General features: G+C 40.3%; 6 protein-coding genes and 1 pseudogene across 7 annotated transcripts in view; 5 read left to right on the top strand and 2 right to left on the bottom strand.

The window, feature by feature from the left end:
- Positions 1 to 7,369: 7,369 nt before the first annotated feature.
- On the bottom strand, positions 7,370 to 8,191 carry LOC115680516 (homeobox-leucine zipper protein ATHB-9-like). Its single transcript, XM_056315771.1, has 4 exons — positions 8,143 to 8,191; positions 7,909 to 8,033; positions 7,728 to 7,808; positions 7,370 to 7,619 (listed from the first exon to the last, which is right to left on the bottom strand). Exons 1-4 carry the CDS (start codon positions 8,189 to 8,191, stop codon positions 7,548 to 7,550), a joined length of 327 nt encoding a protein of 108 aa, XP_056171746.1. The 3' UTR covers positions 7,370 to 7,547.
- Positions 8,192 to 18,622: 10,431 nt separating this feature from the next.
- On the top strand, positions 18,623 to 22,856 carry LOC115667005 (triose phosphate/phosphate translocator, chloroplastic). The gene is made up of 12 exons (XM_056316110.1): positions 18,623 to 19,089; positions 19,185 to 19,259; positions 19,509 to 19,574; positions 19,682 to 19,760; positions 20,763 to 20,883; positions 21,007 to 21,102; positions 21,429 to 21,541; positions 21,685 to 21,762; positions 21,863 to 21,979; positions 22,131 to 22,230; positions 22,343 to 22,443; positions 22,637 to 22,856. The coding sequence occupies exons 1-12, from the start codon at positions 18,800 to 18,802 to the stop codon at positions 22,652 to 22,654; spliced, it is 1,254 nt and encodes a 417-aa protein (XP_056172085.1). The 5' UTR covers positions 18,623 to 18,799; the 3' UTR covers positions 22,655 to 22,856.
- A 3,596-nt stretch (positions 22,857 to 26,452) lies between these two features.
- Positions 26,453 to 31,563, top strand: LOC115680572 (uncharacterized). Of its 2 annotated transcripts, none has more exons than XM_030604391.2 (9): positions 26,453 to 26,740; positions 27,744 to 27,871; positions 27,998 to 28,045; positions 28,196 to 28,309; positions 30,037 to 30,105; positions 30,206 to 30,262; positions 30,396 to 30,551; positions 30,932 to 31,012; positions 31,104 to 31,563. In XM_030604391.2, exons 1-9 carry the CDS (start codon positions 26,563 to 26,565, stop codon positions 31,167 to 31,169), a joined length of 897 nt encoding a protein of 298 aa, XP_030460251.2. In that variant the 5' UTR covers positions 26,453 to 26,562; the 3' UTR covers positions 31,170 to 31,563. The 2 variants fall into 2 exon arrangements, with proteins under 2 accessions (XP_030460251.2, XP_030460250.2); XM_030604390.2 differs by having other exon boundaries at positions 27,992 to 28,045.
- Positions 31,564 to 38,515: 6,952 nt separating this feature from the next.
- Positions 38,516 to 40,035, top strand: LOC115680500 (protein E6-like). The gene is made up of 2 exons (XM_030604307.2): positions 38,516 to 39,203; positions 39,484 to 40,035. Exons 1-2 carry the CDS (start codon positions 38,575 to 38,577, stop codon positions 39,764 to 39,766), a joined length of 912 nt encoding a protein of 303 aa, XP_030460167.1. The 5' UTR covers positions 38,516 to 38,574; the 3' UTR covers positions 39,767 to 40,035.
- Positions 40,036 to 48,701: 8,666 nt separating this feature from the next.
- On the top strand, positions 48,702 to 50,743 carry LOC115680501 (uncharacterized; annotated as a pseudogene).
- Positions 50,744 to 56,011: 5,268 nt separating this feature from the next.
- Positions 56,012 to 56,933, top strand: LOC115680515 (uncharacterized). The gene is made up of 2 exons (XM_030604329.2): positions 56,012 to 56,454; positions 56,664 to 56,933. Exons 1-2 carry the CDS (start codon positions 56,027 to 56,029, stop codon positions 56,686 to 56,688), a joined length of 453 nt encoding a protein of 150 aa, XP_030460189.1. The 5' UTR covers positions 56,012 to 56,026; the 3' UTR covers positions 56,689 to 56,933.
- A 12,845-nt stretch (positions 56,934 to 69,778) lies between these two features.
- Positions 69,779 to 70,806, bottom strand: part of LOC115667401 (GDSL esterase/lipase At1g29660-like) — a 2,832-nt gene continuing 1,804 nt past the window's right edge. The window contains exons 4-5 of the mRNA XM_030588983.2: positions 70,632 to 70,806; positions 69,779 to 70,335 (exon numbers count right to left, since the gene is read on the bottom strand). The exon at positions 70,632 to 70,806 is cut by the window's right edge and continues 66 nt beyond it. Of these exons, the coding sequence (XP_030444843.1) occupies positions 70,094 to 70,335; positions 70,632 to 70,806 (417 nt within the window). The 3' untranslated portion in view covers positions 69,779 to 70,093. The remainder of the gene's footprint in view (positions 70,336 to 70,631) is intronic.

Here is a 70,806-nt window from a genome sequence, read left to right as displayed (position 1 = left end):
TATGGGACGTGCCTAGGAAAGCAGTTGTTCTGAAATGGAGAGAGACATGAGTGCGAAGGAAGACTATTGTTGTTTTATATCTATCACATGTGTTTATCGGTCGACCAATTATTTCTCCTTTAATGGCTTCGAAAATAATTATAAATATATGGTGTTCTTGAGAATAGTCAAGTATAGCCTTTAAGGGATATGTATACTTGGGCTGATGTAACAAAATATGTCTGGGACACTGTGAGACATCAATTGTTTATTTCTTTTTGGGGTTATAGTCATTATGTTGTCCCTAACAGGTGCATAATTAGAGCTCCCAAGTGCAGGTGTATTCACCGATCGCACGGCTTTTTTGTCGGTATGAATTGTTTCTAAAGTAGATGAATGTTGAATGCCTTATGTTCTTGATAGAGCATCATCAAGCCCATCATGTGCGAGTGGTAGATGTTATATTTCGTCGGTCCGCCTATAATAAGTGTGTCTAAGGGGTACCATTGGCTCTAATTATGAGTGTGTCTGAGAGACACCTTTTGAAGAGGTGCAAGGGAAGTCTCTTAAGGGAAGTTAAGGTAACTTTCTCAAAAGGTAATCCAATAAGAGATAAGTAAGTTCTGCAGAATAGAACACACTCTCTCTCTCTCTCCTCTTTTCATCAAAGAACGACGCATAAGGATTCCGTATATACTTTGATACCAACATTGCTTGAGTTTTGTCATAACTTTCAAACTCACTCATAAGATCATCTTGCATACAACTCAGCAATGTGATGCGAGCAATGCTATTTTTCTTTTTCCAAGCTTGATAAACTTCTTGATCTCTTCTGTGTTGAGCAGAAATTCCATGCTTAGGTTCATCTATGGTGTGGTTGAGGGTTTCCAAAACCTCTTGCTCCTCAAGAATATACTGAATTTTTCGGAGCCAAATATCATAATTATCACCGTTCAGCTTATCACCCTTGTTGAGATCAGCCACAATGGTCTTGGATGCCGAAGTCATAATCAATTTCTACTACACATTGATATAAAAAACGCAGAATCAATACTAGCACATTTTTCCACATAAACACACATATTTTAATTTGTAGCAAAGTCAAGCTAAATTAATGACAATTCAACAAAAGACATCGAAACGAAAGTTCACTATGTTCCCAATCAGCTTCGGCATACAATTGTTCTACTATCATTAACTTGTTTAATTTACACAAATTTTAAGTTCTAGGTGATAACTCCTTTGAATTCTACAAACCTACGAACTCCCACTAGAAAAAAATGATTGCGTGACCTCACGTAATGATCACCAACTTACAAATAATTCATTATATCAAATATAATCATATGCAGAATTCAAGACATAATGAAAAACAATGATCTCCGGCCATTGTTCAAGTATGCTTGGAATCAGGAAATTGCAAGCACATTAAATCATATACATGCCATCATTGAACCAAGCTCTACACAACATATATGCGGCCATTTACATGTAGGATAACTTTTGTATTTCCCAAAACCACAATGAAATAAAGGTTAGAGGGAATAAATAATGCACTTATACTCAAAAAATACGTGTACTCAGGGTTTCATATGCATTTTTATACCTTTAAAAGCCTCAAACATGTAAAATAATTATACCACAATGTAGAGGACGTTGATACGAAGGCAACGACACCAATAACGCGCCAATCTGACCTTCCACGCGCCCAAACGCGCTGTCTTTGTGCACGGCGCGTGTGGCGCAAGCGCCAGCGAGCCATTCCGGCTCCTAGCCGGTCTGACCTGTCAACGGTCAGACCGGTCCGACTGATTGACTGTTCAACCGGGTTGGGTCGCCGGACGGGTCAGGTCTCCAGCCGGTCGATCATCGGAGGGTCGGTTCGCCGGCGAGATGATGCAATCAATGACATCAGCGTGTCAGTCACCGACAGTTTTGCTGACGTCATCGATGATGTCAGCACGCGTCGGTTGGCCAACGCACACGCGGCGCCCACGTGCCGCAGCTTCTAACCGCGCGTAGGCGCATCTAACGTCTTCTGGTAGCATGCCACCCGCCGTTTTGATCGTCTCGATGAGTACTTTCACTCTGTATGATCAAAAATGATTTTCTCCATAAAAATATTTCAAAAAAACGATCAGAACAGAACCGACGTTTATCCTCCAAACCCGTTCTTCGCGTCCGATTTCATTTTCGACAATTCATGTTGTAAGTTTCAAGCAATGAACATCTAGATGATATGAAGATCATCCTCTCGATTCCCATATCAAATAACAAGCGTAAAAATTCAACGGAAAATAAGGCAGAGGTCATAACCTGGGCTCTGATACCAATGTAGGAAGTAAGTGTCACGAGAATCGACTACCTTGTTTGATGCACTACGAACAAATTTTCTAGGAACGTACGTTGAATCACCAGCGAACGATGGATGAATCTACTTCATGTTGGTCCGAATACAATCACGAGGAAAGTATTCTCGTTCCACAGCCTTAATGCCGATTTTCTTCTCAAATTAGGTACGGAATCCTTATGCGTCGTTCATAGATGAAGAGAGGAGAGAGAGAGAGAGAGAGAGAGAGAGAGAGAGGGAGAGTGAGTGTTCTATTATGCAAAACTTACTTATCTCTTATTAGATTACCTTTTGAGGAAGTTACCTTAACTTCCCTTAAGAGACTTCCCTCACATCTCTTCAAAATAGTGTCTCTCAGACACACTCATACTTAAAGCAAATGGTGCCCCTTGGACACACTCATCATAGGCAGACTCTTCATCATAGAATGACGCATGAGGATTCCGTATCTACTTTGAGAAGACAATCGACATTAACCCTATGGAACGAAAATACTTTCCTCGTGATTATATTCGGACCAACGTGAAGTAGATTCATCCATCGTTCGCTGGTAATTCAACGTACGTTCCTGGAAAATTTGTTCGTAGTGCATCGAACAGATTAGTCGATTCTCCCGACACTTACTTCCTACATAGAGAGTAAAAGTGAGAAAGAAAATTTGAGACGCAAGGTTTTATCCTGATTGACCCTTAAACTAGAGTTACGTCCAGCTGAGAATTTCACTATAATTAGCACATCATACATCTATGTTACATCTCTCAATTACAAGAGAAAGAGAATATATATACGCAATAATTTGATTCAATATATACAAAGTGGGACTCCCATACTATCCTATTGATGGGGAGTATGAATCACACTCAAACATTCTCCCACTTGGTGAATACTCTACGTGCTTCTTTAAACCCAACACAATTATACACCATTCAAACTCTTCTGCACTCACTACCTTGGTAAAAAAATATGCATTATTCACCTGTGTGTCAATTTTCTCCAGTACTACAACCTTTTGTTCCACTTTCTCTCGAATGAAGTGATATTGTATGTTGATGTGCTTTGTTCTTGCATGAAATCCAGGATTCTTAGCCAAGGATATAGCACTCTGGTTATCACGCCCAATATTCACTACTCCTTGTGTAAAACCAAGTTCTTTACACAATATGTGCATCCAGATTACTTCCTTAGTAACATGAGGAAGGGTCATGTACTCTGCCTTAATAGTAGATAAAGCAAACGTATTGTGCCTCTTGCTCATCCAACTCATAGCTCCATCGAGTGGGACCCCTATGTTGTCTTATCACTGAAGAGTATGAACCACACCCCAACAATTTGTACCGTGGTTGATTCAACATATCATTTCAGAAACAGAAGAGGTCATACACTTTTTCATTTGATGTCATGTTTGAGAGATTGCTTGTGGAGTTGAAACTTTTTAAGACAATTTGAACCACATGCTAATATGTACTAAGCATGACAATCAAGAGGGGATAAATTGAATGTTTACGAAAGTCAAAACATTTTTTCGCGAAAAACATGATGGTAGGTGTTTATTTGTGCCGTTGAAATGAAAAGATAAATGATGAAGTGACAGTCCTTAATCCATCCTGAGAGTAACGGCCTGTTCAGGACCACAAATTCTTCAAGCAAACTCAGAAACATTAGCAATTTTTAGCGAAAATTGACCAAAATAATTACCTTATCGCGCAATGATTTAGGATTAAATTGTCAAAATTGAAAAATGTAGGACTGAATCTCCATCTGTACAATAAGTTTAAGATTGATTGGGCAATTATCATTTTCTTTATTTATCATATTACCACGCATAACGAGTTTATGGATAGGCTTTAAGGGAAAAAATGAATAAAAGAATTTTTTATAGAGATTACTAACAAAAGAAAAGGTTTATACCACAAAAAACCAGTAAATAAATTAAAGGTGTAGGTGGAGCTGGATATTATATTGTGTCAATTGAGCAAGACCCATAAAACTTAGAGTGAAAACCGAACAACAAAGTTTCTAGGTCTCTTGAAGAATGGGGCCCAGAATTGGCCATTACTGTTATAGTGGATTAAGGACTATTATGCTAGCCAGACTCAAACGTAAATCACCTATGTAGAAGTAGAATCTTCTATCAATCAGATATTAAAAGGAGTTTCTTTTTCTTTGTCTAATAAAAATTATATTCATTACTCAAAAAAGATACATGAAAAATACATAAATTTCATAGCAAATCCAAGCCGAGTAAAACCAATAATACTGCAAAACAAAGCCAAATCCAGAAAGTAAAGAGGATCAACAAAGTACAAGGAGGGTTAAGCACACGCTCGTTTCGCAAGAACGGATTTGTCAAGCAAAATAATCAACAGCCTATCATTGGATCTCGTATCTTCATTAGTAATGAGCATACGCTGAAAATTCTTTCTCTGGTAACTACAACATTGCCAGTTAGTGGTGCGTGTCTAGGTTCAGGTTTCTCTACACCATCGCCATACGGAGACAACAAAAACAGGTTGAACAATTACAAATGTAACATTTGGGAGAACAAATTTCTATGGTTCATCGAGACGTCAGAGCTTTTACAATCATCATTGAAACTGGAGGCAGAGCACTACATGAATAGAGCATCGGGGTATCCAAATCTCCAAAAGAATATTTATTAAAATCTTATACCCAAATTGGTAGAGGACAATTTATAAATCTAGAACTAAATCAAGAAAGTTCAAACTCTCAAATCTAGAGCTAGATCGAGAGAAGAGAGCTCTCATATTTAGATTAAGAGAGAAAGAAATAAGAAAAGAACAAAAAAAAGAAAACACAACCAAAATCAACAAAAAAGGGAGGGGAGGGTGAGACTAGCTTCAACCCTCCCCCATATGGCTGAAGGTTGAACGAGACAATAGAGAGAGAAGAGAGAAAGGAATCGAGAGAGAGAGGAACTCAAAGACACGCTAAAGCATATAGTAAAGAAATTAAGAAGATACAAAATATGCAAATAAAATTTATGGTGGTTCAGTTTTCTACATAGCCTACTTCACTCCCCTAGCTCTGACAGCCTTTTAGAAGGCAGGAATCTATTATGTCATTTTTTTAGATTTTACAACTTGTACAAAATGCTGCTCCTACACAAAACTTCTGGAGTTGCTTCTACACGTTCAAGTACCTCTTACAACACTATATCACTCTTGTGTTGGCATTGAAATATTAAAAGGAGTATTTGGTTAAAAATTATTAAGAATTAAGCATGATTTAAAATACTAATATCTTCAATTTCAATGGTTTCATTTTATCCGTGGTGAATAAAAAGTTTCTTATATTGCAAAATGGGAATAAAAAATCTATTGTTTTTGGTCGAAATAAAAATAAAGAAAAATTCTATTTGATTAGTTATATTTAAGCGTAATACAACATTGCATCATATGATAAATGCATACAACTTTCTTCAAGGAACAAGAGCACCTAACATGGCATCTAAATGTCTATAATTATCACATTATCAATCTTCCTAATCATCTGAATTAGGGCTTAATGTAAAAATAGTGTTTTTTATGAGAAAATTCTAAATTAAAGAATCTTAGATCTTCATGATTTATTCACGACAAGAAGGAAGAAGACATTCTTTTATCCATAGTAATAACTTTGAGAAAATGATTGTTGCAGAAATAAGATAAATAAAGAAATCTGATTCATCTCCCTTAACCCACTTTTATCTTAAAATATTTTATCTGATAGAGGATAGGATACAACTTTGCTATGTGTGGTGGAGAGAGGACTAGATTATTTATATATATGCTATAAATAGGTGCATTCCATCAAAGTACACATTTTTTAAGAGTTGCATCTTTTCATAATCAATACATTGTTTTTGTAAAATTCAAATAATTATTAAATTATTAATTAATAATATCATGTGTGAGTTTAACTGTGTGCATTATAGTAAACCGAAATGATTAACGATCTACCTCATATCATTATTGGTATTCCTCAAAAGCTTTGGCAAATGCACTTTGACTTACCTTAATTGACTTCTTCCTTTTTAAGCATGATTGACTTGCCATCTTTCCCATTATGGTTGCAAAAATTAATATAAGAAATAATGCGGCACAACTTCAACGCTTTCTAAGAATTGATTGGGAGATCAAGAAGGTACGAACAAATCATATTAGAAACTGTTTCGCCGAAAATGGATCATCGACGTAATACCTTTAACCAAAAGTTGGATCTCTAATTTTTTGAATGAATTAGGTTTTGTGGTGATTCGGACAGAAAATAATGTGTGCTATACCGATTACTGGCTCTACCTAAATTGAATGAATACTGAATTGTGAACAGGATTGATGAATCACAGCCCGCATCTTCTTCCTGCACGCATAGCCCGCATCTTCTTCCTGCTCTTGATCCTGCACGCATTGCACAGAGACTGCAGGACCAAAGCACAAATCAATCACAAGCTGCGTCAAAATCAAAATAGCTATCGAGTGGCAATGTAATCTTTGCTGGCTTATCACTTTCCATCACGCTGACAAACTCAACCTCATGGGGAGTAGGGGTGTCAACGGGTCGGGTCGGGTCGGGTTTTCATGATACCCGACCCGATCCGAAACAATGAATATATGTGCTTGGCCCGACCCGAAACAAGACCCGAACATGATATAGCCGCACAATCGGGTCGGGTTCGGGTCGGTTCGGGTTCGTGTTTAGAGGTTTACTAATCATTATTGAAATGATACAAAAGATAGAACAGAAGGGGCTAAGTACATTGATAAGGCTTCGTTGACAAAACAATAAGCTAGCTTTGCGGCTAATATGGACATTCTCTTTCCAACTATACATACCCCATCTACATTTTTGTTAGTAGATGGGGCTTGACAATCGTTGTTTCTTCCTGCGGAAAAATAAGTCAATTGCTACGCTTTCTACCACCCATCAACTGTAGAATTCCTACCCTAGCGAAGAGCTTGTGTCTGCAGCTTCATCGTTACTCAAGCTAGATGGCATCTGTGCGGCAGAACTGCATTCCGCATAATGCAACGAGAAAACAGTAGCTAGTGACGCTACTGGTATTCTTTCCGAAGAAGCTCAGCTTTAGACAACAAGGGAGGCAAAGCAAAGGGCACTTGCACTCAGAGACACTGTGTTGTGGGATTCATATTCAGATGCGTCTGTCTTTCTGGGTTCTTGCTTCCGTTGATGAGCACGTCACTGATGATGGGCATCACTTTCATAGCTCATCTCCAATCAAGACAAGCTGCGCACAGGCACCAACTGCATTTTCATCTACCCCACTACACAACTGCACCAATGATTTCAGAAAGCAACATCAGTGGCAAAGAGCTTCCTAACATGTAAGGTAGAAAATTGACAAGCACTTCCATGTAAAAAGCCAATAGAATATGCAAACCTGAAGTAAATACATGTCATGCGCCAAAGGTATATCTTCAGGTGAGAATGCATGACCCTCTAGCCGAACCACCTCCAAGAACTATATATGAGACATTGTGAGCAGTGACGTACAAGAAAATAACAGAGAATTCATTGAAAGCAATTAAAGAAAGATCAGAATGCATAGACAGAGCTATCACCTCCTCCTGCTCTACAATATGGGCAAGAGGCAAAATGACGTGGCTACTAGGGAAGCCATCAGGTCTCACACATGGAATGGCATAAGGACTAGTTTTCAGAGATGCAGCTGAGTATGCATCAATTCCTGTTGAAAATATGTCTCAAGTTTGAGCCCAAAGCGAAATCTAAATATTCCGAATTGGATATTTTGCGGATCTCCGAAACCGAGCAAAAAGGAAATATTTGAAATTCACTTTCCTGATGCACGTTGGAGTCCTTGTTCTCAAACTGGAAAGTCCACATGAATTTTATGTTGAACTTTGACTCGGTCAATGTGTTAGAAGAAAGAAAGAATATTATACTTTCCTAATTCTTGTGGAATTCACGGCCAGAAGTGGAAAGAAGAAATAAAATAAAAGGAAAAGAAAAGCATGGCTGGATTTGTTTCCTGATCCTAATCCGCGTGGACTTCGTTTGTTGACCAAAATGGGACTTCCTGATATATATGTTCATGGTCAGGGGATGCTTTGAAGTGCAGAGAAGTCTTGAAGCGCCGCGGTTGACGTCGAGTGCTTGGCGTGGGTTTATCTCACTGGGATTTTGTTCGTGAAATTACACCAAGAACTCAAGTGTTCGTAGCGATTAAATCTTGTGTTAAGATTTGTGTACAATTCTTTTGCGAGATTGAGAGATTATTTCGTGAGGAATTGTGGGGCTAAACACTGCGTGAGTTATTGGGTGTAATTGGGGCTTGGAAAATACTTAGAGTGTTTGAGTGACTCGAGTGTGGTTATAATCTCCGTTGTATTGCTTGATCTATAGTGAAATTCCGTGCTACTTTCCCCGTGGACGTAGGTCACTACGACCGAACCACGTAAATCTGGTGTCCGATTTATTTTCTTATTCTGTCAATTTTATTGTTCAATCGCTTGGCTTTCGCAACTATTGGTATCAGAGCTAGACTTGGCTGAGTTGAAGCGAATCGATGGCGATAGAAGAAGGAAAAGTGAGAATCGACAGATTTGATGGGAAAGATTTTGGTTTCTGGAAGATGCAAATTGAGGATCATCTATATCAGATGAAACTGCACTTGCCCTTGTCTGGGGAGAAGCCAGAGACGATGAAGCAAGCTGATTGGGAATTGCTGGATAGACGAGCTTTGGGTGTTATTCGGCTGACGTTGGCACGTAACGTCGCGTTTAACATCGTGAAAGAGACAACCACTGCGGGTTTGATGAAAGCCCTGTCGGACATGTACGAGAAGCCTTCTGCGATCAACAAGGTCTATTTGATGCGACGTCTGTTTAATTTGAAGATGAGCGAAGGTGCGTCAGTTGCTGATCATATTAATGAATTCAATGTGATCGTTAGTCAATTGAGTTCAGTTGAGATTGACTTTGAAGATGAGGTACGTGCTTTGATTCTATTATCCTCATTGCCTGATAGTTGGAATACTACTGTTACTGCTGTTAGTAATTCCTCTAGGTCGACAAGTTTGACGTTTGATGGTGTTCGAGATTTAATTCTGAGTGAGGACATCCGTAGAAGAGAATCTGGCGAACATGTATCTGCTGCTTTAGTAGGTGAAAATAGAGGAAGAACTGGTACACGTGTTAGCAGAAGTAGTATGAACTCGAATAGACGAAGTCAGTCTAGGACTGATGGTGTTGTCTGTTGGAGTTGTGGCAAGAGGGGGCATCTTAGAAGGGATTGCCTTAAGCTGAAAAACGAGAAGGGTAAGGGAATTAGAGTTGATTCTGCGGATGATGTTGCAGCTATAGCTGATGGTAATTCGGATGATGCTGATTATGTCTTGTCTGTCACTGATAATTCGTCGTTTGGCGGATGGATTATGGATTCTGGTTGTTCTTTTCACGCTACACCAAACAGGAACTGGTTTACTACTTATCAGTGCACGGATAGTAGTAAAGTGCAGTTGGGGAACAATTCTGAATGCGATGTTATTGGTGTTGGTGATGTTAGAATTAGAATGCATGATGATATCATGTGGACATTGACTGGAGTGAGGCATGTTCCAGAGTTGAAGAAAAATCTGATTTCCTTGAGTGCCCTGGATTCAGCTGGGTGTCGATATTATTCAGAAGGTGGAGTTCTAAAAGTTCTTCGAGGTGCCATGGTGATAATGAAAGGAATCAAGCATAGTGGCCTGTATGAGCTTCAAGGTGAGACAGTGACGGAATTCGCTGCGGAGACGTCGAAAGCATCGGTTCGAGAGTCTAAATTGTGGCATATACGTTTGGGGCACATTAGTGAGAGAAGCCTGAAGGTTCTAAGTGAAAGAAATTTGCTATGTGGTTATGTGGCTAACGAACTGAATATATGCAGGTGCTGTGATTTAGATCAACGGCGGAAAGTGCAGTTTAGTACGGTTGTCAGAGAAACCACGGGAATTGCAGAATTGATTCACTTAGATGTTCGCAGGTTGTCGCGATTTCCTTCAAGGAAGAGTGCCAGATTTATGCTAACAGTTGTTGATGACTACTCGAGGAAGACTTGGGTGTTTGTGCTAAGGCACAAGTTTAATGCTGTTGTTAGGATCATGCAGTTGAGAGCTTTGATCGAAAAGAAGACTGGTAAAACGATCAAGCAGGTGCAGACTGACAATAGCATGGAGTTTTGCTCAAAGCTGTTAAACGAATTCTGCATGAAGGAAGGCATAATGAAACACCGCACTAGTGCCATTGAACCACAACAGGTTGCAGAGTTGATGAGCAAAACATTACTAGAGACGGCTCATAAAATGCTCTCTAGTGCTGGTATGGCTAGGAGATTCCTGGCGGATGCGCTTTGTACGGCGAGCTATCTGAAGAATAGATACCCATCGACTGCGTTTGAATGTCGGACTCCCGAAGAAGTGTGGTCAGGTAACGTTGCTGATTATTCTGTTCTTAGAATATTTGGTTATCCATGTTATGTTCGAGTTAGTGATGGTAAGCTCGATGGAAGGACAATGAAGTGCATGTTCCTAGGTTATGCACAAGGTGAGCGGGGCTATAAGTTGTGGTGCCCGGAATTAAATTCATCTATTATCAGCAGAGAAGTTACATTTGACGAGTCTTCAGTACTTCTGGCTAGGAGTGTTAATAGCAGTGTTCATACGGATCTGGACGGTGTTCAGCTTGAGGTGGAGTTGCAACCAGAAACTCCTGAGGTAGCGGGTACTAACGAAATAATCGACACGGATGGTGCTTATAGCGAGGTGGAGCCTATTGAGCCAACGGTTGCTGTAACTGCTGAAATTGATAAGGTGCGTATTCGATCTCCTGAACGATAGTTTTGCTTTATCTGCGGTTAAGGAGATTGTGTCGGAAAATCCTTGTAAAGCGGTTAAAGGTGCATGTGGAGTTGGTATTCTGATGAGGTCCACGGCTATGGCGAAGTTCAAGCGAGGCTTGGACTTGAAAGACGTCTGTGGCGGTTGAGCCCATTGGGGCTGTGGGAGAGTAGTAGCGGAATTCGGATTCTATTGAAGCGATTGTTACTTGGCTCAAACGTCGAGCCAAGGTGGAGATTGTTGAAAATATGTCTCGAGTTTGAGCCCAAAGCGAAATCTAAATATTCCGAATTGAATATTTTGCGGATCTTCGAAATCGAGCAAAAAGGAAATATTTGAAATTCACTTTCCTAATGCACGTTGGAGTCCTTGTTCTCAAACTGGAAAGTCCACATGAATTTTATGTTGAACTTTGACTCGGTCAATGTGTTAGAAGAAAGAAAGAATATTATACTTTCCTAATTCTTGTGGAATTCACGGCCAGAAGTGGAAAGAAGAAATAAAATAAAAGGAAAAGAAAAGCATGGCTGGTTTCCTGATCCTAATCCTCGTGGACTTCGTTTGTTGACCAACATGGGACTTCCTGATATATATGTTCATGGTCAGGGGATGCTTTGAAGTGCAGAGAAGTCTTGAAGCGCCGCGGTTGACGTCGAGTGCTTAGCGTGGGTTTATCTCACTGGAATTTTGTTCGTGGAATTACACCAAGAACTCAAGTGTTCGTAGCGATTAAATCTTGTGTTAAGATTTGTGTATAATTCTTTTGCGAGATTGAGAGATTATTTCGTGAGGAATTGTGGGGCTAAACACTGCGTGAGTTATTGGGTGTAATTGGGGCTTGGGAAACACTTAGAGTGTTTGAGTGACTCGAGTGTGGTTGTAATCTCCGTTGTATCGCTTGATTTATAGTGGAATTCCGTGCTGCTCTCCCCGTGGACGTAGGTCACTACGACCGAACCACGTAAATCTGGTGTCCGATTTATTTTCTTATTCTGTCAATTTTATTATTCGATCGCTTGGCTTTCGCAACAAATTCCATGGTCAGCCCACTCAGAGCGGTGCTCCCTCAGAAAGCGTACAAGCACAGCAGGCGGAACATTCTGTAAAGTGCATTAAGAGAGGCACAGACGAAGTTAATCAGGAAAGTAAGTTCAGAGCAACAACCAAGAAACTATAAAGCAATAGCTGGTGGAAGAAAAAGGGCCTTCAGCCACCGTTACTACAAACAGGCAACTCTTGTCATGCCATTGTGAACACACCTGAAGAAGCATGGATGCCTTGGCACAGAGCACCCCTCTTCCGAAATTTGGAAACATGGATGCATTGTATTGGGAACCAAGAAATTTATTTGGAGATGAGATGAGGCCGACCCAATCGCGACCAAAACCGCGATCATCACTCGAGATCGCAGCGAACGACGCAGAAACAGAGCCGGAGGCTATTCCTCTTCCGAGAGAAGTCGATCGGGCACGGAACTGCGGGGGTGATGGGATCGGGTGGGAAGGAGGACTCACCCGGAAGGCTAGGACGGCGACGGCGACCGCTGCGACGGAGCCGGCGGAGCCATGGCGGCGGTTCCTCGGAGTCGGCGATCACGAGCTCCGCCTAGGCCCCGGCGAGAGAGATCCGGCAATTGAAGCGGGGAGAGGGATCTCCGGCGGGCGAACTCGAAGCTCGCGAGAGCCTCGGATATGGAGGTCGAAGTAAGGAGCGAAGGCGACGATGAAGTTCCCGTCCCGAGGAGGTTTCCGTCCGTCACTGACTTCTCGGTCCGGAGCTTTGGAAGAAATGATAGGGTTTCTAGCGCGTGGAACAAGAAGGACAAATGGGTGGGCTTGTTTCGGGCGGGCTCGGTAGATCCAAAACAAGTTTAAGCCTTGTTTTTATTGTTACCCAAACAAGTTAAGGCCAACCCGACCCAATATGAAAATTCCTTATTTTGATCGGGTCGGTTCGGGTTGGGTCATGTTTGAGCGGGTACTTTTGACACCCTTAATGGGGAGCTTCACTAGTGCTTATACACATTTTCATTAACATCCATTTACAAAGCCACCGGCGCCAAAGAGAGCGAGAGGACATTTTCAAATGTCATTCCGTTTGCTTAATGCGAAAATGAAGCATCACCTATACATTCCATAATAGGCGGTGATGGAATCTTTGTCCAGGATGTGTGACGGTTGATGAAGTTAGGGGTGTAAACGGTTCGGTTCGGTTCGGTTTTCTTGAAAAACCGAACCGAACCGAACCATTAAGGGTGCCCTCTTGAACCGAACCAAAACCCCCTTGAACCGAATTGGAACCGAACCGAAAAATCAATTTGGTTCGGTTTAATTCGGTTTGGTTCGGATCGTTTCGGTTTCTTCTTTTTTTTTTTTTTGCTTTTTATTCATCGCCGCTTGGATCGCTCGCTCTCTCCCCTTCCTCTTTCTCCCTGACCAACTTCTCATTCTGCAACTTCAACTTCTCGTTCTGAACGGAAGTGGAGATCGCCGGTCGGTCACCATGTGCGCGGAGCCCGCGGAAAAGCCCTGTGGCGGTAAGCCCTCTTTCGAGTGAGCTGGTTCCGTGCATCTACAGCTCGTTCGAATCGTTCATGACCACCGGCGATTCCATCAAAGGTAAGGTCCAGAGGCTCTGCAGCTTGTTCGAATCCGCCAAGTCCCCGTCTCGGGGCCCTGATGAGACTCAGCGTATAGGAAGGAGCTGCAGGTTTTCGTTGCTCAAAGCCTCCCTCTCCATTTCGAGGCCATCCACGAGCTTGCCTAACCCACTCCCTCAGCCCCTCCACCTCCGCATCCCTTTGGTGAAGCGGAGGGAAGAAGAGACACAAAGGTAAATCAAGCGTCCCTCGGATCCGGTACGAGCTTTTCTCATCCTCTCGGACGAACTCGAGGAGAACCCATATTCGCCCGATCGAGACTCAGACGGTCGTAGGCTCCGTACCACTTGTACGGCGTCGCGGTTCGACGACGACGACGACTTCCGCGAGTCCGACCTCGGGTACGAGCCCGACGATCCCGCATCTCCGCCGTGGTTGGATCTGGCCGAGGAACCCGCAGATGATGGCGAAGAGGACGAGGATGAGGTTGATAGTGTCCCAGCTCTTCTTGACGGAACAGGCGGAAGATCCGGGAAGTAAGGCCGAGGAAGACGAAGAGCCGAGAGAGAGTAGCACCGGTCCGAAGAACCTTTTAGGGTAAAAAGCAAAGGGTGTGTTTTAGTTCGGTTCGATCCGAACCGAACGAAATAAACCGAACGAAAGAAAAAAAGAATGGTTTTTTTAGTATCCGAATAAAACCGAACCGAACCGAAATGCACAAAATTTTTGGTTCGGTTCGGTTCGTTTGTATCTCGATTCGGTTTTTCGGTTCGGTTCTGACACCCCTAGATGAAGTGTGTAAAGCCGCCGTGAGTCGGTGTTTGCATAGAATTGATGAATCAACTCGAAATGAGCTACTTGATGATCGGGCGCCCCTACTCCTTCTCTCAATTGACGCCATTGCAGTTCAGGTTCACCGATTTTTCCCCAAATCCGATTATGCTTGAGAACCCCAGCCCCAAAGAGGAAGGGGAGAGAGAGTCGCAATTGGTCGAATCGAAGATGTAGAGAGAGAGAGAGAGAGAGGAGAGGAGCCAAGATCGATGAGGCACCCAAGACCTGTTTTCTTAATGGGTTGAAAGTTGGTCAATAATGCACCCGCTAAAATCCTTTTCTTTTTTTGGTTCTCTCTTTTAAACACATTATGATCTATATTTTAAAGGGTTGATACTACGAAATTCCCCAAACTGATACGCTTATGATAAATTTACCAAAAACTAATTTTTTTTATCACGAAAAACCCTCAAACTGGTACACCTGTGATAAATTTACCCTCCGTTAATTTTCGTTAAATCTTTAATGTCAAATTGTTGAGTTGGATGATACGTAATAGTTTTTTTTTTTATTGTCTGTCCTATCTTTAACTCTCCTCGCTCTCTGACTTTTGCTATATTTCTTGCAGAACACGGGAGTCAAATCCTTCACCTATGATACTAACTTCCCCACCCCCCAAACCCTTTGCTAGCATGATCGCATACCTATTGGCTGACACATGACAGTTGACGAGTGTATTATTTGAGATTTTATCCCTTCGTTTGTCTCAGGTTTATCAATTTATGATTTTCATTGTATTAATTTAATTTAACAGAAGGTAAATTTGTGACAAGTATACTAATTTAGGGGTTTTTGGTGGTCAAAAAATTAGTTTAGGGTAAATTTATCGTAAGTGTACCAGTTTAGGATTTTTTATGATCAAAAAATTAGTTTAGAATAAATTTATCACAGATAAATTTGAGATTTTTCATAGTATTAAACCTATTTTAAATTTAAGGTGGCTTATATATAATACACTTTAATAAATTTGGGTGAAAACATAGATGGGTGACTCGTTTTGACAGTCCTACTTCAGTATAATCCCCATACGTCAATTATTGAGGAGGAATTATTATGTCAAAAGGAAGGGTTCAATTTGTTCTTGTATTCCACGTAGCACAGCTTTAATATCTTTCGCCCCCACATGCGCAACCATCCAAAGTGGCACGATTTAATCCAACTTGAAAATGAACTGTAATCGACATTTCCCTAAATCGAAAAGTTATCCACGAGGGCGATGGGACATGGACCGAAATTGTTGTTTTATAAAATGCCCATCAGGCGCAATCAAAGAAGTTATTGTATACTACATTTGCATTCATATTTGCTATCTAAAAAAATTTCGCAACGATGAATTTTATCCCTAAAATTTCATAATTTACCTTTAGGGGTCACTAATTCAAATTAAGCTGTAAAGATTTGTTAATAATTTTTTCACTTAGTGTTTACCTCACATGGTGGGCTTAAGTGAATTTTAGGCAAATGTATGGAATTCAAAGTGCGATGGATTTGCATTTATAACATGGAGAGACGAGTGATCGAGTTCATCTTTAGCCCAGATTTCTTCACAGTTATTTCCTTTGGGTCGCATCTTCGCCCAAGTATCTCTAACCGAACTCTCACGTAACTTAACAAACTTTCCCCGCGTGTGAGCTCCAATGTTAAACGTGCAATCCCTTAATCAAGGTCTCTTTCTATAGCAAGAAACCTCAACCGGAATCTCCATCTTATCTGCCAACCACAATGCCCACCTTTGTCCCCGATCTCTTCCGCTAGACCAAACCATAAAGCTTTTTCTCAGTTTCCGTTGCTATGGCATAACGCTCACCTCCACCTCCCTCTCCACCTCCACTGCCACCTCCGATATCTTCCGCTAAATCGAAGCATGAAGGCTACCCAAAAACTCGAATGCTCATGAGATTTCTCCATCGAGATTTTCACCAAACACCAACCCAAATACATATTCAGAGTGATCCAATGAACCATCGGTTCTAATTCCAATTGTTGAGAAGAGCAATAGAAGTCCAATATTTTTCATCTAGCGAAACTATTAAGAGAGAATCAAGTTCGAGCACATTAAACATATTCAATGAGAACAACCTCCATTAAAAAAACAAACTCATAACAACGAAATTACAGACACCCACTAGGATACGCCAATCGCACTGCACCACATCAAATCTGCTATTCAGGATATTATAACGCAACTCGCATGCCCATCTCATCGCAAAATGACAATAGTTCTAGAAATATCATTTTCCATTTACCCGAAAAAAGTTTTTTTCCCTCGGCAAGAATAGAAAACAATATGGACCAACCTTAAAATTGGGAAAATTTCAATTTGGGGTCCAAAGTGGTGCCATTTTCTCAAAATGGGGTCTCAAGTGGATCCAGTGCCAAATTGGTACCCAAAGTCCCCAAAAAGTGTCATATAAGTCCGGTCGCCGGCCAAAATACCCGCCAATGGCGATCCCGCAACCTGTTTGGCTAACGAACAGTGCTTTTATATATTTTTTCTTTTCCTTTTCCTCTTTTTTTTTTCTCCTTTCCCTCCGTCGGCCACGCGGGCGGTTTCCCCGGGGGGGGGCCCCGCGGGGGGGTTTTGCCCTTTCTGGGCGAGGCGACCCGACGCCGGCGAGGCGAGGAGTAAGGCGACTCGCCACCCGGGTAGGCCGGGGTGGCGGTGGTTGGTCCGGCGAGGAGGGGCTGGTCTGGCGATTGAGCAAGGAAGCCGAGTGGAAGTAGAGGCAGCGAAGCAAAAAAAATGAAGAAGGAGCAGCAGAAGACACGAAGCAGCAGAAAGGAAGAAGAAGGGGAAAAGAAAAAAAGGAAGGTCGCCCTCGCCAGCGTCGGGCGAGGGCCGCCCAGCCTTCCCCGCGTGGGCGAGGTAAGGCTCGCCCTTGCGATCCTCGGAGGGCAACCACACGCCATCACGCCGGATCCGGCGAGGTCGGCCCCTCGCCCGCTCCTCCCCACTGACCAGCGAGCGTTGCCCTCGCAGTGGGGAAGGCCGCCCGCCCGACGCCGACGAGGGCAACCTCGCTACGGCGTCCACCGGACACCTGGCGCGGGCCCTTGCCGACCCTTTTGCCCCCCCCCCAAAAAAAAAACCTCCCCAAGGGGGGGGGGAGAAAAAAAAAAAAAAAAAAAAAAAAAAAATTACTGTTCGCCGAACTATAAAATAACTATTTATCCTACTTGACTAAATTGAGACCCTGACAAAATTGAGATTAGATCACTTGAAATCTCATTTTGAGACTGATTACACTTGAGATCCCATTTTTAGAAAATGGCCTCACTTCGGACCTCAAATTGAAAAATTCCCCTTAAAAATTAAAAAAAAAAGATCGCAAAGAAATCTTAGGAGGTGATGTAAAGGAAAACAGCCGATAAGGGATTTCACGGACAAACAACGATTGGACAGGACAAGCCCTCTCCCCCAATCCATTCCCTTTGCAGATAACCCTTTCATCCTCCACCACACATCATCAACCGACCCATCCGCCGCTCCTGCCCACGGCGTTACCGTGAGCCCCACCAATCTCCACCGTCCATCTACATCTGTCCTCGGGTCACGATTTTGATATATTTGCAACTATAAAATTTACTTGTAATGAAAACAAAATAAAATTTTTAGGGGCAAATACTACGAAAAAAAAAAACCTCAAACTACGGGTCACCAAAAGCCTACTCTCTACTTCAGTTTCATATATAGTCACACTGTAATAAATTCGAGATTATTTATAACAGAAAAAAAAACGTTTGAGGTGTTTATGTCGCAATACACAAGTTTAGGATTTTTAGTGACACAAAAAAATTTGGAATATATGTGTTACAATGAACATGATTTGAGAGTTTTTTTATTAACCGTTTTTTTTTATTATGTGAATTAAAGAAGCCATGTTGTCTAATATTATAATTTCTTCTGTTGAGATTTATATTTTGTGAATATAGTGGCCAACCATTCTTGCCAGTTAATATGATTTGCGGACTGCCATGTGCTACCCCGGGGCGCGAAGCAGGGGATCGCGAGGATAACGGGCGGGCGCGCACTCCCAGCTCGCCCGTGTCCCGCGGCGCATGATAGTGCCGCCGGCGCAGGTTAAGTCTTATCCGCCCCGGCGATATCCTCATAAGCTTTAACGAGGCCTCGCGCAGAGCCACTGGTAGTGCACTTCCCTCATCTCTCTCTCTCTCTGGAACCATGGAGTCGCGAGTGCTGTCACGCGCCGCCGCCTTCTCCGCCGCCGTCCCCCAGCTCCGGAAGCTCCCGCGGGAGGGCTCCCGGGGCGGGGGCGGCGGCGGCCTCCTCTGCTTCGCCGCGCCGAGGCAGGTCGGAGCCGTCGGCGAGGGCGGGAACCTGATCTGGGGGAGGCAGCTCCGGCCGGCGCCGCTGCTGCTGCTGGAGAGCTCGCGTGGGGCGGGGAGGAAGGAGATCCTCCGGCCGGGCCCCGCCGCCGCTTCGTCGCCGGCCGAGGGGGGCGATTCCGCCGGGTGAGGTCCGTTCCCCTTCCGTTTTTCCGACTCGGCGAGCTCCGGCGAGCGTGTTGCCTAACTGACATTCTTCCCTTCCTGGCTCCTCATTGCAGCGAAGCGAAGATCGGGCCGGTCGGTTTCTTCGAGAAGTACCCGGCGCTCGTCACCGGATTCTTCTTCTTCATGTGGTGAGTGTTCAAATCTCCCTCCGAAACCACTGTTCGTCCACGCAAAGTCGAAAATTCCGGCGAGCCGCCGCTAAGCTGAGCCCGGTGCGCACGGCGCACGATAGCGCGCCGGGAGCGCCGGGACTCGCGCGTCCAACGGTCGAAACGGTCCGAATAGTAGTCGTTCAAACCCTCTCCCCCGGTCCAGCGGGAGGGGATGGGCCGCTGTATGAATTTACGGAAATGCCCCCTCTTCCCCCTTGGTTGCAGGTACTTCTTGAACGTCATATTCAACATCCTCAACAAGAAGATATACAACTACTTCCCCTATCCTTAGTAAGTTCGAACTCTTTCTTAATAATGATGAGATCTAATTGTGGTTTTGTGCGGAAGTTTGAGGACGGTGACGAGGGTTTGGTTTTGCGTGTTGTTGGACTCTGCAGCTTTGTGTCGGTTGTGCATTTGTTCGTTGGGGTGGTGTACTGTTTGGTGAGCTGGGCCGTGGGCCTCCCGAAGCGAGCTGTAAGTCCAGACCCAGTAATTTTGTCCATCCGTTCATTCATCTACCCTTCTTCTTTTGGCTCTATTCCGTTCTTTATTTGCTATTAACGATGAATTGAAGCATAAAGTCCGAAGCTTTCAGAGCTTGATTGCAACAAGAAGTACCAAAAACAGTTTTGTTTTTGTTTTCCTGCGTTGTACTGTGAGATTGGAGTGTAAAGATTCACAGATTCTGCGGTCTGGGTTCTGGCTTATCTTATATTATTCTATGTCGGATGTGGGATGACAGAGACAAACGACTGCCATCTTCTTTTTTCCTGTGTGGCTTAAGGACACAAAGTTGGCATTCTTAATTCATAGTCGTCCAATGATAGTTTGCTGAGTCCCAGTTCATTCTTTAAAGGAAAAATAGAATGGCAATCTTTCCTTCAGTGGCAAATAGTCCGGCTTTAATCTTGTGCTGAATGGGGTAATGGTACAAGTGTATGTGTGATAAGTGTTCATGGACTGTTAGTTGATGTGTGTGCACCAAAAACTTACTTGAACGGATGTACGAATAGGACCTCCTTTTGCCTTCTGAAAATCAAAGTAGATGGAGGCCTTGAGCTTCCATTCTTAGCAGTCTCCAGCTATTTTGGTCTTTTCCGTCTTTCTTGTCTGTCATCGGCATTATGTGGCGATTGGTGTTCGAAGGGCATCGATCTTAAATTGAAGAGGCTAAATCTCCATGCACTGTTATTATCTCCTTCGCTGTTTTGATTGAGCCAAAGTTGTATGATGGAGATGCTTCTTTCTAGTTTTGTCACCATATGTCGCTTTAGCATAGTGATTACATGATACTTGAATCTCGTAAGTGCAATTCCATTCGGTGCTCAATGTCATATTAACCCCTGCTGTTATCTGCTACAGTCAAATGGGTTTGAGGTTGTATTGAATCTATAACTTTGTTTCGTCCCTGCTGTCTTTAATTTCTGCAACATTATCTGTTGTCTAAACTATTGAAGCTGTCGGTTCTATGCGCAGCCAATTGATTCAAACCTCCTGAAGGTGCTTATTCCTGTTGCTGTTTGTCATGCACTTGGTCACGTTACCAGCAATGTTTCCTTTGCAGCTGTTGCTGTTTCCTTCACGCATACCATTAAAGGTAAAATAGCATTTATTTGTCTGATAGGGAGCAAAAGATAAAGATAATGCCCGCTTTTCTACATCTTCTTCCTGTTAGTTTTGTAATACTCTACTTCCTTAATTCCTGCTATATTGATTTCAGCTCTTGAGCCGTTCTTCAATGCTGCTGCTTCTCAATTTGTACTTGGACAATCAATCCCCATTACCTTGTGGCTGTCTCTGGCTCCTGTCGTCCTTGGTCAGTTCTACCTTCTTTTACTGTCTTTTTTAAATCAGTAGCATACAACCATGTTTGAGTCACATTATTCGACTTCAAATCTCTAGTCTGGGAGATCTCCACTTTCATGGATCTAGCTCCTTGATGACTGCTATTCATGCAGCTTAGTTTACACAGACAGGCATGCATGCACTCATGTAAGTAGTCAGGTTGGTTTATGTATTTAGATGTGTTGGCGTTAGCTGCATGGTGGATCATGCGAGTATTTGTAATTGTAATTTGTCAATGCTAGAGGAGTATTTTCTGATCTATTTCTAACATATTTTTTGGTTTGATTTATCATCCAGGTGTCTCCATGGCATCATTGACTGAACTCTCTTTCAATTGGACTGGATTTATTAGTGCTATGATTTCCAACGTTTCATTCACTTACAGAAGTATATACTCCAAGAAAGCCATGGTGATGTTCAGTTATACCATTATCATGCTTCTTTTATATTTCTAGTTGTCATGCCTTTTTTTTCTTTTTGCATGATGAATCGATGATTGATATGTCTAACTCAAAAGTATCTTTTGTGAATATTTGTTTGTCATCTTCTGCAGACTGATATGGATAGTACAAATGTCTATGCCTACATTTCCATCATCGCCCTCTTTGTCTGCATTCCACCGGCCCTTATTGTGAGGAATGCTTGTGCTATTTTTTCCTGATTGGTGTAATTATGAGTGATAACTTAAATATGGAGGCCCAAAATTCATCCTTGTGTTTTGTTATGTGAAGATCGAAGGACCTCAACTGATGAAGCATGGCTTCAATGATGCAATTGCAAAAGTGGGTATGACCAAGTTTGTTTCTGATCTCTTTTGGGTGGGAATGTTTTACCACCTCTATAATCAGGTACTATTCCACTAATGTCTATCCGACTCGTATGACCAGAGAATATCTTTTGTTAACCGACTATTATCGACGAAGTAATGAAATTGCAAGTTACTTTGGTATCAAGTCGAATGGTCCTAATAAATGACAAACATTTCCATATGTTTTTTAGTTGGCCACCAATACCTTGGAAAGAGTCGCACCTCTAACACATGCAGTTGGAAATGTCCTCAAACGTGTCTTTGTGATCGGCTTCTCAATCTTAGCTTTCGGTGAGTATGCATCTAATTCCGGTTTAATTAGTGTTTGCTTCCTTTTCCCCCTCTACTATTCGATTAGAAATCCTAGGAAAAATGGGATACTGATTAAGTGCTCTCCTTACAGGTAACAAGATCTCAACTCAAACTGGTATTGGCACTGTTATTGCAATTGCTGGAGTTGCAATTTACTCGTTCATTAAGGCAAAGATGGAAGAAGAGAAACGGGTGAGTCTCGACTGCTGGCTTGACATTCGAGACCTATTTCATCGGTCTCTAACTCTAGGTCTTGTTTGGTTAGCATGCCAGTGTTTTAGGGTCTAGAGAAAGCTTGGGTTGCGCATGATTAATCTTTTATGGTATGAATTGGGGCTCAAGCCAGTGTTATTAACTTCTGTATATACTTGGAATTTCATTGCAGCAACTGAAATCGACTTGAGAAGAAGCGAGACGAGGAAGCGGACCGCCAAACCTTGTAGGCCTGTGTACTTTCCCTCGAAGATGAAAACGAAAAATCCTAATATGATAATTAAGTTTTTTTTTCCTAATAATTTTCTTTAATTCGGAAGCATTGAAGGAGTGCCGTTGTACAATCATCCCTTGTTACCAAGAATAATGTATCATCTGCTCTCTCTTGTTGAGATTATATGAGTGAAAACTGCAGTCCATATGATGGAAAGACAACACATGAAACTGCCCGCAGCAAGATCATGTGAAAAATTTCACTTCAACGAAATAACGAAAACCGCCGACGTCTCGCCCTACAACCGGTTGACATGTTTGTCCGGTGGACAACCCCGCCAAGAGTTGATTTTAGTCAGTCAGGCGAATTGAGAAGAGACTGTGCAAGTACAAAGAAGAACTAGGGACTTCAAACTGAACGTGTTAGGTTTGATGCAATCACACGGATGGCAATCGGCGCGGCGGGGCGGGGCAGGGGGTGGATTAGCGCTCCCGGCAGTGCCACCCCACGCCACGGCCCCTAATTCTTCTCCCCGTCCTCGCCTCATTGCCTTGGACAGTGATGCATGACCCCGCAATTAGAGTAAGGTCCTTTGTTGCCCACAAAACTGGACAAGAAGTTAGTACAGATCAGGATAACAGAGACTTCTTAGATTGAAAGAGATGGTAAGATTTTAGCGAAAAAAAAAAAAAGGAAAGAGATGGTAAGATGATGCTCGTGAGAGAGGATAGTCAGTTGAAGGAAAGGTGGCTGTTTTAAGCATGAATACCAAAATAGGGCCATAAAACTAAAGTAATAGTTGGTAATATCCGCGGCTTTCCGATCATTTCAATCAAGTCCCTAAGCTATTTTAATAAAGAAAAAATGACATAAATAGTCCATGAAGTTTGGCCCAATATGCAACGTGGTCCATATACTTTTAATTTGTTCAATATAACCCCTAAACTTTAGCTTAATGCAGAATGTGGTTCCTGAACTTTTAATTTGTTCAATATCGTTCTTGAACTTTTGGAACATGTTCAATTTAGTTCATAAACTATTTCAGGGATTAAATTGAACATGTACCAAAAGTCGATAGATCACATTGAACAAGTTAAAAATTCAGGGATCACATTGAATATTAAACTAACATTGATGGATTACACTGAATAAATTAAAGTTCTACACTGTATATTAAGCCAAAGTTTATGGACTATTTGTGTCATTATCCCTTTAATATATTCACCCTCTCAAACCTCACATTAGTTAGCGTTATTGGAATTTGCTGAAATGGACATAATCTAGTAAAGTTAGGCTGCGCATGGCAACTTGCCAAATAGTGTTTGATTCGTTCTTTTGTCCCCGAATCGGTTTGGGAATAGAAATCCGTTTGTTTAATTTTTTGATTACGGGCACAAATTCTTGCAAATTTGTGCCTGAATCGATTTTGACGAGAATCAAGAATAAAAAAAAGTAGCTTCTTGATTAAGGAACAAAAATGAGAATCAGTTTTTCTTCTTCTTCTTCTTTTTCTTGGTTTTTAATATAGCTTCTAATGTCCGGCGCGAGGGCCACCCTCACCGTATCGGGCGAGATTAAAATATTTTAATAAAAAATTATTATTATTAAAAAAAATTTAATAAAAAAATTTTACTGGCCATGGCCAGCGACTAGGCCATGGCGAAAAAAATAAAAAAATTATTTTCAATAAAAATATTTTAATAAAAAAATTATTTATAAAAAAATATTTTACCGGCCATGGCAAAAAAAATAAAAAAATAATTTCAATAAAAATATTTTTTTATTAAAATATTATTAATAAAAAATTATTTATAAAAAAATATTTTACCGGCCATGGCCAGCGACCAGGCCATGGCGAAAAAAAAAGAAAAAAATATTTTCAATAAAAATATTTTTTAGTAAAATATTTTTTAAAAAATTATTAATAAAAAAATTATTTATAAGAAAAATTTTTACCGGCCATGGCCAAAAAAATAAAAAAATTATTTTTAATAAAAGTATTATTAATTAAAAAATATTTTACCGGCCATGGCCAAGAAGGAGGAGAAGAAAAAAAGAAAAGAAAGAAATATTAAAATATTTAAAATGTTATTAAAATATTATTAATAAAAAGAAATTTTTTCCGTTACCAAACGCATTTCTGTTCTTTTACTATTTCAGAATAGAAATTTTGGGTCGTTACCAAACGCTTTCAAATGCTCGGAATCGAGTTTTCGGCACGAGAATCAAAAAGAATCATTTCGATCGAATGCTCTTCGGCACGGAATGGTTGCCAGCAACTCTTAACATCTTGTAGAGAACGTTGTACACTTGGATTTGGTATGTGCATATCCACCAGAAACTACAAATCTCTTTGTAGAAATCGAAAAATGTCATCCCGAATTTTCATTGGACGGAATCTCCATTGAAAGTTTGAAAAATGAGATGTTATTAGTTGCCAACCCCACTTTGGGTTTCGTTAGGATGCAAATATAAGTAGTGCCAAAAAAAATTTCCACATAGGAGATTTGGTGTGGCGTGGTGTAGAGTAGTTGCTATAACCTAGTTAACCCATAACTCAAATATAGGTCCAATTGAATATATTGATTGGCTCAAACTTGGGTTCCCTCTTTGCGATTTCTCTGCGTTAAGGTATTGAACTTTTACTGCGCGCGCCCCAACAAATTGGTATGAGAGCCAATGGTTGATTAGTGGGGTTCCGATGTTGGTGGATGAAGTTGGACATAATTTCCAGGCAGTGGGAATTGTCATATAACAATGCAAACTCGGTGGCAGATTTCATATCTTGATGCAGAAGAATACCTGAATTAAGGGAGAGCAAACCTAACGCTAAACTCATGAGTGAAGGAGAGATTATTAGTGATAGAATATTAAAATATTAAATTACGCCTTCATCTAATACTTTAAATTTTTAGAACAGTTGGCAGTAGTCCCACTAAAATCTCACATGGTATCAGAGCTAAAGGCCCTAAATTTGAATCTTTTCATGCCCCAATTAAATATTTTCACGCTTAATACTGGGCAACAAGACCGAACTAAATGTGAGGGGGAGTGATAGAATATTAAAAAATTAAACTATACATTCATCTAATAGTTTAAATTTTTAAAATAGTTAGCAATGATCTCACCAAAATCTCATATGAACATAGGTCCAATTGAACATATATAACGCTCAGACTCTTAGACTTGAGCACCTCTTGGCGATCTCTCCGTGTTAAGGTATCCGACTTCTGCTGCGCACCCCCAACAAACTTCTTCCCTTGTGTACAGTGCGAGGGTTGGTGGAGGGATAAGGGGCTTTGTCGCCCTCTCCATCGGGAAGGCATGTGCTATCCACCCCTCGTGGGAGTCTCAACGATGGCAATCGACCCTTGCTTAATCACCAATTAGGACGGGCACTCTCGAGTGATGGGTGGCGCCAGCACTAAGAAGGACCGTGAGGGTCAACTGACCCTTGATCGTCGACACCGCCATCTAGTGCCACGCTATTGAGCGAGGGCCGACCGCTCTCGCCGAGACTTTGGCCATTGCAAGTAATGGTGCCATCGCCCTGCGAGGGCCTTACGCATCCATGGGCGAGGCCCGGTTGCCCTCGTTGAGATCATGGCAAGAGCCGCCGGCCCCTCGCTCTAGCCTTCTTCTTTTTTTAATTACTTTTGAATTAAATTTTTGCTGACTTGGCTACGTAAGTCCGAAAATATGGGTGCCACGTGTAAAAGAAATCAATTTGCCGATTAAGGTCTTGCTTAGGACCTTCAAGAATCATTTTTTTTTTATCGTTCCTTCTTTTTTTTTTCAAATTTTTCCCTTTTTTTCTCGTGAGTGTCGAGAGTCTCCCTCCGATCTCGTCGCCGTCGTCGAGTCCTCGAGGCGAGACACCGGAGATGGCGGCGAACCTCCTCCGGCTGCTCCCGGCCATCTTCCCGCTCCTCCTCCTCCTCCTCCTCCGTCTCTCGCGCTCCTCCGCCGAGCTCCCCCAGTCGACGGCGTGCCCAGCTCCACAGGCCCGCCACGGCTTGGCCTGCGAGTTGCGCGATTTGAAGCTCCACGTCGCCCGCCTCGGTAAGCTTTCCTTCCCTACCGTCTGAACGCGCCGTGGTTCAGTCGAGCCCATGTTTTGAGCGAACGGATGATTGGCTCCAAACTAGATCGTAAGGAGGTCCGGACTGTGAATGAGCTTGTAAAATTTGTGGGTTGGGGGCTGCTGGTTACGTCTGGAAGGTTGTGGAGTGAAGCTGAACGTTCGTGAATGGTATTAGTTCAGGTTTTCCATTCTGAAGATAGCTTGGTGGGCTTCAATTTACCGCCATCTTCGTAGGGTCCCAGAAATTATAAGATCAATGAGGGAAGAACGCAGTCAACTGGCGATATTGTAAATCTGCTGTCAGATTGGTTACGTTACCCGGTTTTGGTAGAAGGGTAGTTAGTGATTGGCGAAAAAGCTCCGTGTGCAGCTTGGGAGATGAGATCACGGAAGTAGGGTGGCAAGGTCTTGTTTATAATCTCATTGGGTTTAATATTCTTTGAGTGATTAGTATCTTTTCACGCAATGTGCAATGAAAACTCACTTGCTTATATATGTAGGTCTCTGGTGTTTCTCGTTCAAAGTAGTGATTTTTTCGCTGCTTATATTATCAGCAAATTTTTGTGTGAAATAGCCTTTTGAATTGCTACATTTGTCTGCCATTGCATCGTTGACGTCGAGAAACTAAGTTGGGAGCGTCATGTTATGCACCATCAGATACTTTTGCTGTTCTTTTGGGGACTTCATAGTATTGAACCTGTTTTGGTTTCCATTATAATTCTTCTTTTAGGCTTCTTCAAGATATTAAGGAAAAAAACTTTTTTCTGGCAGAAGGACCCACTGATGTGAATTCCATTGCTTCTATCATGATTATCGAAAATTAATTTGTTACTCTGTCTACATCCTGGCTGTTTGCTTGCATAGCAGTGGAAAAAAAAATCTGAAACTCATGGTTATTGTTCCTAGAATTTTCTCTGCCACTGCATCTGTTGTTGGAGAGGGTACTGACCTTAAATGAGAGTTGCTGATGGAACAATGCAGAATCCATCCTTGAAGAGAGGACCCAACACTTGGATGCTAAAGGCCTTCATCTCAAACAGCATGAGAAGCGAGTTGAAGAAGTGTCACATAAGATCATTTCCTTGCAGTTGACTCTAGACAATGCCAATGTAAGTTACAGAAATTAAGGTTCTACATGAGTCATAACTGCGCAATTCTTATCCATACAGTTAAGTTTTTTCATTCTTCTTGTTTCCTGATATAAATGCTTTTTTTTGTCTTTCTAAAAGTTGCAGGATGACATGTCAAATGTGGATAAAAGGCTTAAAGCTCTAGAGGAAGAGGTTCCATTTCTGTTTGGTTTTGCTTTGAGTTATCCCATTTGGTATCACTGTTTTGGGGGTTTCCTTATTTTTGAGTTTCTGAAATAATAAATTTTGTGGAGCGAATCTGAAAGTTCAATTGTTATTCAAAAATAGCCTTTGAATTCTTAGGTACGACATCTATGGGCTGTCTCAAGAAAGAACAATTTTGATCTTCATGTCTTGGAATCTAAAGCGAAGGAAGCTGAGGCTAGACTGGAAGTTACTGCTTCAAAAGTTGAAAAGGTGAAAATTCCTAAATGTAGTATGATATGTTATTGAAAAAGGTTAAGGATGCTGAAGAAGGGGAACTCTTGTAGCTATACATTTAAAACTTGTATGTCATGAGCTTTCTTTGATCACATCTAAATAGTTTGTGTTTAGTTGTGCATAAATGACTGACCTTATTATCATTAACATTGGCTTACCTGTTTTCCATTTTGCACCCTTTGTCCATTGATGAACTCCTCTGTTGTCTGGTATCATGGGTTACAATGCTCTGATCTTCATTATTACATGTCATATGTTATCTTCCAGTTTGGCATGATCAGAGGAACCCCAAAAGTGAGTTAACTAGACACCAGAATCAACTCCTGTAGAACATGTGAATATATACTTCTTATATGCAGAACACTGACTCAAGCCTAGAGCAGCTATATCATGCCTGAGAATTTATACTTCTTTTTTTTTGCACGTGATAAAGAAGTTTACCAGAGGAGCTACATCATGCCTGAGACTGGAAAGGCAATTTGAGTATAGAAAATAAACTATAATGGTAGTAAGTTAATTGAGAGCAGAGACTATGTTTTGGTGCAGTCAAGGTTCTTTTTAAGGTTTCACATTGGCTCTTGTTAACAAAGACTTTTGGAAAGGCTTTCTGTCAACTGTGGATTTTCAGCTTGGGAAATGGTTGTCTAATATTTTATATTAGATAAAGAGAATGGTTGGCCATGAAAGAAAGTAGTAGGATATGATGGAACAGATTACAGGTGGTGTTGAAACAACAAAGATCTTTGTATAAATGTACAACATGCTTTTTGAAGTCAGACTCTTTAATGACGAACTATACAACTTTTCATGCAACGCTGGTTTCACAATTTTCATGTCTTTGTTTGAACTTTGGCTGTTTTATGGGACGTCCTCATGTCTAAGGCAATTTCTGTCCAGATTGTTCAGTAAGGTCTTGTAACTATTTTAAAAGAAACTTTTTGTTATAAAAAACAAAAGAAATGGAAGAGGGACGAACTTCATGCCATATGCTGTACAAATAGCAAAGACTGCGGTGGTCTTTCACTTGCTTAGTGGAATTGTACAGTTTCACCAAATTCACTGGTTCAATCATTTTTTCCTATATATCTTACATTACAGAGGACTAAATGAGCCATTCCAGGCGTGGATTCTTTCTACGATGTTACCATTATGTTGGTTTGCCATGGCCAGTTCAAGCTGTCATTATTGTCAATAATTATCCAACGTGAATGTTACAACATATGCTATCAATTGTAAGCATTTCTACAAAAAGAAAAAAGTAAAAGAAAAGTATCGTGCAGGGCCTAACCAATGCTTTTAACTTCTCTACCGTAAATCTTTGAGTACATTGTTGTTCTATTTCCTTGGCCTACTTATATTTGCTCTTTATCTCACAATATTAGTTCCCAATTGTATGGAATTTACTTAGTGGTATATCTTTTATAACATAGACCTAAAATTCTATTAAACCGGAAGTCTTGTGCAAAATGTATGCTCTACAATTTTCAAGAGTCCAGGTTGTCTTGCTAATCTTCCAGATTTCCTTGCTAATCTTCCCTCAAAATTCACTCATAGAGTTGTAGATACAGAAAATTCAATGGTGGATATGATGTTCGAGCTTGTCTAGAGTCCTAGAAGTTCATTAAAAACCTATTTTTACGCTAGGATTGTTTATTTGTTGTTGCACACTGGTTTTAGTAATCTTTCATTCACTTTGCTTACAGCTGGCTGACATCGTTTCAGAGCAGTGGATTCAAATTCAGCACCTTGAGCAGGCTCTCCAGATTACAGAAGTATATCATGATATGCTGCCTCTTGTGTGATTACATTGAATTGCTTCAGCTACACCATTTCTTCCTCCTGGCTTAATATGCACTTTCCTTTGTTGATCAGGTGAGGACTCTAAATGTTCGAAGGAGAGTGTATCCAACAAGATGCACATTCTTAAAGGTAATTGCAGGTATATTAAGTACTAGTTCACATGCCGTTGAAGCTCTGAATATGATCTTGTCCCTCTTTTAAGCTCATAATTCACGAAGTATGTGTTTTCTGATGAGATATACTTCATTTGTGTGGCTTATAGTTTATTGACAGCATCACTAGCAATCATCTTCAGATGGTGCATGTGATGTTACATCAATATTCATTTGTCAAAGAACCTACATCAACTTCCCATCTCTCCAGGGCTCTGCATCTGTCCAAGAGAGCCTTTTCGGCTGTGAAGAAGTATCATCACGAGGTTTGTGCACAAACTTTTGTAAAATAACAAACAAGCACCACGTGTAAATATGTCTTAGTAACAATAAGGACATGTATAGTACACCCTAGCAGAGTATTTGCCTATGCATTACTCTGTACTGGAGCCATTTTTTTTGTTTGTTGTGGGAACATATATGCCGAAAATTTGACTAACTGCAACTATAACTGTTAACCATTGTCAACTTAAATTGGTGGTCTTGTATAAAATTGGTAAATGTCTCATATTTAAGTGCTAGCATTCTATGTATGTTCAGATTAAGGAGGCTCATAAATTTTTACCAGAAGTCATGAAATACACATTTTTTCTCGAAATCTTCTATGGTTATAAAAGAAAATTTAGCAATTTGATTTTATTTGCAGCTGCAAGGTTTCATCAAGAGAGAGATGGAAAGAAATGAGATCATGGCACCACTTGCGAATAATGAAGTGGTGTTCTTTGTGGTATGAATCTACCTATATCTTAGTTCTTTCTGTTCCATAACTCTGCAAAATCAGTAGCTCACTTGCCTTCACAACATTTGCTACATTTCAGGCATCTGCAGTCGTTTTGTTCCCCATAATGGGCATTTGGGCATGGTTCTCATCACTGCTCTTATAGAAGAAGCTTGCTGTGTTCATCTGTTCCAAATGAAGACGACGCTTCATGCCTCGCTCTTCTATGTTGATATTGGTAGGAAAATATCGGCACGGCTGAATCGGATTTGTACATAGCACTGAAACTCATTTTCAATCTGCTTCAATACATACAGTCTCCAGCTGCATTCTCGACGATGCGAACCTGAAAAGGTGTTCACGCTTTTTGAACTTTTCTTGATTGAGAAAGGCACTATGTCTTGGTCAAATATCTTGTAGACTAGTATGGAAAACCCATTGTGGCATTTTCTGCTGTGCTTTTAAACTTTTTTTCCTTTACAACTTTTACCTTTGACCTGATTTGTAATGATTTAGATCGTTAGTGATTTCCAGAAAGTAATCATTTGGTTGGTTTTCCACTTTCCAAACCCTTTCATTCAGAAGCAAGTAATGATGGTAAGAACAAAGTTCAGGATTGATGTGTAAAACTGGTTCAGTATATCTAGGTTAATATGGTTCTTCCTCTTGATTGACGAGTCGATGTGCCTTCCACGGGCCGGATCAACATTTAAGTGGGCTCCGATCGTGTTCTCAAGCCCGTCGGGCTGTGCTGGGCTCCAATAAATACTTTCGTGAGTTGGTCAGGTTCCATCCAGGTGGCTCCGTTTCTATATCTCATCGGACATCCCAATCAACTTCACGAAGAAGTTCCCTCAGTTTTTAGTAAAAATTGATTGTGTGAAGAAGCTGCTCGCTTTTTCGGTCATTTGGCAGACATAGACAATGCTCTTTAGGTTTGATGTCGAGTCTGACTGCTAGACCTGTGCTTTCACAGGCTCGACCGAGTCCGTCCATGTCGGGTCTACGCTGCAACATGTACTATAACACATTTGTGAGATCACTTTCACATTGTGCATATTTGTGTGTTATCCTTTAGAAAGGAAACCTTTGTAGAGCAATCTTGCTAGTAAAGAAATTGATTTAGAATGGCTTCTATATTTTTTATGAATCATGCAAAACACTAGCAGCAGATGATGGAGGGGGGCATTGACCAAAATGAAATAGAACATAGAGATCTCCTCAAAACATGGGCAAGAGGTTCAATTTCGGGATGAGCATGATGGACCGCCCGAACCGGGACCGGACCGGATCGGCCGGTTTGGTCCGGTTCTCGAGAGTATCGGTCCAGTTCCTAAAAGTGGAACCGGTTTCCGGGCGGTCCGGTTCCCGGTTCTAGGGTGGGAACCGGACCGGACCGGACCGATAAATATATATATTTACTTTTTAAATTTTTTGAAGAAAAAAAGAAAGCCTAATCTATTCCCTCTTGCCTTTACCAATTTTTTTAAGGATTGGTTCCATTGGAAAATGGAATTGGTTCCATTGGAACGTGATTGGTTCCATTTGAAAATAGAAAAATAAATACATTTATTTAATTAAAATAGAAAGCCTAATTTAAAAGTACGTGATCGGTTCCATTGGAATCGGACCGGACCATCGGTCCGGTCCGGTCCACGGTCCTAGGACTAGCCGGTCCGGTTCTCGGTCCTAGAAAATGGGAACCGGTCCTCCTGGTCCGGTTCCCGGTTCTTGAGTGGGACCGGACCGGACCGAGAACCGCTCACCCTTAGTTCAATTGAAGACACTTTACCCTTCTATCTATCCAATAGAACTCTCATGCAAGATTTGTTCTTTCATTAAAACCTCATGCCTTTTATTCTTTCATTTTTCTAAGGGATAAATGCATTGAAAATCCTAAAATATGTCATGAAAGTACAATTGAGTCATAAAACTTTCAAAACGTGAAATTAAGTCCTAAAACTAGTCACAAAAGTTCTATAACTTGTCAAATTGATCCATTAAATCCTTTTGTTGATTGCATTTCTTAAAAATTTTAGAACTCGATTGCACTTTCCTGACAAGTTTCAGGACTTCCAATCAATTCCTTTTGTTTGATTACTTTTTCGAAAATTTTAGGTCTCGATTGCACTTTCGTGATAATTTTTAGAACTTGATTGCACTTTTTAAAGATTTTACAACTCAATTGCGTTTTCGTGGCAAGTTTCAAGATTTCCAATACATTTTTCCCTTTTTTCTAATTAGGGAAACCACCCCTTCTAGAAGCGCATCTCTAGCTTTCTAGACTTGATTCATGGACTCCACAAAACTAAACTTATGCCGACCCACTTTGATTTCACAAACGAAGTTAAGTTTCCAAGCACTTCCAAATCGACAAGACGCCGTTGTCGGGGGGACTCGAGACATCCTTGGTAAGTTACGTTAGCGTTTTGGAAATCGATTTCCATCATCCCACGACGGTCAACGACCATTGGAACATCAAGTAAGGACGTCGAGGTCCGTCGCTCCTTTTCCAAAACATTTTTGGATTTCGTTCTTCGTTTGTTTATTGTAATCTTGGAACATCAAGAAATGGTGACTTTCTTATACCGAAGCTATGTTTCGGTTGTCCGGCTACTCCGCGAGAAAGTCGAATCGATGCTTGAATCAATTGGTAGCGACTCCGAACATTCCCCTAATCAGACAATGCGCAAAGCGACGCTCTTAGTTACATAAGACAGTTAAGGAAAGGTCGAACGAACTCTCGCATCAACAAGCTTCATATTTTCGTAGTCTTGGAGCTAGATTATGTTGGAGAAATAGTGACTTCTTATACCAAAGCTATGTCTCAGTTGTCTTCTACCAAAGCTATGTCTCTGTTGTCCGGCTACTCGGCGGGAAAGCTGAACCGATGCTCAAATAAAAAGGTAGCGACTCCGAACATTCCCCTAATAGGATGACAGGCAAAGCATGTCGACGCGTTCTTAGTTACATAAGACTGTAAAGGAAAGGTCGAATGAACTCGCGCGTCCACAAGCCTAGGATAGACAGGAAATATTTTAGCGGTGTCATCCCCGCCAATTTCGCTAGATGTTCTTGGGATAATTTCGGACACACGAATTCCTCCATTGCACGACGAAGAGACGCGGTTGGAAGAAAGAGATTTGCTCGAGAAAGCAACTACAATACAAGGAAAAGAGGAGAACGAGCATAGAGTCTTTGGATGCTTTTTCTTTATCTATTTTCTCAGTTTGTCCCTTCTTTCCGCCTTTTCTACTTTCACTTTACTAGTTAAAATTCATGACCCACGTAAAAAGAAAGCCCAAGCTACAAGGCAAATTTTCGAAGAAAGCCCCCGAAATGGTTCCGTTTTCACAAAAAAACTACCAGAGTGGTGCTCATCGAAAACCCTAAAATTGGCGACTTCGTCTCAATTCACCCCCATCTCACTAGCAGCTCAAATCTTTACCGGCCGACGAGCGCGTGTGTCTCGCGTGCCGTCTTAAGCGCCTTGGCTAGGGGCATTTCGAAATTTTCGCCGTGTGGGTGGGCTCTTTTGAAAATTTTCCCCTCCTCCTACAATTGTAAAAAAAAGAAAAGGTGAAGTCTCTTCCGCAAATCACGCAATGAACTCCCACCGAATCCGAGAAAGAAAGCTGGAAAAGAACAAAGGAGAAAAACAAAAGAGGAAGAGGAGGAGGAGGAGGAGGAGGAGGAGGGGGTCAAAGAAACGAGGGACAAAGCTTTTTGGTTCAACCGTCCAACGCAAGAGTTTGACAAAAAAGACTTTGCGCCATCTGAAATCCAACTGCTCCTTTATTATTATTATTATTATTATTATTATTATCATCATCATTATCATTGTCATTATTATTTAATTTGTTTATAACCTAATAAAGTACCACTATATTTTTGGCAAGCTTGTGCTTCCTAGGGTATACTATGTTGCCCTAGGTGCATGGACTATATATATATATATATATATAAAGGGATTGAGCACAATTTTAATCAATATATACCTAACGACTGAAGCTACTCTCGATGTGAACTCCATATTATCCACTGCCAATTTCCATCTTCCAAATTGAATATATATAAAGGGATTGAGCACAATTTCAATCAATATATACCTAACGACTGAAGCTACTCTCGATGTGGACTCCATATTATCCACCGCCAATTTCCATCTTCCAAATTGAATGCCAAAGCTAAGGAGTAAATGCCATTGCTCTACTTTATGGGCAACAAACTATTGTGGGTGTGGGGTTGTTCCCCCCACTATCAATCGATTTTCAACTCTTCTTTTGAGGTTTTTTCGTTGGATGTTTGATTTTATTTGTCTTTTGGCCACCATGTTCGTGGATTGGCAGAGCAAAACCAATTTTTTAGTGTTAAAGGAAATTAACCCAAGTCAACAGATTGAGGAAGATCGTGTGTATATAAAAAGCATGAATCCTGTAGACGGGCTCTTGTGCAAATTGGATGAACAAGGGAATGCAAAAAATTGACAAATTGAGGCTGCACGGGCCAAAGAAACTTGGGCAGAACGTGGCTCCGATACGGAGTCACGATGTCCTACCCCAAAAGCTAAGTTTACAGGCCGATGGGGAGCACATTTATGTAAAGAGCATATAAAATCCATAAACAAATAATACGGGATGCTTTAACAATATCTAATCAATTCATCCAATGAAACTCATGTTGTGTTGAACATATAGCTAAAACCCTTTTTAGTCCTTGGTCTTCTTCCTCCAGCAAAGGGGCATTCAATTAGAAAGTATAAGTGGCCGATGAATTTGGTATTTATAGGCCAACTCAGACTGTAACCTTTTACCTAACCTCATTGAATTTTGGAGGGTCCGATTTCAAGCACTTGATTTTTTTTTTTTTGGTTCAAAATTTCAAGCACTTGATTAACTCCCTCAAAATTGCAATTCAAAGCCCTACGTGCTTTAGCTGGCTACTCCCTTTCCTCATAAGTAGGTTTAATTTCTATTAGTTGAGTCTGAAGACTATCAGTTATAAGCACATTGTTGTTAGATGATCCACTAATGAAAGTTATGACATATGTAGGTTTTACATGATATACGCAGGTCGCGCAATTGTTTTTATACAAAAGTTGCATTTATCGCCATCAATTTGGATAATTGAGTTATTTCTTAAAACAACGACTACCTATATCGACCATCATGGAGATGATTAGTGTTAAAAAATGATATACACAGTCATTGTACCGAATATAAATTAACGAAATGTTTCCTCCGGAGGTTAATGTTGCCAATTGGCTTTGGTTTTAGGTTTATCCATAAGAATTAAGGTAAATTTTATGATCGATCATTGAACTTTAGTAAACTATACAATTGGGTCACAAAATTTTTTATTTCTTGTATTGGTTATATTCACTACCTCTTTTGTTAAGTTATAATCATGACCTTTTTTGTTATAAATAAACTTTGATTTCAATTTTGGATGCACCAAAACTTTCATTAATTTTTTTGCAATTGATGATGCACTTTAATCGGAATCTGATCAATTTCTCAGCTAAATGATGATGGGGTGACTCGTGGCAATGATGCACATCCAAAAAAATTGGCCATGTTTCTGCCACATCAATATATTCCATCAGAGAACGGGTCTGATACATGTTTTTACTTTGTTGAGTTAAAATGTATCAATTGTATAGAAATGAAAAAGGGTCCTATTAACAAGGGTCCCCAGACACCAGTGAAGTATATTTTATTTGGAATTGTTCAATTTTCTAGACACTGATTGCGCATAACACAATGGAAATCAACGTATTAAAAATTTAGAGTTTCCTTAATCGGTTGCTTAAAAAATGACCCTGGAGCACTCATTGATAAAATCCAAATAAAAATTTAATGTGTTGGGATCGTTAAAATCAAAATCCAATCACTTCATCATAAAATTGATTAAAGTTTTTGTAACCAGAACGGAATTTTCTTCAAGAAGTGGTAATCCGAGAGAGGTGTAATGGGAACACAACTATAATTAGAAACTGTGGTATACTCAACTTTGGACCAAAAGACAAAATGACCTTCAAGGGTTTCCAAAATATGAATTGATAAGAGTTTTGGGGAAGATCTCATGGTGATGATACTCATCCCCATAATATATTGTTCTCCCAATCCAACTTTTATAGAAGAACCTCACAAAAAGTTAAAAGTGAGGTTTGGCTCCCCTTCCTCACTCTAGGTAACCCTAAAGAGTACTACACGGCAAAAGCAAATTAACCCAAGAGTAGTGTCCAATAGCATCGAGTCCCCCCACAAGAATAGTGCATTATTTTAGCTGTCATGCGTATGTGAGCTATGGCTTTACTTGTACAGACTACATTATATTTTATCCTATTGTCGTTCGTTTCCCCCTCCAAAAGGGTGTCATGAACCTTTTTACTCCTCCAAGATAATATGAGATATCTGAAGATTTCGACTCGACTGTACATCTCCGTGCATTAGAGATGAAACTTCACCTGCAAGGTGGTGGGTGTGGCATTCAAGGTCGCTACGAGTGGTAGAGGTCGTGATCCAAATACGAGATCTGTCCGACTGCATGCAAATTTAAGTGCATGGATCTTTGAGCGCCCGATCAATTTCCACAAGTGATGGGGCTACTCCAAGTTCCATACACACCGAGTAATTACTGAAAAGGCTAGGTGCGCAGGGGATGATTTTGGAAAGAGTACAAGGGACTACCCAAAGAGTATGCATAGGACAAGTAGTAGAGGAGGGGCACATGCTGCGTGCACTAAATGGCCATTATGTTGCGTGCACCACCCACTCCTCAATTCACGCATAATTACCCTCCCATCTTCCCTTTCGCTTTTTGTCTTTGTTTTTTTTTTTTATTTGCTTCATATACATATAATATTCAAATAGTCATTTCCCAATTTACCCTTTTCCCTTTTTAAACTTAACTTCAAAATGATTCCCTCACTCTCATCTAATTCCAATATTAGAAAAATTTCGATGGACCCGCCCATATAATATTAGAAAAACCTAGGTGGGCACATTATCGTTCGGACTCTTATTTTGAACGCAAACAGCGGAGAAAAAGGATGTACATATTCTTTTTTTTGTGTTAATTACATGCATTCGATGATGAATTTTGCTTTTCAAGATTGCTAGAGTGAAATATCCATTATACTTTATGTTTTCTATCATAAATTCTTGTACTCATCCCTAGACTTTATCTTATCTTTAGCTCTTTGATAAAGTAATGCTAGGAAGAAGAGAAAGAGAGAGAGAGAGAGAGAGAGAGATTTTGGAGAAAACAAATGGAAAGTGTGAGCTTCAAGTCACATGACTCCCTCTCTCGTGGACAAAAATCACCGATTAGTGCTGCAAAATCTCCGAAAAAAAGCAACATTAAATCAATTATACTATGCATAAATTGCAATAAAGAGGGGAGCAAAAAGAAAAGTGTTTCTTGCCAAATAGTGGAAAAATTGAGAGGGAGAGAGGGAGAGCCATATATAAATAAAGCAAGAGCACAAATATTCCCCACTGCCATAGTCCTCAACACTACTATTTCCCAAAACCCTCTCTCTCTCACTCTCTCTCTCATATTACCAAATGGCCATTCCAAAACACTTCTTCTTCTTCACCACAACACTCTTGATTCTTGCCTCTCTCTTTGTCTCCATCAGTGTTGAAGCAAGAGAGGTTAGGGAGCGCGATTCCTTCAGCAAATTCACCAATGCCAACGACAACGTCGACAAAGAGAACACGCGAGTTGTCCCCAGCAAGGAAGAGGCCCCCACCACCGAGGAGGCCTTGAAGAAGCAAGAGGACCAAGAGCAACAGCCGACCTTCATTCCTCAGACCCGCAATGGGTATGGCCTCTACGGTCATGAGAAGACTTTCGAAGACACGCCTGCCACCACCACCGCTACCTCCACTGGTAACCGCCCGTCCAAAACGGCGATGCCGGACGACTCGTTCTACAGCAACTCGAATGGCAATTTCGAGAACACCAACAACTATTACAATGATAAGAGCTACGATAGGAGGAGCGACAGCTACTACAACAAGGATGCTTATGTCGCAGACCGGAGGGAGCAAGCCCGCGACACTTACACGCCAGAGGAGCAAAACTTTGTCGGCAACGCTCGGCTTCAAGATAGCAGCTACACCACCACCACCACCACCACCGGCTCCCGCGCCACAAACGACCACAATACCTACTATACCGGTGGCAATAGGTACGGCTTCAAAGTATCACTAAAGGTCGACACCATTTAGCAAGAATTTGATGATATGCTCGAAGCGAGCGACATAAGAAGCGCACTGAGCATAAAGTTTTATGATACTTTAATTATCTGACGCTTTGAACAAAATATGGTGAGGGTAGCAGAGTGTTGAAGCAATCTGCTTGTGTATGTTGGCTCTTTACATATACGTTTTTTGAAGAATGCTTTTCACATTTAACTTTCAAATTATGTAAAGAAACATGTAAAGGATTCATCTTGCGTTTACCATCAGGTACGGCGCCGTGAATCCGGAAGGGATGAGCGACACGAGGTTTATGGAGAACGGGAAGTACTTCTACGACGTAGACAATGAGGAGAAATACTACCAAAACAGGTACCAGAGGTCGAAGCCCGGGTATTCGACTCAGGGGTATTATGGCAATGGCAACCGCAACCGCAACGACAACGTCAATCTCTACGAGCAACAGTTCAACAACGTCGACGACAACTTCATGGGAGGATACCAGGACCAGCAGGAGTTCCAGGAGAGCCAAGACGATGAGTTTGTGCCCTGAGAGAGACAGAGACTGATGAAGTTGGTGCATTCTAAAATTATGAAATTGAATGGGTTTAATTATTCATGATATGCATGAATTATGGTGTTTTGTGGTGGAAAGGGAGACGCAAAATGTTAAAGTATACACTTTACCTTTACTTTAATTTGTGACCTTATTTTGCAGTATTCCCTGGGACTGTGTGTTTGAAAAGATGACAAAGTTGGGGGTGTGGAAATGTATTTGGACCAAAGTTGAGGATCTAATAATAATAAAAAGTGTATATGGAAGAGGGTTTGTGCTTGCTTTCTTTTTGGGTAGGCCCCGACAAAATCGCAAATGGAGGATTTCGCCTGCAATTGGGTCCCTAGTTGAACCGATTCTGAACCGGTTAAATTATGATTTGCTTCAAACAAGCTCAACACGCCCCTATTTTTATTTTTAAGATTGAAAATCATAACCGAGTCCGACGAGATCTGTTTTGAAGTTCAACCTTAGAATCGACCCATCATGTAATTAATCATCAATGACGAGAACTAACAGAAAGATATTCACAGCAATAATATTACCGAAATATCGATCCTACATTATTATTAAGGAATTGAAATCCATTCAACTTAGAAGGTAACATGATGCATCGACACTTACCTAGCTCCCTAGCCAAATATCCATTGCCTACCAATACACTCAAATTAGTTCATCATGCATTTTTTGGCAAGCACTCATCCATTGTCTAATGCAAAATCTAGTATCTCATTACATAAACATGGAAAAGTGTGCAAGTTGTTCAATCTCAGCTACTGGTGTTCCAATGAACAGTCTTTGTAAAAACTGCAGATGCTTTTGTACGAGCCATGATTAAGGAAGATGGGATAGAACTATTGGAGATGATAATGCTCCCCATGAACTACCGAAAGAGCACCCACTAAAGCCTGCAAATCACGTTGTCAGCATCGGACATTTGAAGTTGGAAAACCTGGTAATTTCTGTATAAAATGTTGCAAATGCACATATGTCAAAAAAAAAATCAATAAATTGCTAAGATCCTATGTATTTCTGATCTAACAACTTACCAAACTTCCATAGTAGTTCCTTCAAGAATCGTACATAATCCTCTTTAATAAAGGGTTCAACCCAAAATCCGGAATCTATCGGAACAAAAGCAACGGTTCAAGGCTACGCTAGATTTGAGGGATTCCTTACATAAAAAATTTTCTTTCGTGTTGCGGCCATTATATTTACATGATGTCTTGCGAGAAAAATGTATTTTCTTTTTTTCAAACCTTTTTTTCTTTCCAATTTGTTTTATTTAGATTTCTGTTTTGAAACGGCCTATTATTCAAATTGTCCTGCATATATGAATATATTTCTCTAAATGGCTATTTATATATCGAAATATTTTCTATAAGCACCCATGCATATATTAGTTCGTTGCTTGTTTTCAAATCAAAGCTGTAGTGATTGGCCAATTAGGATGCGTTTGGCAACCATTCTATCCTCGAAAACAATTTTTGTTCAAAAATGATTATTTTTTATTCCATACCTGGGAACAATTTCTAAACATTTGAAGGTGTTTGGTAACTGCCAAAATTTCTATTCTTGGAATAGAAAAAGAATAGAAATGAGTTTAGTAACTGTACAAAATTTCTTTTTATTAATAATATTTTAATAATATTTTGAATTTTTAATATTTCTTTCTTTTTTTCTTCTTCTTCCCCTTCTTTGGCCATGGCCAAGTCGTCGATGTTGGCGATCGGCCACAGGCTAGAGCTGGCGAGGGCGTCGCGGCCTTCGTCGGCCACAGGTGATGGTCACCCTCGCCGGCTCCAGCGAGGGCCGCCCTGGCCAGATTCGGCGAGGGTCCAAGCCGCAATGCCGGCGCTGACCCTGGCCTGTGGCCAGTTGCCGGTGGCCAACGGCCAGCGATCGACCATAGGCCAGGAAGAAGAAGAAGAAGAAAAAATTTATTTTCCATTTCTGATTCTTGTCCTCAGAATCAAGAAATAACTTTTTTTTTGCTTATTGATTCTGTTCCAAAATTGATTCTGGAAACAAATTTTTGCAAATTTGTGCCCGGGAACAAAAAATTTACCAAACGGATTTTTGTTCCAAAACTTATTATGGAAACAAAAGAATAGAAATAGTTACTGTTTGGTCGGTTGTCAAACACACCCTTAGATAGCAGGATGAAATAAGGTTTCAAGATCCATTTGATTTTATTTTTTATTTTTTTTGCTTTTGGGTTGACTTGGACCCTCCAAAGCGGTCCACTCGAAGCCTGCCTCATTCCAATCCAATATGTTCAGAAACAAGACATGAGCATCCTCGTGAAGCATTTAAGGAGAACAATGTGAATCGAAGGGACATTTGTAATGTCCCATCTGTCAACCAGTTTCTAGGGGACCAACCCGGAAATTTCCCGCGTTCTGTCACGAGACGTAACGATTCTAATCTAAATATAATAACAAGTTATCCTAAGATCACCTTAATTTCAATATAGTTATCGAATTCCCCAAATGTCCTAATAACCGCTTTACTAATAATAACGAATCAATCTAATTTCTCCACGCCCCACATTGGACCAAAAACTGAAATGATGTTTTAGGTCTCACACGTTGCTTAACTACCAAGTCTTTGAATGCATTATAAGACAGTCGGCATCATTACTATGGTAATGAAGTGAACAAAACACGCCTCAGTTTCACAAATTTCTACAACTTGAATTGCCACATTTCACCCTGAGACCTACAAGCTCTTAATGAAGCTCGTTGTTTAGCATTTACCAGGGCATGCCCACCTCAACAGGACAAAAGAGTTGGTCTTTGTCAACTACAGCTAATACCCATTCTTCCATATCCACTCCCAACATGCCATGCCATGCCAAATTGCCAATACACCATATAATATAAGTGCTGCACAACTCTCCTCTTTGACATTACTGCCCCACTACTGCCTCTTCACCGGTAATGTCCACATCAATTTAGCACCCAAGGCCATCTCTCACAACCCCATCACCATATCTCTCTGCCATATCTCTCCCCCTACTAGAACTATGGAAGTTTCCCGCAACACTTGTCCGCGGATTGGACTTGCTAACAAGATCTGTCAAATTTTATCGTGCGCGGCCCCCTTCATCAAATTTCTCAAGTGGTTACGAATTTATATTTTCTCTAAAAACTTAAACTTTTAGATTAGACTTTCTAACAAGAACTGTCTTTCAGTGCTCTCAAACTCTCACATAACATTACTCTTAGCTTATGATGATAGCCAAACTAACTTTCCTTCTATCTGTGCTTCACTATGGTAACTTTTCACCTCCCTTGGATTTCAGGCACTTATTTATGATCCTTTCTATTCCAAGTAAAGTGATCTATGACCTGCCCAACCTAATTGACATAGAGAGTTAGACTTTGATAGATCCAAGTTTAACGTCCTTGCTTTTCCAATGGGGTCAGTCTAATCAATTCGCTAGTCACCATTATTCAAACCCTAGTTGGTACCATAGTAGCAACAATTACAAATACGGCCATCGGACGCAAGATTCCAAGGTCCTCACCTCAACAACTCCCTCCTACCTCGGTCACCTAAGCCGTGGCAAATGGGTAGATGTCTCCAATATCTACTTTGGTAGATCTAGCTTGTCTGTGTCAATTGCGTCCTTCAAGGGTCGGTGCACTATTTAAGAGGATGATCGAGAAGAAAGAACCTAATTATCATCTGGGTTTCGAGGTCGTAAAGTAATAAGGTCTCTTGTATCTTTTATCACGTTGGTGGAAGCCAAATGGGTGAAGAGAAAAGGTCCTGACCATATAACGAAATTAAATTAAAAATCGCCGTTGAAAGACTTTAAATGGAAATAAAAAGAAAAGAAAGCATCCTGCCCACCGCATATTGATCTCCTTGATTGACGGGGACGACTTGTTTGGAGTCGAATGTGGCTTGTCAATCTAGGCTTTTTTTAGGGTCTGCGAGTCTTTTTGACTCTGGAAGGGGAGGCTTTTTCTAGGGTTTTGTCTAGTGTCTTGGTCAAGCATGGGTCTAAAATCTTGCAAACGAGGAGCTGTATGTGGTTCTCTCTTGTTGATTGTTCCCCGTCGAGTCGACTTTTGTTGCAATAGATCGCACGTCATTCATTTCGAGACTAGAGGATTGACGACAACTATTTACCCCAAGAACTTGATCTCAAGAGATTCGATTGAATAGGAATCGAACTCGACGCTTCGTGCTCCCTACCACGAGGGCTATTTTGCACATGGGACAATCACCGCAAACGATTGTAGAGATGCTTAATTAAGTCCTTTTGCCCTTCCTTTGGCAGAGGTAACCAATCAATGTCACCAACCAAAACTAAGGTAAAATCAAACATGAGAAGTGCTATGATAGCAAACAGCTGTAAAATTTCGATTGCAGCTTTAATTTTGCCAGTGCCTTGAGGGGCTCATGGAACCCAACTTCACAAAAGGCACTATTTTAAGGGAAATTCTGATTGAATCAGCAATCATGATGTTGGGAAGAGAAGGGCCAAAATGAATTATAAAAGAGAAAAGGTAATCCTCTGGAAGACATAATCACCCTCACCCACCCACCACGTTTTCTGATAACATCAATGTGGCCAAATTCATATTGCAGAGGCAATGCATATTGATCAACCATAATGAATTGGTTGGACCCTCCTCAGTGGTCTATTCAACTGGTCCTCAGCATTCGGATTGCCCAAAATCCAGGATTCAATTCCTGTTCTTCTGTTGTGGATGATTGTGGGTGTATGTGCATGTGCCCAATTCATCCTAATCACTGGAACCGAAAATCGAACCAAAGCGGCCTTACTTGACAGGTTTTAGGCCGGTTCAAATGGGATTGGCTAGATTCCTAGGTTAAAATTGGGGAACCGGCCTTGACCGCTCCAGTTCAGATTTAATACCGTGAATTGGTTTTGAAACGATTTTTACAGCCGGTTCTTGGGTTGAACTTGGTTTTGAACCGGTTTTTAGCTAATTTTTTTTACTTTGTTTGGAAAAAAAAGGATAAATATGTTGGAGATGGGTCTCAAATCTAGGAACCTTGACCACTTTACCACAAATTGTTCACATGATATGCTTTTCTTAAATACTTATATCACTTATACTTAGGCTCAGTTAGATTTCAAGCCAGTTCCCAATGAAATCGGTTTGGTTCCCGGATCCGAAATTAGAGAACCAACTCTAACATGGTAGCTTTTAGGTTCTTGATCTGTAACCTGTAAATTTTAAAACCAATCGCCCTACTTTAAACCTCCAAATCGGGTTCCTCTCCGAAGCAACCAAATTAAAAATCGTAGAATCACGAGCATAAGTGAGTGAGTCTTGCATCCGATCCATTGTCTGGATGGGCTTAGAACAAGGGATTCAGCTTATTGGGCTAGTCCAAGCTCGTTAAACCTTGGCAAGTGACTTTCTCTTTGGGCCTAGAAAATCCCACAGGCCCATCCAAGGGTGAGTTCGTTTATTTGAAGCCCAATGAAGCAAGATGTAGAACCAGAGCCCATAGTGCAGCTCTCATCTCAGCACTACACGAGAACCATTCAAATTGTTGGGAAGTTCTTCCCAGGGATCAATAAGAGAGAACTTGAGATCAAGCTTATCAAGGTATTCAATCGGACTCGCCTCACTTGAAAAACCTAAGCTGGTGAATTACAGGCTGAGTAAGACATATCAACTGCTCCGCTCCACAAGAAATCCTTGATGCGGGACTTTTCTCATGCAGCCCTCAACACGTGCACCTTAACACAAATCAATTCGACACCAATCTCTCTTCACAGATTCCCGAGTTGCTTCTTTCTACAAATTGCCAATGCCGAAGAAGTTGGACTCGACGTGAATCGAGAATAGGTTCCACAAAAACTTTAGGAGGACTCCATTCCTAGCTCATGTAACCCTTTCCATAGTTGGAGAAGTATTATCGTTCGTAAGTATGCATAGATGTTGCCTTTGATCGGATTGAAGAGGTAGACTTAGGGTGAGTTCGGGAAAACTATGATAAGTAGCTTCGGACTTTGCAACTTGGACATATAGAAATTAATAGCTAAAAATTTGCCAAGTACTTGAAAACTACTATGGAATCTTACAAGATGCCTCCATAACAAAACTTATGAAGCTATGGTCCTCTTTGATATGATGGTCTAACTTGAGAGCTATGATTGGAGAGGCCAACCACTAACACAATGACATAATAATTTTCAAGGGCCCAATCTACCTGAGTGCTAGAGACACCATGAATTTGTCGTATGTCAATTTCTAAATTGAGTGATTTAGGAATTGGCAAATTTGCACTATTTGTGGTAATTTTTATCACTAACATTACTCGTAAAAATTTCAAAGCCGAGAGACTCTCTCACTCTACCCTTTTATTTTAGGGAAAATGAAACAAATGTGCAATGTCCTCCATGAACTTTTAATTTGTTCAAAGTGGTATCCGAACTATTTGTAAATGTTTAATGTAGTCATTCCATCTACTAAAAAGGCAAAATAGACATTATTTGAAGACATGGATTGCTATAAGCTAAGTTGGAGCTTTAAAAATGATAAGCCAACATGTCTATCTTTTTTATCTGTCTACTTTGGAAAATGAAAAAGAAATTAGAGGCGTTAACATTTATATCGTTATTTGATGACATCGATTATTAAATCCTGATTTGGGGTAAATATCTTACTTGGATAATCCATGTGTAACTTTTTTTTGTTGTACATTATTTAAACTTAACGGATTGAAAGCCAAGTCAGCAAATTCGAGAGAAGGACACTAAAAGTGCCAAAAAATTGCGTACAACGCTCACTTTAGTACCAAAAGTTTTCGCCAGATCACTTAAGTGTCAAATAGGAGGAAAAACGATCACTTAAGTGTCAATAGCAAGATAGTCTAGCCAAATTGATTACTTAACTTTTTTAATTAAAAAAAATGACATGGCATTTTTTTTTAAAAACCAAGTCCACATGGAGTACAAAAACAAAGCCGGATTGCCGGCCTACGTGGCTCATTCAAAAGAAACAACGTCGCATAGCCTTTGGCCAAAATGACGTCGCACAAAGCGAATCAAAATTGGGCCTTCAAGTTCCTGTTCCTACACGACACTACGAACTCCTCCTCGCTCGCTTGTCGTAGCTTGCTCGCCAGCACCGTCACTCACTCGGGTTTGTCATCTTCTCTCCCTTGCTTAATTGGCTGGAAAAATTAAGGCTCAGAGGGAGGGAAAAAGGGTTCTTGGTAACGTCACGAGGACAACGGTGGTAGATATTTCAAGATTGAGCTGGTAATTTTGGGGACAAAGCGAAATAGGAAGTGAACTTGAGTTCAATGACCGGTTAAGGGTTTGAAATTTGGGGGGGGGAGGGGGGGTCCTCTTTCAATTTAGAGATTTAGGGTTCTTATTTGGGGAAAAGGTACTAGACAACGTCGTTTTAGGGTTTAGATGTTGATTGGACTCTCCGGCAAACCATGTCGGCTTAAGAAATTAATAAAAAAAAGGCCATGTTGGATTTCCGGCCAAACATATTAGAGTTGGTACTTGGTACTTAAATGATCCAAATGAAACTTTTGGCACTAAAGTGAGTACTATACACAACTTTTGGCACTTCAAATGTCCTCCCCAGCAAATTCCATTAACTTGAATTTACAAAAGGACAACATTATATATTTTCATATAATTGAGGGACTGGATTGAGTATTTACCAATAGTTCAGGGCTTTATTGAATAAATTAAAAGTCATGGACGATATTGCACATTAAATCGAAATTCATGGACTATTTGTTGCAATTTCCCATTATATTAATTATTTTTGTTTCATTTCATTTATTTTTTTTTTTCTTGAAATCAGGGTGTCGGCTATGGAGTTTTCATGAGATGTTGCATTACGTTTAATGCACAGTGGTGATGATCCACGGGTGAATTCACTAAAAAACCCTCAATTTTAGGTCAAGTCCCAAATCTGTCCCGAACTTTTTTTTGTCTCAAAAAAACCCCAAACTTTAGGTCTAGTCCCAAATCTGCCCTGAACTTTTTTTATCTCAGAAAAAATCCCAAACTTTAAGTACAGTCCCAAATATACCCCGAATTTTGTTTTGTGTAAAAAAAAAGGCAAATTTCAATTTATTTTCAAAATTATACCCCGTGATCTTGTCCCAACTTGATGCGGCACTTCCACATTTATAACAAATCCACATCAGCAAAGTAATGGAGCAATAGATACAGACCAATGTTGCATTTCCACTTCGATAACAAATCCATCCCAATAAAAATTGTTGAAATTCTCCAAAATAAAACCATTCTAGAATATGAAAGTTATGGACGATAACAATCCAAAAAAACTTTTTTTAAGTTAAAAAAAACTAATTTTTAGGTTAAGTCCAAATTTGCTCCGAATTCTTTATCTAAAAAAAGGTCTCATTACTTTGTTAACGTGGATTTGTTATCGACGTGGAAGTGTCACGTCAAGTTGGGACTAGATTACGGGGTATATTTTTTAAAACAAATTGAATTTTGGTGATTTTTTTTACATAAAACAAAATTCGGGACAGATTTAAGACTGGACTTAAAGTTTGGAGTTTTTTCTGAGACAAAAAAAGTTCAGAGCAAATTTGGGACTAGACCTAAAGTTTGGAAATTTTTATAAGATAAAAAAAAGTTTTTAGTAGATTTTGGACCTAACCTAAAATTGAGGATTTTTTAGGGAATTGGCCGATGATCCACGTGCTTGCATTCAATTTTGTCTTCGATCAACAGGGATTGATAACCAGAGGACATCAAATGCACCAAAGATTGAACCTTCAGTCTCACCTATCAAGAACTGACAGCTGACATTCAGAGCGCTTCTCATTCTCTCTTTTCCTTCTTTGTCTCTCAACCATCAGATAGAGTGGTTCAGAAACTTTTCTGCACAATCTCGATCAACGGTCCAAAGGGTAGGTGAAGTTGGATTTCATTTCCATAAGAACACGATATGTGTACATTTAAACAGTAACTTCATCTGAGAATGCGCGAGCGTCGTGACCACAAGGCCGTCAAAGACGCGATTTGCTTCGTCCATCGAAACATGAATAGAACATCTCTTGTAGGATCTACATCTTCGTCGATCGGACAGATGTTTGGAGACAGCCCATCGACCGTATCACGAAATTAGTGAGATTTCCTGACACTAATAAATTGGCATTTTGGCTGTGAAGGGTGGGCGGTTAATCTGTTGTTTTAGGGCAGGATTGCTGTAATTTTCAAATCTGTCAATTAAAGAAGTGGAGTGACTAAGCTGCACCTACTGTGACTTGAAGGCTAAGACCAGATCAGTGGGGCCATAATGCACTGAACACCAATGCTTAGGAAAGAATCTTTGGGGACAGAATTTGCTACGTCTATGGACGGACCATCCGAAAAAGCCAAGCTTTTAATGCGTTCGAGTGATCAGTATCTTCGTTATCGCTGTCTTCTCCCTGTACGAGGCTCTCAACAACGGATGGATACAGAGGTAACAGACTTAGCAGTTATGTGATTTCCACTTCATTTTGTTCTTTGTTCTAGTCAAATTCTGCTGGTTTATCTCCATGAATCTTCTTTCGACCATGGATATGAACATGTTCATCAATCTTTCTAGAGCTGCCATCGGTTTAGAGAGAGATTTTCTGGGTGTTGTATGACCCTTTTATGGGTTCAGTTTCAGTGCCCTTCTTGTTAACAGGATGAGAGAGAGAGAGAGAGAGAGAGAGAGAGATGGTATCATAACTCTTCTTGATTTGCCAATTTGTCTTCTGACTGAATTACATCAGACAATCCTCTGCTTAGTTCAAAAACTGAGGAAGTCTGGTACAGTTTACCAGTTCTTGAACTGCTATTTTCATGGCATGCATGAGCTTGATACCCTGATTCATGTGATCGCAATTGTATAGAAAAGGAACCGTTTAGACTTCAATTTGTCATTAGAACATCAGTTCCTCAAACCAGGACACTGGACACTCGGAGTGTCATTCTTGTTGGTAATGCTTTATGTGAATTCATCTGATTCCCCTTACCATCTGTTCCTCTATAAATCTTATGGAATAGGAATTATTAGTGTCTTTTATATGCATATTTGAAAGAGACCAAGGTTTATCTCCATTGTAAAAGGACCTGGAGGAGCGAATTGGATGGCCGCTCGGGCTTGAGATTATGAACTTGAGACTCAGACTGTTCGAGAGCTTACAATCTGCGACCATCGATCCCCGATCTCTTCGTGCACCCTCGACCTGTTTCTCCTCGTTTTCATCCTCTGCCCTTGACACAGAGGTAATTCTGCCTTCAAAAATATCTCTAGGCCCTTTCTCTTGCTACGTAAAAAGAACATGCTTAGTGTGACTGGTGCATTAAACCAAAGACTTTCACTTCAGTTGTGGTCTGATATCTTTCCAACTGTTTATTAAACGAAATCGCCGAACCTCGAATGATGATTTCAATGATTCAAACCTTTTGTCGCTCGGTACAATTGGATCAAATTAGCATATGCTTCTTGATATTAGCATTCTGTCTACTGTGTAACGAGTGGAACGTCGCCTTTTCTCTTGCGAGACCGATCAGTCGTCGGCGTCCTTCTTCCAAGACAGCAGCGTGTCACTTGGTCGCCTGATCGGGATCAGACCCGGTAACAGCGGGCGGTTATATTTCCCCAACTCAAGGTCGATTCAGCATGAAGAACCAGCGACGAGACTAGTAAGGGGCTCTCTCTCAGAGAAAACCAAAGGGCGCCGAGCTGATGTAACCCAAGGAATCTGCGTTCCATTACTACTTAGCATCCTTGTAAGAATGAGCCCAAGTAAGAGCAAACCAAAATGATTGTTCCTCGTGCGGGTGATGTTGTCAAACTGTATTGAACACGCTTGATTCCATCACAGACGGTATCCACACCGGAAATAAACCTTTATGTTGCTGTTCTTGCGAAGGCCCAGGCCTAGCAAGAGAATTTCTGCTTGACACTTGATGATATTACAGTTTTTTTGGGATAATTGTCTAAAAAGTCCTAAACCAATTGTGCGACGACTAATTCAGTCCTAAACATTTCAATTTGGCCAATTTAGTCCTAAACCCTTTAACAATTTGCCAATGTAGTCTTTCAAGCCAAAATTGATCAGAAATCGTGGCCACTGGCCGTTCTATGTAGCACGACCAGCACTGATGTTAATGATTTCTGCATTTTTTTTTAAATTTCCTAGATTATTTTATGAATTTTTCTATATTTCTTTTCTTTCTTTTCTTTTTTCTTCATTGTTCACTTCTTGAAAGAGCCAGCAGCGGTCGCCCGCCAGATCTAGCCGCAGGCAAGGGCCGCGACCCTTGCTTGCTGGCCCTTCCGAGAAGTGAATTGTGAAAAAAAAGAAAAGAAAAATTTATAAAAAACTTGGAAAAATTTTAGCAAATGTTATAAAATGGTCGGCGTCAACAATGGCCATTCTCCACGGTCAAGCCACGTAAGATGGCTGGCGGCAACGTTTTTTTATTTCCGTCCAATTTTCATTAAAAAAACTACGTTGACAAATTATCAAAAATTTTAGGACTAAATTTGGCCAATTTAAAATTCAAGATTAAATTGGCCGTCGGATAATAGGTATGAGACTTTTTAAACAATTTTCCTAGTTTTTTTTTTCGGGACTTGTTTTGGTGAGAATTGAGATGAGTTCATCAAATAGTTTTGATTGATGGATTCAATAGTAAGTGAGAAAAAATTTAGTCTTTAGAGATCATTGGTGAACGAGGAGTGATCAATTTCAGTGTGCGCCAATTATCGATCTAGAACTAGGAACTGACCATGCAACCATAAGTTCCAAAATAAAACTGGTTGGTTTTGAGCCACTAGGTCATGAATCGCCCTGTTTTATGTTTTAGGTAAAAAAAATTTAACTTCTTATAGTAAGTTGCACCATTTCCTATAAAAATATTTGTTGAACAAGTAGTCATATTGTTGTTCGTTCATGTTAAAAACTATGGTTCAATTCCTGATGGGTGCTAAAGTATTTTTTTTCTAAAAGATGCTTCAAAACCGATTTAATAGTGATTTAACTTAGGAACTAGATTGTTTAAACCGGTTCCTGGATAAAACTGGCGGTTCCGACCTTGGAACCGGGAACTGAATCGGTCTAGGGCCGGTTTCAGGTTCATAAAACTAGATAACAAACCGGTTTTCCCAAAAAATCGGCCCTAAACCGGTTGGTCCAAGTTGATTCGCTCATGTTCAGACTAAACGAGACCTGATTCTCACCGCTTGTGATGTGCTCTACATCCACCTTAATCAATCTCTCTGCGTAATTCGTCTATCATAATCCTACTAGATGTAAATTCGCTCATTACCTAACATGACTAAAAATCACAGTGCCATTATCTAGTTTGTTGCCTATTAAAAGCATCAATACACATGTTCTTGCATATGTCTAATTGGATTGCGTGCATCACACTAGGTAATGTTCTAATTCTTTGTTTATAAAAGCGAAACGGTGGTGAATAGTAAAAGGGTGATGTGGCTTATCCACAATTTTTTTTTCATTTTTGTTTAGACCAGGTGAGTGTTTTTAATAGTTTTTGTCTTGTCTTTTCTTCTTTTTTTTTTTTGGTCGACATATGGTGGTGAGTGATTTTTTAAAGATTATTTTTTTTATATCCAATTGTTGAACAATATTGGAAATTCAACCGTTGCTAATTTTTTTTTTATTTTCAATCTCAAAACTATTCGACCAAAGAAAATCTCAAAACTAAATTTAAAAATGTAACACGCTTTGTTTATTTTCTCTCCATTTTGGCTGAGAGCTGGTCAGCGAGTTTCTTTCATAATTTGGGAAAAGTTCAAATTAGGATCTGAAATGCACCCATTTTCTCAAATAAGGGACTGAAGTGGACTTTGTGTTAATAAGGACATGAAGAGCCCTCATTTTTTCAAATAAAGGTCTGAAGAGGATTTTGTTTTAAATAAGAGCATGAAGTGGCTATGTCTGTTTCCAATAATTACCTAACTTTCTAGATGGTACGGGTATTTTCTTTTTTAACTTTTTTTTTCTTTTTTTTCTTTGTTTTTCCTTTCTTTTCTTTTTTTCATTTTTTCTTTCTTTTTCTGGTTTTCTCTTTGTTCTTCGCCGGTAGCCAGCAACCTGCCACCAGCAAAGCTCGGGAAGGGCTAGGCGAAGGTGGTGAGGGACGGCTAGGGGTGGCCGATGAGACCTTCGCCCAGGCAAGGTCGGCCCTCGCATGTGGCTATCGTGGACAGCCTTGCCCAAGGTGAGGGTCACCTCGCCGGCAGCTAGCGAGGCGGCCCTCACCCAACCCTTCCTTAGCTTCACCAGTGGCTGATCGGCCACCAGCAAAGAACAAAGAGAAAACCATAAAAGTAAAAAAGAAAAGAAAGGAAAAATAATTTAAAATGAAAATTGTCTTTAAACAAAAATGCCCTTGACTGGCCGGAATATTTTGCTGGCCAACGAGGTCAGGCCCTTATTTGAAATTGACATGACCACTTTAAACACTTATTTGAGACTGACATGCTGCTTCAGGCCCTTATTTAGAATTTTCCCTCATAATTTTTATCTCGTCTTTTTTTTTCTAATATTAGACATGGTGAGTGACTTTCACATATCACTTTTTGTCCAATTCTTGTACAACACTGGAGGTTATTCGCCAAAATCTTTGCAAAAACCCACATCAATTCACACGAGATTTTTCGATTTTCCGAGTAGTTCAACTCATCGGCGGCAAATTTCTCATATAAATAGTATACGCCGTGCTCTTTATCGTCCTCCTGTCCTTTGTCGGGCGAGCGTCAGGCCATGAGATTCTCGAACGTGGATAGAACTATGGGGAACAACAAAATCCACACTCGAATGATAGATTAATTCGGATACAAAGAAATCGGATCGAGACTCCGATACCTAAGTCAGGAGATCCCACTCGAGAAATTTAGGCTGTCAAAAAGGGAAACTACACAAATGTTCGGCGCCCGGCAATTTCACAGTCAAGCTACGCAGGACATATTTCCAACATGCAAACTATCGAAGCGAAACACTAGATTCTTTGTTTCCTTACAATTTCGAACGTCCATTGGCGACGAGTCTAATCAGATGGCGCCGTGCACGAACAAATGCGTCGCCATAAGCGTGGACATGTAAAGTCGCATCAAGAAAGAACAAGGGAGAGTGCACGATGTGGATTCCTTGTGGATGGAACTCACAACAAGCACCCAATCGCAAGTGACAAATCACCAAAAGGAGAAAGATTAACAAAATCATGTCGGGATAAGAAAAGAGTCAAATCTGCGAAAGCAATTTAATAAAAAAATCAAACGTAAGCGACCAATTGAATTCTAACCTTTGACATGCACATGAGAACAAAAGAGGAGGGGATGACCAAAGCTTGTGGCGGTTTGGTCGGCGCAGTTAATAAAACGAAGAATGGAAGGTGGAAGGTGGGCATCTTAACGTCATTTCTTCATCTGACCAAAACCCACCCTTCAACTTCAACCCCAATCTCTACTCATCGGATGTTTTGTGATACCTAAAAAATAACTCGTGTGGACAGATTTTGTTTTTATTAGTAATATCTTGGAGGACTGTAGTAGACTCGTTAAATGGGTAGGTCGGGTTGGGTTTGGATCGGGTCATAAATGGTCCGATCCAACTTAACCCATTTAACTCGTATATGACCCATTTATCACAAGGCAAAAATCTTGACCCATACCTTATCCGATCCATACCCAACCCATTTAACTAAATCTAGGAAAGCTTATTTCTGATAATTATTTTAAAAAATTGTGTTGCTAAAATATTTTCATTCAATACAAATCTTTTAGAAAAAATTAAGACTCCATTTATTTCGCAGAAAATATAACATTTCTGGAAAATGTTTTTAGGAAAATGACAGTATTTTCTGATAATTGGATGAAACATGGAAATGAACTAGAAAGTATTTTCCTAAAAACATTTTCAGTATTTTCTGATAATTGGATGAAACGTGGAAATGAACTAGAAAATATTTTCCACCGTTTGGTACGAAAAATCATATTTTCCTCTATGCACTCATTTTAATAGTTTAATATTTTTATATTTATTTTTAAAAAATCATATTTTAATTATTTTTCTTTTTCTTTTTTTTCCTTTTCTTTTTTCTTTTTTCTTCTTCCCCCGCCGGAAAAAGAAAAAGAATATAAAGAATATAAAAATTATAAAAATCAGAAAATTAAAAAAATTGAAAATTTCACTTAAGCTTTTTGGATAACCCATTTATGACCTATTTAATATCCATGTAAGACCATTAAGTTAATAAACAATCCATTAATGACCCATTTAAGTCTATTTTTAAAACTAAACCTAACCCATTTATAACCCACAATCATTAAATATGGGTTATTATATGGGTTCTTGACCCATTTACCACCTCTAGGTTGTAGGGACGACTCGATCTTGGATGTTTGAATTGTGGGGTAATGTGAGGAGCAACTGTGGCTCAAATCGAACATTTTATAACGAGTGTGAAACCCTTATGATAACACTCGGAGGACATTGTTGGCACTAATCGGCCAATCCTTTTTTTTTTTTCTGAAAGAAAGGATTGGGTGCAAAATAGATTCAATTTAACCTTTTGGAATCATAATCCATCATTTCAATCCTCAACTAAATTTTTCAATAAGTAATATATCAGAAGTTTTGTGTGTTCTTGAACCCCGACATCTAGTGCGCCCCATCTAACAATTGCATGCTTAGTGTTGGGAATTTCCCGAATTTTCTCTTTATATCAACAACACTTGAAAATTGAAAAAAAAAATTCACAGGGTTAAATGGAGCTTAATCCTCAAATTGTTTACAATCGTGTACGATCTAATAACAAGAGCACATAAAGTGCAAGTTGTGATCGAACGATGCTATCCTTGTCATCTCGAACGAGCGTCTTTCTTTTCACGGCGCGTGTATTGACCATCATTGAATGCGAGATGAAATGATTACCGAAATTGATAGATAGTACATCTCGAAAGTAATAAGCGAAGTACTTTCGGGAACTTTCATGCTCTTTTAAGAAATCAATCTCCCTCGTGTCGCGTCGATTCAAACTCACGTGCCCGTAATTCTCCCGTAAAACATAAATATTTCTCATAATTTCCCAAACCGATAATCAAAATTTATTTATTTTTCTCGATGCGAAAGTGCCACCAATCTCTGTTCTCCCACCCAACCTCGGCCAATATACATCCTCGTTTCCCACAGAGTCACGAGCCACTGGTCACACTACTGCCAAAGGGGCCGGTGGTGGACTTGCGGATGACGTGGAATTTACCGTCTTACCCAGGACGAGCTGCTGACGTCACCGAGCACGAGGCCCCGCCCCTCGTGCCCATGGAAGTAATTTCGCCCCAGTCGTTGGGAGGCGAAAGGGGGGGGCGCCTTCGGTTCGGTGGTCCGGTTGGTGGGTCCCCCTCGGGGGTGGGCATCATCGTTACAAAAGCACGGGAACCTCGGAATTTCGGTCTGAAACTTTTCGAGATTCTTGAGGTCTCTCTGCCTTTTGTCTCTCTCCCCTTCGCGTGCTGCTCCGACGACAAGAAGAAGAAGAAGAAGAAGAAGAAAGAAGAAGAAGAGATGATGGTGGAGCTGTTCGTGCTGGGTTGCACGGGGTTCGTGGTGTTCCTCCACGGGGCCAACTTCTTCTTCCACGTCCTCTCCCACCACTTGGCCATTCGATCCCTCAGGTTTCGCTGCTTCTGTTCCTGGTTCTTGATCCTGCTTTGCTTGTCCGATTCGGTTCGATTCGTTTGTCGTCCGATTCTTTAACTTTTAGCTTGAATTAGGGGGGGAAGATAGAGAAAAGGGGTTTGCCCTCGATTTCTGTGATTTCCCTGGGAATTGTCTTTCGTTCTTTTTGAATTTCCTTTGGTTTGTTTGGTTCTTTTGGCTGCAGCTTCCTGGGTTTTGTTGGCTGGTAGGAACCGATTAGAAGGAAGATGGAGAGGTCAGGCAATGAGGCGGAGTCCTTTTGACAGCATGCAGAAGATGGAACTTGGCCTCTGCTCTGACCATTTTGTAGATAACCTCATTTTGATTGATCTCGAAGGGATTATGTAGCTCGTAAATAACTCTCCAATGAGGGATTAAAGCCATTTTGCATGACACGGATGTGGCGAGACGATCGCCCGAAATTCTAATCCTTCAGTTGTTCATTTTGGTGTGACTCTCTCTCTCTCTCTCTCTCTCTGTACTCCTCTTTGCAAAGAGATCAGATAGATGATTGAGAGAGTTCATGCTAGTTTGGAATGATAGACTGAATTCTGTTTTAGGGTAAGTGAAGGTTCATGAATTTGAGTCACAAACCTTGTTATCGCTCTAATGGCGAGCAAGTATGACCGTCAGGAACGCATGAGTTAAGGCGGATGCAAGGTCGATCCTGCGCCAACTCAAGAACGAAGGGTTGTTGATGGTTCTGGGAATTTTTCAAAAGGGTTGTTGATCTTCATGTTCTTGAATTGATGCAAACTAAATTCTGTGAATGCTTCTTCTTCTTCTTCTTCTTCTTCGTTTGCCCCTCAACACCAACGCAAGTTCGCGGCCTTTTGGCCTGAAATTGCAGAACACTGCTTCAAGTCCCTTTGATCATGACTTGACAATGACTCCTCCTCAATCATATCAAAGTCAACATTGTCCCCAGCATGCATTGCCAGAAGCTAAAGCAGCTGCATAGTAGCAATTATACCCTCTGGTGATTGTGATGGAGTTCTATATGTCCAAGGACAGAGAATGAGATGATCTTGTCCTGATCTTTTGGAGATTTTCTTGTTTCTTTTAGCTCGATTTGAAGATTTGGAGTGCACTCAATGTTAAGGCGTTAATTCATTCTCATTGATGTTTTGAAGATCTGGGGTTTACTCAAGATGAAGCAAATATCATAAATAAATATAATTACATGCAAAACAATTGATGATCCTGATGGTTAAAACCTTACATCCGGTAAAAACAAAGTCCAACAGTTGGTATTATTCTTATCACTTTATAGTGGCCAAGAACAAAGTAAGTTAAATAACATGTGGATACCCATTTGACAAAGCACTTTGCTCTATTAACAAATAAAAGAGATTAAGATATTGATAAAAATATTTCATGACGAGATAGTACCTATACAGTAATCATATGTTTTAAGATTATCTAAACAAGATGATAACTACGTGCAAATGAAAATTAGCAAATTAATAATAAATTAATTCGGTCAACCACAAAGAGTTCATTGAAGTAAATAATTATTTTAAAAGAGCTCATAACATGATAGTGTGTATTTAATAATTATATGATGGTGGACGATAATAAAAAAAAATTACATAACATGATAGCTCCTACTTGGGAAAGAATTGAATAATATATAACTACATAATATCACAAGAAATTATCAATTCTTGCCAAAAAAAGATAGCATAGGCATCAAAGGAACAATTCGGTAAAAAATGAAACTAAAATATATGAAATTGAGAAGACGGTGTCAAAAAATTCACATCTAAGCCTCTAGAAAAAGAGAGAAGCAAACGGAACAAAGATGAAATTTGTTCTGGCCAGCAAATTGTTCCACACAAATGACATTTGTTAACAGTTTTCTTTATGCTAGCAAAAAGAAGCGCCCCCAATATGTAATGTTCAAATGGGAAAAAAGAAGAGCAAAAGAATAGAGATTGTAATTTAACTGATCTTGTAATATATATATATATATATATATATATATATATATATATATATATATATATGTAAATTGTCGTAAGATGGGAAAATTGTTATATTAATTCAGAATTTATGAGAATTTTCTACAGGATATGAATCGAAATCCATTTAAATTATCGTTTTGTTTATTGGTTCGGCTCGGCTCGACTCGATTTAATTATGTCTGGAGAATGATTGGTAAGTTTTTCTACAAGATTTTTTTGCTGGGAAACTTGTGCGATAATGCAATCATTCTTTGGCCTTTATCTTTTGGTCCACACCTTGGTGTGGTTGGCGAGACATCCGTACGGGTAAACTAGCAAGTTACCAAATTATTGCACAGAACAACTTTCTCAATGTTGACAGCGAAAGCCTTGGATTTTTTGACACGATGATCATGTTGCGCCACTTTTAGATGTGCTTCCGCAAATACCGTAAATAAATATAGTTATATGCATAATAATTGATGATCCTTATGGTTAAAACCTTACATCCGGTAAAAACAAAGTCCAACATTTGGCATTATTCTTATCACTTTGTAGTGGCTAAGAACAAAGTAAGTTAAAAAAACGTGTGGATACTCAGTTGACAAAGCACTTTGGTCTATTAACAAATAAAAGATACTAAAAATATTGATAAAATATTTCATGACATGATAGTCCCTATATAGTGATCAAATGTTTTAAGATTATATAAATAAGATGATAACTACGTGCAAATGAAAATTAGCAAATTAATAATAAATTAATTCGGTCAACAAAAAGAATTCATTGAAGAAAATAATTATTTTAAAAGAACTCGATAGTGTATATTTAATAATTATATGATGGTAGAGGATAATTGAAAAAGTTACATACCTTCTAATTGTGAAAGAGTTGCATAATATATAGATACATAATATCGTAAAATACTTTCACAAACAAGTGATGACGATCATTAAAAGACTATACATGACATAATAACCGTACTTGACGAATGGGAAAATGACACAAACAGTCCCTGAATTTTGGCCCAATGTGCAATGTGATCTCCAAACTTTTAATTTGTTCAATATCATCCATGAACTTTAATCAAATGTGCAATATGGTCCATGAACTTTTAATTTATTTTAATGCTGTCTCTGAATTTATGTTACATGTTCAATTTAAACCCTGAATTATATGAAAATATTCAATATAGTCATTTCATTAATTCAAGTTCAAGGATTACATTGAACATGTACCAAAAGTCTAGGGATCACATTGAATAAATTAAAAGTTCAAGGACCACATTAAACATTAGGCTAAAATTCATGGACTACATTGAACAAATTAAAAGTTCAGAGATCACATTATACATTAGGCCAAAGTTCAGGGACTACTTGTGTTATTATCCCTTGATGAATAAATAATATTAGAAGATTATTATAAATGTACATTTCATTTATACAAATATAAAGATCGAGACAAAAAATCGTGCATCATTTCACCAACAAACGGTGAAAATGGATATGTGTTCGGATTCTTTGAAGGAAAGGTAAGAAAATTTTGATGAACATTGTAAAGCGATCAACATAGTGCCGCCAACACACTAAAAAATTTTCCAATAATCTATTGGCAACTGTTGATATATTTTTTAATATTTTCAATTGTTTTTGTTTAACTAATATTACTATTCCATAAGGTATTTTAACAACAACAAAAAGTTCAAAGAATAGTCTATATCACACTTTAAGACATATTTATTGAAATGTTATCTTAACTTCTACACATTGTCTCGTACTCTTTTTTATTTAATATCAATTAATTCTCACAAAGACGATAAAGTATGAAGCCCCCATATTTCAGTATGGTGGCATGAATGTCTACATAAAATGTGAAATACTGTAACATGAATAAAAAAAATATATTGACCAAAAATCATGATACAACCAAATTAAAATTAAAAAAAAAATTGGAGAACTGGTTTACTTGAGGCATCAATACATGCAAAATATATCAACTACCAACTGTTGGTAACAAAATATTCACAAGAAAAGGAACAAATGTGTGAATATTCTTATTTTGAAGATAAATCAAGGGAATTCTAGATATATATGCATTCTTGGAGATTGCATATTTTCTGAAGATATCTAATAATTCTTTTTGTGATACATTGTCATGGATGACTAGAAATCATCAATTCTTGCCAAAACAAAAGATAAGCATAGGCATCAAAGGAACAATTCGGTAAAAAATGAACTCAAATATATGAAATTGAGAAGATGATGTCGAAAAATTCACATATGGAAGTTTAATAATGTTTATGGGGATTCAATACCCCGTGCTCTGTCTGTGTACAAGTCCTCTACCTCTAGTTTCAACAAGGATTGCAGGAGTTTTGGCGTCTCGCTAAACTACAAAGATTTGCTCTTCCAAAAGTTAGATCTATGTTTTTTCAACCCGTTTTGGTTGTCTCTATACGGCTATGGTGTAGAGGAAGCCGAACTTAAGGGAAAATTGTCAAATCAGTCCTAAACCTATTGTACGGCGGCCAATTCAGTCCTAAACCTTTTAATTTTGTCAATTCAGTCCTAAACCTTTCTAATTCTTGCCAATTCGATCCTTCCGGCCGTTTGACAGCCGCCGACGTGCATTGCCGGTATGACGTGGCCGGCGGCCAGCGTCGCAATATTGCCGAGAGGTAATTTTTATTATTTTTTTTTCAATTTTTTAATCTTTTTTTTTTCTGATTTCTTCCTCTGGCCAATCCGGCGACCGGCGGCCGGCCAGAGGGAAGGGCCGGTGAGGTTGACCTCGCCGGCCTCGCCACTGCTGAGGCGAGGCCGACCTCGCCGTCGCATGGGGCGCGACGGCGAGGTCGAGCCTCGCCGGATCCGGGCGAGGCTCGACCTCGCCGTTGCGACCAGCGACGGCGAGGTCGGCCTCGCAGCTGCTGGCGAGGCCGACCTCGCCGTAGCCTGGTTCGCGACGGCAAGGTCGAGCCTCGCCCGGATCCGGCGAGGCTCGACCTCGCCATCGCGCCCCGAGCGACGGCGAGGTCGGCCTCGCCGCTCGCCGGGCGAGGCGAGGCCCGCAGCGGCGAGGCCGACCTCGCCGTCGCAAACCGGGCGACGGCGAGGTCGGCCTCGCCTCGGCGGCGGCGAGGTCGACCTCGCCGGCCCTCCCCTCGGCCGTCGCCGAACAGGCCAGAGGAAGAAATCAGAAAAAAGAAAAAAAGAAAAAAAAAGATTAAAAAATTGAAAAAAAAATAATAAAAAATTACCACGTCAGCGTTGGCCGGACGGCCGGCGCCGGCCGGCCAAAATTGGCCGGAAGGACTGAATTGGCAAGAATTAGAAAGGTTTAGGACTGAATTTGCAAAATTAAAAGGTTTAGGACTGAATTGGCCGCCGTACAATAGGTTTAGGACTGATTTAACAATTTTCCCGTAGGCATGCACCGCCAACTGGCAACGTCATAGTTATTAGAGAAGGAATTTTCAGCGTGTGCTCATCACTAATGATAATACAAGTTCCAGTGATCGGTCGCCAATTATTTTACTTACCATATTTGTTTTTATGGAACGACCCTACCGATGCTCTGTTGATCCTCCTTGATTTATGAATTTTGCTTTGTTTTGTTGTATTCAGGGCTTTGCACTGTTTCGATTTGCTTTGCCACGAAAGTTTATGTACTTCTCATCTATCATTTTGAGTAATGAATACAATTTTCTTTCAACAAAAAAAAATGGAGCAGAAAATAGAAACCATTTTACTCTAAAAAAAAATTACCCAAATAGCTTGCTTGCCTTTTCCATATCAAGTCGACCGAACAAAGATGAAATTTGTTCCAGCCAGCAAATTGTTCCCTACAAATGGTATTGTTAACAGTTTTTTTTTTTGGTCGAATAACAATTTTCTTTATGCCAGCAAAAAAAGCGCATACAATATGTAATGTTCAAATGGGAAAAAAAAAGAGCAAAACAATGGAGTGTGACTTAACTTATTTTGTAATATATATGTAAATTGTCGTAAGATGGGGGAATTTTAATATTAATTCAGAATGTACGACAAGTTTCTACAGGATATGAATCGATTTCCATTTAATTTGTCGTTTTGTTTATCGGCTCGATTCGATTTAATTATGTATGGAGAATGATCGGTTTGCTTTTCTCCAAGATTTTCTTGCTGGGAAACTTGTGCGATAATGCATCATTCTTCGCATTTATTCTTTGGTCCACATTTTGGTGTGGTGGGCGAGACGTCCGTACGGGTTGACTAGCAACTGACCAAATTATTGCATGGGACGATTCTCTCAGTGTTGCTAGTGACAAGCCTTGGATTTTTTGACACGATGATCATGGTGCACCACTTTTAAGACTGACGTTGTAAGACTGACGTTGTAAGACTGATGATCATGCTTCCATAACTCTCTGGATTGTAAGACTGACGTTGATTTGAGATTTCCAAATTCCAATTGATTGAACTCAGTTTCCCCCTTTCAAAGGGAAATCATTGTTAAATTTAATTTATCGATGGCGTGATAGACAGAACTAATTATAATATAAAAATTACAAAGAAAACTTGTGTTTAATTGTGCTTGATGTGGGTAGCACAAGTGTTTAATATGTGATTGGTATGATCTAGTAGATGTCCATAAGTATGCAATTCACACTGGGCAAGTTTTGTACTATGAAAGTAAAATAAGGAAGTAAGTCTCGCTACATTTTCATTAAATGATAATATGGTATGATGATCCATATTTCTATTAATTATTTAAGCCGCAAGATCATGACATCGCACCTTAAAAAAATTTCTTTAACAAACCCTACTCTCTGTGTGTACAAAATGGTGAACAACAAAACGATAGGGATAATTACATCGCGAGCCACTTATCGGATGTAATCAAGCCATTAGTTATCACTAATGTAAATGACGCTCTGTCAAAGCCAGCATTTTCTGATCAACCACCAATATTACAAACAAATCCAAAGGTAATAAGTAGACCGATTAAATGGGTAGGTCGGGTCGGGTTGGGTTTGGATTGGGTCACAAATGATCCGATCCAAATTAACCCATTGACCCGCTTATGACGTATTTATGAATAATGCAATTTTCTTGACCCATACCCGAGCCGAACCATGCTCGACTCATACACGAGCCGACTCGTATTGTTAAAGGACTTCCATATTTAACTAAATCTAAGAAAACTCATACCTAAACTAATATGAGAGAGCGAGATTGAGTAAGGGCGAGAGAGACAAGTTGAGTTTAAATAAGTTGTAAATCCATATAATCTATTTACAACCCATTTATGACCCATTTAATACTCATATTATACATATACCTATTTATAACCCATTTACTAAATATAACAAACCCATTTATAACCCATTTACTAATATATGGGTTAAGAAATGGATTTATGACCCATTTTAACAGGTCTAGTAACAACTCCCTCCCCTATTTATCGATGCTAATAATGTTTGTTAGAGTAGTCAACCCCTATAAGAGTTATGCAAAGGCCTAAATCTTCTAATTAAAGCCAGAATATCGCGCCTCGCCAGACTTTTCTCCGGAGAGGAGGAAAATGCGGTGTAGCCTGGTACACGCTAAGTCTAGGACTCGGACTTAACTTGGGCTCTTCCAAGCCCATATCATATCGCGACTGGTGGTTTAGGTTTTTAACCTGCAAATGATTTTTATCTATGAGCCACCACTAATCAATTGGGGAGAATCAATTAGAAATTTAAGTAAGGTGACGAGAGAATCACTATATTCCTAAGAACCAGAGATCAAATGAGTTCAGGGACTTAGTTACACTAGTTGAGTAACTAGTGCCATTTCGATACCTTTCATCCTCTTCATTTCATAAAATATTTGTCAAGCAGTTCAAATTTGATTTTAGGATTTATCTTCTAACATGTGAGGTAATCAAACGAATGTACAATTATTAAATATTAGTAGTCAAACTAGATATGCAGCCTAGGTTCTAACCCTAAGTAAAGCGACAACATTCAACACATGACAATTTATACAATTATATACTAATTAGAAAAACATACATGATGACAATACAACAGTAGTAAAAATAACATGCAAAATCCTATCGTATAGCCTTATAGGCTTATCCGATTTAACCATGATTATTAATCAAATAATTCACATAATTTTAAAAATTATTCAAAAATACTAATTTATAAACTATTTCCTAATTTTAAAAGAAATAAAAAAAACGATTTCTTTTATTTTCTAAATATTTTTATTATTTTTTAAAGATTTTTTAAAAAATTAATATTAAATTATAATAATAATATAATATATTACAAACGGATCCGGGTCGGATCTCCACATCCGACCCGAGTTCGTCGATCCATAGCCGGATCGGGCCTGATTCGCGGGCCCGGTCTGGCTCACAAAAAAGGTCCCAAACCCCTAAAAAAATAAATGAACTAAGCCCAGCTCAAATCCTATTTTCTAATCCAGCCCAGCCCACTAGACAAAGAAAAAGCGATTTTTTTAGGAAACCGGGTCGGGTTCATCGCCCAACCCGGATCCGACCCGGATTTCCCCAGCCGCAGACCCGACTCCTCTTCCTCCTCACCCGCGACGCCCTGCCTTCGCGGCCTGGCCCTACCGCTCGCGGCGTTTCACCTGCCGCGGCCGCACGCCGACGCCTAAAACCCAAGCCACCGTCGCCTCGCCGCCTTGCCGCCGTGAACCTAACCCGGCGCCGCTCCTCCGCCCGTGTTGCCGCCGGCTTGACGACCGCCAACGCCGGGCCTGACGACTCTGCTCCGCAGCTGACCCGACCAGACCCCCAGCGACGCTCTGGCTTTCGCCGCTCGGTGTCGCTTTGGCCCGAGTCTGGCCAGCGACGGACTCGATTCCGACCAGACCCCACGCCTGGCCCCGCTCCGACTAAGCTCACGCTCCGCGACCCAGCTCCTGCGACGCTCCAGCTTTCTGCAGACCCGACTTTGGCCTCTGTTCCGCGCCCTCTGCTCCGCACTTTGTCGGAAACGGCCGAGACACCTGCGCCGGCGTCGCCTTGATCGTTGTTCGGCCATGCCCGGGGCCGCAGCGAGCCATGGCTGACCACCACGGTCACCGCAGATGCCCCGCCTTCAGATCTGAATCAAGCATTTTATCAAACACCCAGCGGGCGTCGACCGGACAAGCAAGACATGGCCGATTAGGGCTCAAATTGATGCCGACAAATAACACGGTGTTCGCTCGTTTTACGACGAGGAATATCTTTCACCGAAACTTTGATTTCGATTTTTATTAAGATAGGTTCTGTAGCTTGATTTCTAGGAGAGTCGTGGCTAAGAAGGAAACAAAGTGGGCACAAGGTTATATGGAACGGATATAATTCGAATGGATTGAAAATAGATCTGAGATTAACAGAGTTCCAAGCTAAGTTACAATACTCCTATGAAAGCTGTAAAGGACTTGAAAGCTAACTAAAGTTGCAGGAAGCTGTAAATGCAGGAAGTAAATGTATAGAAGAAACTAAAGTGCAGATAAACTTGGGTGTTTTTGCATTGTTCTTGATTTCCTTCATCTTTCTTTCTTCTGAGTATTTGTATCTCCTCATATCCTGTAACTGTTTGTCAGTTACTTCTATGTTTTCAAACTTTGAATCTTGGCGCTTCCAATAACTGCCTTATCTAACCACGTTTTCCAAATTCATTGTTCGCCAAAACTTGATCTCAACCGCTGGGACGACTTCAAATTTGGACAAGCAACTCCCTACAATCTACTCGTGCTCACTATCTCCGCTTTTTACTCGTAACTTCCTGCTATCATGATTTACGTGGCTGGGCCGTGATTCATCTTTATCGATTTTCTGTAATTTCAGTATATTCCCGAAGTGTAGACTTCCCGAATTTCGGCAAAAGAGTCAATGTCCCAAGGCATAATGGCTCCAACGCTTTTTTTTTTTTTAACTCCCGAACTATGACTTTCCATGTTTCGGTAAATATACCGATCTTCACCAATCACCGAATTCGGGATATGATGCCATTCACGCTTGCTTCCCAGCATGTTTCCGAATTTTATCCAAACGTATTTCGGAAGATGGCTGATTTCCATTATACACCAGATTCGGCATTAAAGCCGACTCAGCGTCTATGCCGATTCTTATTTTGGTGTCAACACATGGACAAAGCAAAGACGCGCCAAGGTGACTGAGGAAGGCCCGCCGACGCTCGAAACAGAGTGCAAGCGAGCGTCGGCGAGTCTCGGCCCCGTTCAGCCGAGACAAGGAAAAACAGGGCAGTGACAGGGGACTCGCGGCAACGGCTTGGAGGCGAGGTTCGGTGGCTGTTGGTCATGGTGCAAGCGCAGCGGTCGCCGGAGGAGCTCCCTTTCTCTCTGTCTCACTCAGTCCGTTCTCTGTTCTCGCTCTCTCTCGTCTCATCTCTCTTGACTCTGTCTCCTCTCTCTCGGTTTCGCCCCCGGAAACCGAACTCTTCCCCCTCTTTTTTTAAGGTAGCCGGCGACCTATTCTGCTACGGCCGTCCTTACGCCTGCTCTGCCGCCTACTTTGCTCTGCTCTCCACTCCTGACCGCGCAAAAATCGCTTGGTTGTGCGCCGACCACCTCTGCGCTTGGCTGCCCATCGTCCACGCTTCCATCAATGGCGTGGAAGGAGGCCGGGCCAGGGAAAAGAAAAAAAAGGGGAAGGGTTGGGCCGGGCCGGGCCGGAAAGAAAAGAAAAGAAAAAGCGAAAGGGAAGGAGAAGAGAAGCCGGGCCGGGCCTTCCTCAGCCTGGTCTCCCGGTTTTTTTTTATAATAATTTTTAAATTTGATTCCCCTTTTTTTCTATTAATTAAATATGTACATATTGTCTATATGCCATGCAATTTTATGAAAATATTTTTGTTTTAGGAATTAAGGACATTAACCCCTAAATTTTGTGTAATTTATTTAGGTAATTAAAAATAGGTGTCAACACAGAATAATAAAAATAACCAACTTATCGATAGCAAGCAATCGACACAAAAATGTAACTGCTAGGTCATTATGTCTATTGCCGCTAATTTAGGATTTTATAGCTTCTTGTGGATAATGTTACTAGATAGTTGGATATCGTGTAAGTTCTTGTAATCACTACTAAGATTAGAAAGTTATTTTTTTATTCAAATTTAGTAATTATTGTATGTAAACTATCTATAGAGGGTTATAAATACCCCAAGTGATTCATTGTAAAAGACCTCGAATCAATCAAAAAGCTCAATGTTATTCTACAAATTTATCTTTTATCTTTACTTTCCTATATGGGAAAAGTACCAAAAAAGTCATAAATCTATAACATTTGTATCAATTCAATCCTAAACATTTCAATTACACCAATTTAATCTAACACTTTCACATTGGTATTAGTTGAGTCCATCTAGCCAATTTAGGTAAGAAATTGCTATCATTGAACGTGGCACGACAGGTGCTGACGTGGACATTTTTTTTTTTTAATTCTGATCATCACAGAGGTTGGCAACTAGCGGAGGGAAAAAAGAAAAAAGAGAAACGAAAGAAAATATGAAAAAAAAAAGGGAAAAGAGAAGAAAAAAAGAAAATAAAAATTAATAAAAAATTCGAAAGGCTTTTTAAAAATTATATAAAAAATATCTACATTAGTGTCAGGTGTGCTACATAAAACGGTCGGCGTCCACGGTGTGCTACATAAGACGGTTGGCATCCACGTTAGCAATTTTTAGGCCGGGCTCAATTGGTATCAATGTGAAAAGATTTAGAAAAACATTGATATAATTGAAAGATTTATAACTGAATTAGTATCAATGCAATATGTTTATGATTTTTTTTTATACTTTCTGGCAATGATTGTTCCTCGTATTGCACTTGAAAATTCCTTATCATTTACTTTCTTGTTGAAAATTATTCAAGGATCTTTCACAACTTTAGTTGATTCATATCGATATATCCATATTTTTTTAGGATATTTCATCTTTTTCTACGAAACAAATACAATTGTGCAAAAATGTTCTTATTAAATTGAAATGCCCCCATGGCGTTAAACTTTTTATTTGGAAAAACATGGTGTCGACATGAATCAATATCTATTGAACTGTCTTGGATACTATTGAACAACTGTGACGCCGGAGAGAATGTAGTAAAGTAGGAGGTATGACAAGTGAGAACTTAAATGGATAAGTCGCTTGTTACTCGTAAGTAATTAACCTAAGAGATAAAAGCAATAGTTGCCACTCGTGGGAATCTATCTAAGGAATAAGAGTAAAATAAGAAATCCTTCTCGTTCTCAAGCCAAAAGCTCAATTAAGTTTTGAATCAAATAGGACTTTTCTTTTATTCATCATAGCATGATTATAGGCAAAAGTACACCACAAGTGCCATAACTTGTGTACGGCGATCACTTTGGTGCCATAACTTTTTTTCGGATCACTTTAGTGCCAAGTCGGAGGAAAATAGATCACTTTAGTGACTCCGGCCAAAAAGTTGACGTTGCATTTATATTAAAAAAAAAATGGTCTCACTTGTACACGTAATTTCCACGTGGCTTTTTTTTCGAATTTTTTAATTTTTAGAAAAATAATATTAATTAAAAAAAAACAGAGGTTGCAGCAGCGGCGAGGGAGCCCTCGCCGCTGCTGCCTGGGTCGCCACCACCGCCGGGAAGGGCCGGCGGTGGTGGGCACAGTGGTCGGCGAGGCGAGGTCGGCCTCGCCCGCGAGGTCGGCCTCGCCCGCGAGGTCCCGCCTCGCCGTCGCCCGGGTCGCGACGGCGAGGTTCGGACCTCGCCGTCGCCTTCGCCGGGCGAGGCCGCGCCGCCGTCGTGACCCAGCGACGGCGAGGTCTAGCCTCGTCTTTCGCCGGGCGAGCCGCGCCGCCGTCGCGACCCAGGCGACGGCGAGATCCCGCCTCGCCCACCACCGCCGGCCCTTCCCGGCGGTGGTGGCGACCCAGGCAGCAGCGGCGAGGGAGCCCTCGCCGCTGCTTCAACATCTTTTTTTTTTAATTTTTTAATATAATATAATATAATTTTTTTAAAAAAAAGTACACGTCAGCGGCTAAACGGCGTCGTTTTTGTTTTTAACGCTGACTGGACCTCTCCGGCAAGCCGTGGACCTCTCCGGCGAGCCGTGTCAGCGCCACATCGGATTTCCGACAAGCCACGTCAGCATTGGCACTAAAGTGATCGTTTTTCAAAAAAGTTGGCACCAAAGTGATCCGAAAAAAAGTTATGGCACCAAAGTGATCGCCGTACACAAGTTATGGCACTTGTGGTGTACTTTTGCCCATGATTATATAGATGAACATGAAACAACCCTTCAAGCATGAGTAATTATCAAGGCTCTTTAAAAAGACAAAAGACTCATAGGAAAGATAAAACTATCTTTACTAGAAAACAACTATAATTAAAAAAGGACTCTAAAAACTTGAATGACATTTACTAAATCTTGAAAATATGAGAAATAAATTAAGTCGATTGAGGATCTCTGCGGTTTACTAGTTCCAAAGATTGAATTAATGACCTTCATGCTTTAAAGGACCCAAACAACCTTCGGCACGACGTGATCGATAAGTAGACTTGGAATCGACTATCAACTTGCCAGTCGGTAATTCTCTTGCATAATCGGCATCTTGAAGGAATACTCCGCATCAAATTGGATCGATATCAACTGAAACTGTATTGAACTAAAATGCCCACATCAGCGCTTAATCTCACTATATCCTTCTTCAGAGCCTCGGGAGACACGAATATCGAATGGGTAAGCATCAGAAGAAAGCAAGGCTCTGTAACCAATTACAGCAACTTCCATATGCACTGTCTCTGTAGGGTGGAATCCGTCGTAGTACGAGTGCATCGACCTGTTTGGGCATGGAGTTCTGAAGGGAATGCACTGATAATCCTCCTTAACCTCACAACAGGTTGAACTCGAAACTGGGACAGCTGAAAATCAGACAAACGCAATCAATTCCGTCTTTTAAGTAATGATAACAAAAAGTAATGAAGTAAAGGGGAGACAAGATGACTTTTTGAGCAGATCGGACCACACCCACATTCTTCCTAGGATGTAAACCATTGAGATTATGCCACAACATATTCATACATCACTTGATATGCCTACTCCTTTTTCCATTTTGTAAACCAATCATTGATATGTTCCTAGCATTGCTCGAAAAATTTTGTCTCAATACAAGATTGTTAGAGAGAGAAGAGAGAGAGAGAGAGAGGAACATAGATACCTGGAACTGCAGTTGTGGAGATTCCGTAAGTGTTTGCGTAGACGAACTTAGCACCGGTGAGCTCGCAATTCAATTCATTTATAAGGGGTTTGAGCCTGTCGTCGAATAGCACAACCTCATTGTCAATCTTGTCGACGCACTGAGATCCGTTGGTCCCAAATTCTGATATTTCTGC

Source organism: Syzygium oleosum, unplaced genomic scaffold (assembly GCF_021117445.2).
Source record: "Syzygium oleosum isolate NSW1041296 unplaced genomic scaffold, Sole_v2.1 Sole_v2.11, whole genome shotgun sequence".
Classification (NCBI taxonomy): domain Eukaryota; kingdom Viridiplantae; phylum Streptophyta; class Magnoliopsida; order Myrtales; family Myrtaceae; genus Syzygium; species Syzygium oleosum.
The sequence above is the reverse complement of the archived record's forward strand: the minus strand, read 5'-3'. Positions and strand labels throughout refer to the sequence as shown.

Coding starts and splice junctions, on each gene's coding strand:
- LOC115680515 (XM_030604329.2), top strand. CDS start 56,027: ATGACGTGGAATTTACCGTCTTACCCAGGACGAGCTGCTGACGTCACC. Junction 56,455..56,663: donor TTGGCCATTCGATCCCTCAG/GTTTCGCTGCTT, acceptor TTTTGGCTGCAG/CTTCCTGGGTTTTGTTGGCT.
- LOC115680572 (XM_030604390.2), top strand. CDS start 26,563: ATGGCGGCGAACCTCCTCCGGCTGCTCCCGGCCATCTTCCCGCTCCTC. Junction 27,872..27,991: donor TGACTCTAGACAATGCCAAT/GTAAGTTACAGA, acceptor TCTTTCTAAAAG/TTGCAGGATGACATGTCAAA. Junction 30,263..30,395: donor CAAGATGCACATTCTTAAAG/GTAATTGCAGGT, acceptor TGTGGCTTATAG/TTTATTGACAGCATCACTAG.
- LOC115680500 (XM_030604307.2), top strand. CDS start 38,575: ATGGCCATTCCAAAACACTTCTTCTTCTTCACCACAACACTCTTGATT. Junction 39,204..39,483: donor TACTATACCGGTGGCAATAG/GTACGGCTTCAA, acceptor GTTTACCATCAG/GTACGGCGCCGTGAATCCGG.
- LOC115667005 (XM_056316110.1), top strand. CDS start 18,800: ATGGAGTCGCGAGTGCTGTCACGCGCCGCCGCCTTCTCCGCCGCCGTC. Junction 19,761..20,762: donor TGGGCCTCCCGAAGCGAGCT/GTAAGTCCAGAC, acceptor TTCTATGCGCAG/CCAATTGATTCAAACCTCCT. Junction 21,980..22,130: donor TTTACCACCTCTATAATCAG/GTACTATTCCAC, acceptor TATGTTTTTTAG/TTGGCCACCAATACCTTGGA.
- LOC115680516 (XM_056315771.1), bottom strand. CDS start 8,191: ATGTGGACTTTCCAGTTTGAGAACAAGGACTCCAACGTGCATCAGGAA. Junction 8,034..8,142: donor CTCCAACGTGCATCAGGAAA/GTGAATTTCAAA, acceptor TATTTTCAACAG/GAATTGATGCATACTCAGCT. Junction 7,620..7,727: donor ATGACATGTATTTACTTCAG/GTTTGCATATTC, acceptor TCATTGGTGCAG/TTGTGTAGTGGGGTAGATGA.